Raw genomic sequence first — 72,089 nt, forward strand, 5'->3', positions numbered from 1 at the left:
CTCCAGTAAACTAGCAACAGCACAAGGATCAACATTAGTAAACTATGGAAAAATTCAATTATTCCTTCTCCCCACAAGAACAATAGAGCAAAATAAAATTTTAAATAAACCATTTAAACAAATATTTCATATCACTGATATTAAACACAATATCATTGGAATACCATTTATCTCTAAATATATACCAACAATAAACATTTTGAATAGTAAAATACTAATCAAAGATAAATACACAAAAACAAAAGACACATCCCTAACATTTTTTCAAAGATTAAATAAACAACCACCATTCTTTTCAAAATTTTATCCGATTTATAATCAACAAAGAAAACACCTGAAACCACTATCAGGAAACATATATAATTTTTCAATAAAACAAGTTCACCAATATGATAAAAAACAAAACAAACAACAACTCTATATGTCAGATTTTGAATTCAAACCTATCCATAAGTTTTTCAAAATCACAATCTCATCCATAAAATATTTGAAAAACTCGAATTCAGATATTATTTCTCTTCATGTATACAACAATACACCCTATCAAGTAACATTACCTTTAGGACTTTTAGGCTATTACGAAACCAACGCTACGATATCACCAGTACACGAAAAAGCATACCGCGTAAATAATATACTCCAATTATTAGATATTTGTCAATCCACAAATCTTAATGAAGAATTATCCATAAATAATATAATAAGTAATTAAAAAAGAAATACAGATTATTTCACAAAAACTCCATATTTCAAACCTGCATTCAACATAAGTAACTACACAGAGACTCAACAGAAGTTTTTAACAATGTTTAACTTTCAACATTCACAAATAACACAAGATGAATTTGATAAATTAGCCAAACAGCTAATAAAATATTCATCAGTCTATGCAACATCTAAATTTGATGTTGGCAAAATCAGTTCATCACTACATCTCCCATTAAAACCTGACGCAGTTTTCAAAAAACAAAGAGCAAGTAAAGTACCAATTCATTTACACGATAAAGTGAACAGATTACTCGATATTTTAGAACAATACAATATAATCTCACCGGTAAACAAAGAAGAACAACCAAAAGGTAACACATTTATCAACCCTGTTATCATTCTAGCAAAAGGTGAATCATTGAAAATAGTTCTAGACGCTAGATATCTTAATTCACTAATAGACGAATCAAAATGCAATTGGCCTATTGAACCAATACAAGTTATTTTAACAAAAATAAACGGAAAATACTTTACAACTTCAGATATGAATAGTGCATATAATCAAATGCCACTAGATGAACAATCGTGACGCTTAACACAATTTGTTATTGGAAATCAGCAATATGAATTCAACCGCCTATTCTATGGAATATCCATAGGACCAGCAGCATTTTCAGCTTTTATGAGCAAAATTTTTCGACCACTAATACTTAAGAAAAACGCAATCACCTACTTAGACGATGTTTTTATGCAATCACAGACAAAAGAAGAAATGTTTAATGTTTTAGAACACTATCACAAAATACTTCAGAACGAAAATCTGAACGCCGCTCCCGACAAGTCACACTTCTTTTTAACACGAGTTAAATTCTTAGGACATGATATAGAAAGAAAAACAATCACTCCATTAAAATCACGCATTGATGCTATTCAAAAGCTTCAACTACCAACAAACAAAAAGAAAATCCAAGAATTCCTTGGAATGTTAAATTTTTTAAGCAAATATGTCTATAAAATGCAATTATACCTAAGACCTTTCTATAATATACTTAGACAACAAAATAATTTTGAATGGAACACAGAACATCAAGCACGATTTGATGAAATTAAAAAACTCTTAACCGAACAAATTTCGAATACTATTCCAGATCCAAATCAACCATTCTATGCAATGTGCGATGCTTCGAATTTTGGCATCGGCGCAGCATTATTACAATCACACAATGGTACAAACAAAATGAACCTTATATCAGCAAATTCTCGATTATTCACTCAAGCAGAGCTACGACTCTCAACTCTAATGAGAGAATGTACAGCCATAATATATACACTAACGGAATATGAATTTCTAATACTTGGATCAAAACATCCAACAGTTTTATTCACAGATCACAAACCAATCATTTTTCTCTTTACACAAAAATCTAATCCAAATCACCGAGTTTATAGATTTCAATTAATTCTAATGAAATTCCCAAACTTACATATAGTTTGGACAGCAGGAAAGAATCTTGCATTACCAGACACTTTAAGTCGAAATACACCACCTGAATTACTTACACGTAAAACTACAGTTGAAATACCCAAAAATATAAAATTTTACCTTGCAGAAAACGAAACATCACCCCGACTAGAATGCAAATATGCAGTAAAAACTGACGTTGAACAATCACAGATAAACAACCTACAACACTTCCCACTTTATTTAGATTGCCAAAATACCACTAGGAAGTTGATCTACTTGGAACATCAACTTTTAAACCAATTCCATACTCACAATGGATAAAAAATAACACCCAACAAAAAAAAGTAAAACAACACTCGCATAAAAAAGACCTTTTTCCATTGATTGAAAAAGAAAATCTAACTGATAAAATAAATTTATCAGGACCACAAACAAACGATTCAAAATACACAATAAACCAAGTTTTTGACCTCCATGACCCACTTGATACAATTCCTTTATCTAAATTAGAAATTGAAAACATTTTTCTCCCTCCAACAGAAAAAATTACAATTACAACCTTGAAACAATATCAAAATCTTGACCCAGTAATTAGACAACTAAAATCATGGCCCAAGTATAAAACTAAACCCGTAAAAGCAGATACCACGATTTTAGGAAATAAAACACTTCTCTGATATTTTCGAAAATTCAACAATACAACAATTAATGAAAACACAGACCTTCTAGAATACCAATTAAATGAATCAACAGTTCCCTGTCTCCCTTTAAGTATGATTCTCATAGCTTTTAACATCTCGCATACACAAAAAATTAAAGGACACTCTGGATCAGAGAAAACATATTCAAATTTCATACAGAATTTTTATTTCCCAAATGCACCAATTTGGATAAAAGTACTATGCAATGATTGTATAGTATGTCAGCTAAATAAACCTTATCCAAATCAAAAACAAATAGCACAAAAACAAGATTTTAAAGGACAAAGTTTGTACTTTAACCACCGTATTTCATTTGATACAAAAGGACCAATTTCACCCTCATCCGAAGGAAACTCCTACATTATGGTAATTGTTGACGCATTTACACATTATGTAGCACTTAACCCAGTACCACATTGTAACGCTTATTACGAGAACACAACACTCTATGAACACTGGATAGCTAAATTCGGACTACCAGAAATTTTAGTTACAGACAACGGTACAGAATTCATAAATAACGAAATCATCACATTATGTCATTTATATAACATCAAACACAAACCACGTACATCTCATCCACCTTGGACAAACGGCTTAGTCGAAGGTATGAACCGTTCACTACAAGAATATCTTAGGTGTATCATCAATGGAAATGACACAAAATACACTGAATGGTCAGCAGATGTAAAACTATTTCCCTTAGCATACAATTCACAAATCACGACAACTCTAGGAATGTCACCATATGAAATGGTTTTTAATCAAAAGCCACGCAAACCAATTATGTTTACAGCAAACTCTCATAAAAATGCACAAAGTTATTGTCCCTCGAATAAAGAATCAATTTGTAACAACTTACCTTTACATACACACGATGAAGATCATTTTCATCACCCACAAATTCTTAAATTAGCCTCCGCTACACACACCGAATGGATTTTAAACAGAGATAAAAAACACAATGAAATTTACCAAAAAGTAACAAAAAAGTTGTTACAAAGACAAAATATTAATGAACAAATAAATTCACGCTTTACACCAGCCTCCGATTTAAAAATTGGAACATTTGTTTTAATACCCAATTTTAACACTGAAAAAGGAATCTCTGAAAAATTACAACCACTTCGAAAAGGACCATACCAAATAATTGCCAAACCCACTGATGTCACATATAAAATTACCGACTCAAACAAAAAAGAAATTGTTCAACACCGAAACAACCTATTACCTTATTACCCAAAAGAATACGCACTACGCGAACTAACTCAATTATATTGTTTCACAGGTTTAAAAGTTATTCAAAATAACCCACATACGGAGAATGAAACAAAGGAACAACATGACATTCATCTCGAGAACCAAAATAAAAAATCAACCACAACAAAAAACAATACAAAAAAGCTAGATCAAAATATACCTCAAAAAGAAAGAAAAAATAGAAAATTGACAGAAAAAATAATACCTCAAGAACAAATCGACAAATCAGAACATAGAGAGTCATCACGACTTAGAAATCAACCACGTAAAAACTATAAAATATTCATCCCACAATCTAAAATATTAAAGAAAGTCGAATTTCAAAAACAGCTTTAATTTTATATTTCATAATCTTTGCACCTCTGAAATATTTCGAACTTTCATTTTTCAGAATAACATGCTGACAAACACTCAACGATTCTAGTTCATAATTAGCCAATAGGATTCATCCAATCCGTCACTATCTCTAACTCTAACACAGATCAACTAGACGAACGATATTAAACTCCAGGCATATCTATAACTATAACTTTGCGACCTCCAGGTCAAAAATAAGCAAACCACTCCAACTTGACAACTAAAATAAATACCACCATAATATCATAACCCTCCCTTATCTAATAACCCAAAGATCAACAATATTTCCCAACTCCGATCTCAAATACCCCCCAAAAAAATATGTTAAATTAGCCTAAAGTAAAAGAACGACCAATTTAATTAGCCTAAAGTATAAAAATCTCAAAAATACCCCAGATCACTTGACAAATAAAAATAAAGACAAAGATGACCTCCCGATCACCATAAAATTCGCCCCCAACAATTTTTCACAAAACTCAACCCACTTGTCAAAAAACCAATAAATAATCCGACCACACTTGAAAATTGCCTCAAACAACAAAAAATATTCGATCGAGAAGCCATTTCTTAAATGCTCTTCTCTCGACCAGTCAACTTAATACTCAACACTTTCATAAACTTTTTAACGATATTTAAACTTTTAATCATATTTCTTTTTGATACCTTTGAATCTTTTGTAATAATCTTAATCATTTTTTGCAATATTTTTTTAATTTTCTATTCCATATTTGAACTATACCTCCAGCTTTCAAAAGCTATTGACTATATCCACAGGTACGATTCACAAAACTTATCTAAATGATACGAACCATTTTTAGTAGAACAGATATTTTTTTACTATTTGTAATTTTTATAACATTTCTATCATCCCTCATCTTGACAATATGCAAATGTATAAAAAAAGCAATCATCACATTCGCCCTAGCAACAATCCTCCTAATTCTTTTTCTAGAAGAATACTATAATAAACATAAATTTTTCCACTAAAAGAATAAATAAAAAGCCATCAAAAATTGCTAACCAACAATCACTCAGTCAGTCTTCACAGACATCATCCCAAGATAACCCAACACCATCTTCAAATACCCAAAACCCCCAAACATCCACACGAATTTCTTTTCAAGATAACCCATATACCTTTGAAGAACGACATGCTCGCTTATCTGAACCGCTAGAACCAGTTCAACGACAAGCACCTTTAAGCGAACCAACATATAACTTATACCCAACACTACCACAAGAATTAAGTAGAATACGAAATCCTAGTCAAAACCAAAATACAGTCGAAATAAATAGACAAATTATACATCCTCGACGAAACAGAAATATTCAAACTCCCCGAGCTCATTTTGATATACCTCAATCCCCATCACAAAGTACTCCAGAAAACCCCATCGGTATATTACCAGAAACCCCTACGCTTCTTTCACAACGTAGCACCTCAAGCCTACCCTCAGATTACTTAGGTTCAACACCAACATCTGAACAAATACGTGAAAATCCCTTTAACCCTACAAACCAAACATCACGACTACCATATTGGACAACACATTCATTCACACAAGGTGAACCAAATTTAATCAATGATCCAATAGATATTTCTACGGATACGACAACATCCTCATCACTACCAGAAACATTATCACTACCATCAACACCATCAATCAGTCAGTTTTCACCACCGCCTTTTAACTTAAATTTCCCAAATAACCTCGACGCTAGATATCGAGAACAATCATCAACAAATATTCCTTTAAGACTAGACTGGAATACATTCACAGCACCTCCACCATTATTTGAACAACACCCTGAAAGTAACCGACTCCACAACTGGGCACTAAATAGACTACAATATAGACAAGACATTCACGAAGACATTCTTGACCATAACATCCAAATACTCCAACAAAATAGTCTACAATTAAAATTCGAAATCACGGTTAAATTAAACAACATTACTCAACATCCCTATCCATTAAACCCACCAAATATAACAGCTCAATCCCTACCACCACCATTTATAACAACTGAAGTAATAAACAAATACGACAGATATACCAAAAAGACAATTGGTTACATCACATTTTATAACCCATACTCCGGATTGTCATACACATGTATATTCTGAAAATTTTAATTTTTCTCCAACTCCTTTTTCTAATAACCTCCAATGAAAACATAAACCCTTCCCCCCGCACAGGACCCCAAGATTTATTAGTAACACATTACGATTGTGAAGAAAACGAACAAAAAACACTACACAAATATGCAATAAATCAAGTATCACAATGCGAAACAGAACCACAAGCCATAGAAACAACAAATATAATAGCGACACTTTATTCAAAAGCCCGAGCAACAACAGTTATAGGATATAAATTCACAGCAACATTTTCTGAAAAGAAAGTACATTGTTCACAAGTCTCAAATGGAAATAAAAACCGACTTGACCACGAATCATTCTACCAGAGTAATATCGAACGACTTTTACATCTCAATCCCGAAGATTGTAAAAACGAGTTAGTAAGACTCAATATCACAAGAAATAAAAACACAGATAGAAAATTAGTATATTTCCAAGTTTTTTCAGATTCTGTACATCAAGCAGAACTTGAAAGATATCAAGGACATATAAAATTAGATGAAAAATACCCATAGAACGGCGCACACGGAAGATTAACTTATGATATACACGATAAACACTGGATACCACACATTGGTATAAATGACCCATCAAACTGCAAAGCAGACACAAAAAAAAGGATATCAAGAAATCATGTTTTTCGATTGGAAAATACAACTCGAAAAAATACAACTCACACGCGATTTATCTGACAACACCATGATCTATCAAGGAATTAGATTACCTTGTAAAAACGATCAAGGCTATTGTGACCCTACAACACGAACACAAGCAACAATTGTTTGGTTCCCCGAAGACACATGTACAACATTTCAAGTAGCAAAAATACATGCTCGTATGATAAAATTTCACGAAAAATATTTTATACAATCAATTCCATATGAACAAGTCCATCCATCACGAAGACAAAGTTCAAATTTTAGAAACATACACAATATAGAAAATAAATTGACACGTTTTCAAATATATCAAGAAACAGAACTTGCATGTAAATACAGAAATCCACTCCACAAAACACAATACTCCGAGATATTAGTCGAATACGAAAAAGGATTCGACATGACCACTGGAAAAGTAAAAATCGACCCATACGCCACAAGTCATCCCATAAACGAAGGAACATCATATATACCAGCTGACTTTCAAAAAAGTATTAGTCAACCTGGTGGACATCTAAAGCCCCATAACACTAGAAGAACACGTTTACAAGAACTATCACTAATGAATAGTACATATTTCGGTATCATCCACTATGATATTCACCTAGATATGAAATTAGACTACACAATTAGCCGAATTTTTCAAGAAATGTCACTCTCTGAATTAGAAACACTTCACCAGCTATGCGAATTACAAAGAACACAAATCCTACAATCACTTGCACTAGCAGTATTAAAAATACCCTACGCAGGATATTTACTATCAGGAAATAGATCAAATTTTTTAGACTATGAAGGAAACATTTTATGGTTTTATACCTGTACCAAAAAAGTATCACCACTATATGTTTTTGAAGATAAACGATGCTATAAAAGAATCCCTATCTTTTATAAGAATAAAGTACATTTCGTTGACACGCTTTCAAGACGAACCTATTTTTGGGATACCGCAGTCCCATGTGGATCAGAAAATAGCCACAATGTAGTTCAACTGAACCCTGATGAAGATTAATATTACCTTCTTACCCCATATCCCACATTAATGCAATCACTCAAAAAATTTTCACCTGAAAGCATCAGAGCTATTGCTCGAAACCCAAATATTGACCTACAATCAATTGGAATATATTCAAAATCCGATATCCAACATCACATTAGAACACAACAATTCCAAGAATTACTAACACAAATGGACACTATACAAAGACAGTCAATTGACCAAAACTTACGCAAACTTGCCGAAACCGCAGGCTTTGCAGATATTTATACACAAGACTATAGCGGATATTTTAAAGACATTAAAGACTATATATATCTAAACGGTAAAAAATATAGACCACAAGATATTTCACCTATAAATATTTTTAGCTTTGTTACACTAAAAAATGAAATTCTCGATTTTCTAGGATGGCCCTACTACATCTTAGAAAAATTAACTATTTTATACGCAATGTTTAATTTTATAGGATTTGTTTTTTCGCTTTTAAAAGGAATCTATAATACATGCGCTATACACACACAAGTAAATAGACAAGCAAGTGTAGCACGCATACTATTTGCAGGATTTTTTGGAATTTTTTCATCATCAATAAACAAAATTCTTTTAGACGCACAAATAAAAGAATACAACACAAAAATAGCAACAAGACAGAACACTTGCGACGAAGAACATAACAATGTAGACATAACGCCTACAGCACCACAGTTACCACCCTTACCACATAACCATCCACTATCACTGGTCCCACGAAATTTTCGAAATTTAGCAATAACACATAATCCAAATTTTAGACCAACCATATCACAAAGTCCCATTCAACATATAATGACACACCATCCACTAGATGAAAATACATATGAACAAATTATAGAACAACCCCATACCACCGCTTTTCAGTCTCAAAATAGAAATTTTTTTAGCCCACGATGAGCCGACAACTTGGATCCCTACACCGCTCAAATTCCCACCCGACCAACCTCAACACTCCAATTACAATAATTCCACTTTTTGCTTTCCCACCACCCGATTTCCCAACCAATAATGTAACATCAGGCATGAATTCAGACACTAATTCACATATCTCAGTTTTATACTCCATCTCACAACTCAATAACCCAGATATTGAAACCCCTGACGAATTTGCAGACTCTGAACCATCTCCATCCAATAATTTTCAAACCAACTCCTCAGTTTTTTCAAAACCCCCTTTTCAACCAATCCCGCCAAATAACCCACTCCCATCGATTTCTACACCCTCTTATGCTTCACAAGTCACCCCAACCTACTCTTCATTTCATTCAGACCGATCATCCAATTCTCCAGATACTCCCCAAATCTCCCAGGAACTAGATAATTTTATCACCCTACAACAACAACCCTTCCACCTTGAACATTCCACTATGAATCAGATTTCATCCACAATAGAATCATCAAATCCACCTACCCCTACACCCTCTTCAGCTTATACCGCATCATTAGCACCATCCTCCACATCCACCGAGTCATCAAATAGCACTAATAGAGCTTATCGCACTTTTAAAAGAAAATTCCCGAACCATCCATTTCCAACAAAACCAGGAACAGCCCGTGAATATATTAATCATCCAAATCACACTAACACGAAAGATTTTTTAGCCATCACCCTACCTTCATTTCCACAGTATACTTTAAACACCCCTAACGACACTAACAACACACGCAGTTTTGTAGATGAACACGTTTTAATGCCTACACTTCAATGGACATCATATTATCATTTTACTAACCCCCTTTGCCTACCTTTATCTAATACTCACATCGATATAGAAAGAAATAAAGATATGCTATATCGACTCACCACACCATTATCACATAGAAAATTTACTTATATAGGATATAAAAAGTCACTAAAAACATACACTGCACCCCGAGCTAACGAATACACGCTAGAATATTACGATCACAACATCATCCGAACTAACCAAGACCAATTTTTAGATGATGACCGTTTCGCTAACCCACAAATCACAGAAAAATTTTTCATCAAAACACCATATGTATTTACACTCAATATATTTGATCGCAAATTCGACCACATCATTTCTGAAGCACTAACCGACACACAAGCTTACGAAAGTTTTAAAGAAAAATTTCAATTATTTTCACTAACCTTTCATTTCCTTGCACCACATGAAAGAGATTTGCACTGCTCACAAGACATTATGTTACGCACTAAACAAACCCACACATATACATATTATCGCTTGATACAAAATCACTTTGATCTACACACTCCATCAAGACAACCACACCACCGATTTCAATTTATTAACTCTAAGTACACTTCACCATTTTTCTTAACTTCACATATTGCATCAAAGATACTAACCTTCACGGTTTTCTTCGCAATTATGATCCCATAACCCAAATGTATATTTTTTGCCCCATCACAAAGACCTTCAACGCAGAAGAATCCAGACCCTTCCTTATCCCACATGAATTTGTTCAACCTATAGAAATCCCCATATTAGAATTCATCCACAACACTAAATATAACCACAAATTATATAATCTCATCCAAAACACACCTTATGATTTTGCAGTTGGCACTGAAGAACTAAAAACCATTAAAGCACTTCAATTGCTTTGGCCACTGCTTCAAACTAAAAACATCATTCGCATACTAGCAAAGTTACTAACAAATTCCGACATAATCCACGAAGTCTTCCCCCACGGTTTTTTCCCCGATGACTAACAGGTAAGTATAAATTTTCATATTCTTAACTAATAAATTTAAAATAAAACACTAACCATTCTTTATCCATGTTTTATTTAGATTTTTAGTCTTCATCTCACGATCATCTGCAAAATACACAAAAGAAAAATAAAAAATAGAAAACTTCTTCAAATTATTCAAAACTCTAATAATCTTTTGCACCAACTAAATTAAATAAAGTTCATACCAATGTAGTAATTTAATTTATAAATTATTTCCCTAAAAGCAGTAATTCTAATAATAATGAAAATTTGTAACTTATTTTTTCCCCAAAACTAGCAGTAAAATTGAAATTCTATGTAGTAAATTGATAAGACAAAAATGCAGTACTAACCTTTTGATATTTCCATTCACTCGCACAAAAATTCTATCCAAACTCGCACAGCTCGCCCACGAAGAATTGTTTAAATAATGAATTTCAGTTTCAAGCTTTCACACTCAACAACTCTAACACACGATAACAAGTTTCAAACTTTCCTTTAACCCGGTTGGAAAGGAATTATATACTAAACAAAACTAACCAACGCAGCTTACTAAACACCACAACACATAGAATAACAGCATGACTAAGAAAAGGAAACCAACGGTACCCAAACCGGATTAACCCAGTTTAAAACTGGATAATTTATTCTTTTGAAGACTATTATAAAGTCTAAGAAAGAAATAATAAAACACAAAAAAGTCGAAAGACAAACCCATACCAAAAACAATTTGATTTTTGAAAAAAGGACACAACCAACGAAACATAAGAAAAACCACTATAAACCCAACATAAAAAGTTATCACATAACAGGACCTCTCACAGAAACCGCACGAAATCATACTCTTACTCCTGGCCTAACCCACCAGAGAGGACGTCCTGAGCATGCTCTATAGCCGGCCTAACCCACCGCGCTACATCCACGCTTTGTGACCACACTTCTATTTTTAATAAGAGGTACTCAAGGGTGAGTAACTCTTCAAAATAACCGAACCAAAACAAAAAGCTTTTGTGAAAACAACTAACCAAAATCATAATTAAAACACCAAACTAATAAAAATTTTATAAAATGTAAATTATACCTTGCAGTATATAGATCAGCATACAACACCAAAGACGAACATCCAAAGACAAAATGACCCCACTACACTCGAAAAAGAATGGCCAACCACAATCAATATGCCGCCCACAATCACAACTCAAAGGATTTAGAGTACGACTTGACTTCGCAGAAAAGGACTTCATTGAACTAGACCAATGACCACCTCCATGTTCAAGTATACGTACAGATCCGAGTAACCAGGCATCCCCTCCACGCACAATCTCCACGCCATTCCCAGACAAGGTCAACCCAAAAGAAGTTCTCTACATGGAACAGAAAAACCTGACATAGCCAACCATTCTGAAATCAGATTTGAGTTTGTTGCGAAAACCCAGTCGTTGTCATGAGAAGACACAGCGATTGAACCTGGAACTTCTCTGACAAGAGAACCCAGAAGAATTATGATGTTCGCCAAAAATCAACGTCCATCATCCATCCTTTGAATTGCAGAAAGACTATTCTAAAAAACTCTGTAAAACCCGGATGGGTGGAACCTGATCTAAACTACATTTTATGATTGGATAAATTAGATATTTTACCACTGTAAAGTATTTAATATTAACCAATCATGATCCATCTAACTAACAACCCACTTATTTGTAAGTGCTGAAATTACTTGTAATTTCAGCACCAGAGAGATTTGAATTTAACTTAGAAATTAGTTGACTCTCCAAGCGAACTTCAGCAGCCGCAATAAACCAGTATACCCTAGAGCCTAGCAGAGACTAGTTAAACAACCTGAGACTAGATAGTATAAGAGTAAGATTAGGATCGGTATTAGACTAAGAAGTTGCACGAATCTATCCGGCCGAAAATAAGATAGCGTGACGAGCAGACGGTGTACCCTATCCGAAATTACTCTATGATTTAACCACCTCGGTAATAACTCATTAACGAAAAACAGGATTAATTAAAAATGCTTGTCATACAATTTCATGAAGTTCCATTAACAAAAAAACATGAAAGAAAGGTTCTTTTCCTCCCCTTTCCCCCGCACTACAAACGAGCTTCAATTTTTTAGTGTAACGAGTGATTTTACGAGATTGATTATTGACCAAATATGTTTCTCGTGGCCTTATTAGTCTGTATGTCAGTTTTTGTACAATCGAACAATGTGAACGAAATGGGCTCTTTTCCAGTTTCCCCCCCTTCAAATTCATTTTTGAAAACCTTATTTAACGTTGTCATAATGCAATGAAAATTGGCATGGTGAACAAATTGACAATTATGAACAGATTTGTTCTTCTTACTTTATACTTTACAGCGTAACATCACGCATTTAGCCGTAAAAACACGTAAAACAAACAGAAAAATCGATATTTTAAAAGGTGGGGGGAAAGTGGAAAAGAGCCACGAAATGTTAACTATAAAGTTTTGCAGGTGGGGGAAATTAAAAAGAGCCAAAAAGTTTTGTATGAAAATCTTGTGACAAGCTTTTTTCCTTGTACCTTTTTTTTGTTTCGCTCTATATATATGTGCTTCGCCCTGAACACAAATACCCGAATTTTTCTACCAACAGGTTAATTGGCATTGAATTGCTGATATAACTACGTATTGCTAGATACCAAGTCAGATAAAAATTGATTGTAACTCAAAGTTATATCTAAAAAAAATATAACTTTTTGGATATAGCTACGAGGCCTCTGTTTCAAAAAACTCAGACGTTGAAAACTGTGGCCGGTTTTTTTGGTTAGATTCAGCCTCAGTTAGAACCTTCAAAATGACCCGTTGATTCTTTTGCTTAAACACGTGCGTGGAGTACGTTATAAGCAAAAACAAATCGTAAACTTGGTTTAGCGACTAAAATAAGCAACAAAAAAAACTTCCTCCTATTTAAAATTTTTGTATGGAGTATAGAGAAAACGTTTATTTTATAATTTTCAATGATAAACGTAAGATCAGCATTTTTCTATAAAACCCATGCATGGAATAAAATGATAAGCATTTTTTAATGGAAATACATGATAAGCAAATTTCTCTATGAAGGTTATTCCGGGCAGACACAAAAAATTTTGAGTTCAAACTCGGATAGAAAAATTTAGTTGAGCATGTTTTGAAAAAGTTCAAAAACATGCTCAATTTCCAACTTTTGTAATTAAAGGATTTCAGGTTGTAGTTTAATTTTATACAATTCGAATTAAGATTTTTGAAGAATATTTTTAAATTTTATTGGAATAATTCGTCTAATTTTGCAAATGTAATGATTAAAGCTTAGTTTTTCAGTGTTATTGTCAAAATTTTGTCAATAGAGTCAATTAGCTTGAGATGTTTTCCATGTGATGTTCACATAAAACGAAAAACAATTATGTACATCTGAAATTTTTTTTAGTTCATGTTTTTCAGTGCTAACCTTTGTTACTGGCATTGCTTCCCTCCTACCGAAACCCTATGGGCTGTCGTTGCGTGAATTTTTTATTTCTACAGATATTTTTAAAAGGCGTTTCTGCTAGCAATTTTTATACGTCAAAATAATTGAATTGACAAACTCAAGAGTAACAGCGAGCATACGAAGGAAGGCAACTTCACTCACAGTTTCATCATGAAATTTATTTTGTTTTTTGTATGATATTTGTCTGTGAAAAACATAACCACAGTTCTACCAGCAATAAATTGGTAAACTTTTTATCACACTTTTCACAAACCGGAGAAAAAGGAAAATGATCAACAAAACAGGAAACTCAAATCAAAGGGCAGATAGTAACTTTGGTTTGAAGTTTTTTTAGAGATAAAAATCAGTAGTGTGAAAGTGTAAGTGATTTGTTTTTTTTTAATTTTCATATAAATTACTCTTTGCAAGCAAAAGAGAAATTTAGTTTGAAAAAAATGTTGTCAAAGAGCTTTCTCAATTGATTGAATTGGCGTCATCCTATTATTCGTTTGGGAAATATTGTAGAAAATTTACTTCATCTCGACTGCTGTTGAAAATTGAAGATCATGAAAACGACAAAAAACCGTTTGCTCCATCTCAGGCAACAAATGCTGAGTTACTTTTCATGGGAAAGCAAGCATCAACACTTTACGTACGTTTCGACAGAAAAAAACGCCAAAAAACTTTTCAGGATTTGAGCCGTACAAAAAAAAACGGACAAGTTGTAGATTACTGAGCTTATTAACCGATGCCAGCATTTGAAGCATTGTTTCCGCGACTTTTTTCGCCAGGCCAGCATTTAGAACAATAAGGAAACGTGACACTAATTTTATGATCGTGAACGTATCGAATACAGACCAGCCAAGAATTACTTGGCTAATATTCGCCTTCTGACCTGTACCCATATGCTAGAAACACTGAACGAACGAAAAAGAATCCCCGGTTTTTGTTAAAACTTGGTACAGAAGCAGAACAAAAAGTTACTCAGAAGCTAAGCAGAGCAGCATTAAGCGCTGGAATTTAAGAAGTACTTACGAAAACCAGTCATTTTTCTGAAAAAAGATTATATATAAGTTTATTGTGTTTCAAAATTTTATCGTAAAAATTACAAGCGTTCTCTGAGCAACGCCACTTCTCTATTTTTTAGCAGGGCACATAATGGCGCATTTTTGGCCGTTTTTCTCTTGAAGTGAAAACACCACAAAAGGACAGCAGGTTGGCCATTTGGCTCAAACCCTCTGCCCTGTACCCATAAGGCAGAATCACTGACATTTACTTAGTAAAACTTCTAATATCTAAAAATAATCATTCTGAAGGGAGAAAAATATTGCTCAGAAGCTGAAGGGAGCAAGGTTAAGCACTGAAATATGAGAAAGTGTACTAAAAACTTTTCGGTGTACATTACAGAAAAACATTTATATATTTTTTTCAGTGTTTCCAAAAGTAACAATTCATTGGCGAAGACTTAGCACTGTATTTATCTGAATCACAATGAGCTTCTGCATCTTGTGAAAAAGTAAAAGCAAAGGTATGAGCCTGAAACTCTGGCTTAGTTTTTTAACCCGTACCCATATTCCAGAGAAATTGACACAGGTATGAAACAAAAACTCTCACTCGACTATAATGAGTTATGTACGGTTGACTGTACTCATAGAGTAATTTCAGAAAAGGTACACCGTTTGCTCGTCACGCTATCTTATCTTCGTCCAGATAGAATCGTGCAACTTCTTAGTCTAATACCGATCTTAATCTTACTCTTTTATCTCCTAGTCTCAATAGATCTAGTGTATACTGGTTTATGCGAATTAGTTTCCAGAAGAACAACTGTATTCTAAGTTTTATTCAAAATGCTCTGGTGCTGAAACTAAAAGTAGTTTCAGCACTTAAAAATAAGAGTAAATGTTAGTTATGGAAAATGATTGGTTAGTTAAGAATAATTTATAGAATTAGAGAATTTTATTTACAACCAAATATAAATTCTAGTTTAGAACTGGTTCCAATACGAAGATAAATACAGAAGCAGACCAAAAAAACTCAGAAGCTTAACAGAGCAAAACTTAGCACCGCAGAACATGAGATTTCACACCAAACAACCATTCAGTTTTCTTTATACAAAATATCTATGAACCTATTTTTTAAATTTCCAGAAATTACGCACATGTTCAGTGACACACTCATGGTTTTTTTCGAAATTACGCAGACGTTAGGCACTTTTTAAATTTGGAAAAATACACTAATCAACCGAACGCTGCATCATCGGCAATGAAAACAACACAGGAGTGATATTTTATTCTGAGCTTTAGAACAAAATAACATACATTTTATTTTATTTGGCGATAGAAAAAAAAAACATTTTCATCCTAATGGCACTGATGTTAGAGTTGGGCACTGCGGTGATGCCAGAAAAAAACCAACGAATTTTTTAACTGAACTGAAACCGTTTTTTCTTCTTAGGCTCATCCCTAAAGATCACTCCCCAAATTTTATTATACCTAGCTGGTGAAACATAATCATAAGACCTTGGTTCGAGTAATTTTTTGCGGGTGTTTCAACATATATATTTGATCCGATTTACTACTGAAATTATCGCTCAAAACCTTTTTATTAACTCCTTATTAATCAACCGGTGCTTTAACTTGAATAGGTTTTGAATGCATATTTTAAACGCGGGTGAGTAATCAGGAGTTCAAATGATTAAACTAAGATTGCTGTAGAGTTGTGACTGCAAAAAAAAACTAAGTTGAGATAGAAAACTGATCAGATAGAGATCTGTGAAAACGTTAAAGCAGGGCAACACAACTTGTAGAGATAGACTAGACAACTCTGACTGTAAAAGCTATGCAACACAGACAGCGAAAACAGGGCTTTGAGCGGAATTAAAAACCAAAACGACTGTGAGTCAAAAACCACTAAAAGGCACTGACTGAGCAGAGAGCTGGAAAAAGAACAATGCAGAGATTGATTATGATTGAAAAACTGAAGCAAAATAATAAATTAATGCAATGTTATAAAAATTGCTAATTTTTTTATTGCTTTGCGGAGGAAATTACTTGTTTCTAATCGTTTGCTCTATTATAATACACAATAAATTGAAACAAAGCATTGCCTCATAAAAAAAATTGCTACCCCTAAAATACGAACTTCTATTTTATTAATATGTCATACTGAGCATAAAACCCGAGGGGATACCTTAGCTTTATTGATTCGGCTACGCAGACTGTTAGTTTCGGAAATAATTTTAGGTGATCAAACAGATAAATACTTAAATATGCGGGTGATATTATTGATTATTACATATGATTTTAATGTGTGAGAAAACGGGGAGGTGGATTTTTATCTAGCGTTTTACTTAGCTGGTTGAGTTGTGATAGGAGTTAGATATTAAGAAAAAAACGTTAAGAGTAAAGTACGTCGATCGGAAAAAATGTAAAAAAAACTGATAGGATAATATTTTCGTGAAAACATGGTGATGTTTCCTAATTTGAAGAGCAGTTAGAGGCGCGATTTTTTCACCTGAGAAAAAAACGATCTTAGGTAAAACGGTAGATCGTAAAAATCGTAGGCCAAATTTAAAACCGAGTTTAAGTAGCAAAGAAAAAATTAAGCTGCAATTTTTAAAAGAAAAAAGATTTGAGGAAAAACAGTTGTTTATCTGGTACAAACTCGTGCAGGTTTTAGATTAAAAAGTGATTAAGATCTTATAAGGACGTGTGAGCAAACCTAGGGGTGTTTTACGGAACAGGTTGAAGAAGCCTGAAAGATCCAGACTGCAAAGTCTTGTATACGAACGTAAAACTTCGAGAAAGAATAGCAATGAATCAGTGACAAGGTACTTGACTCGATAAGAGATTCAGTACAACAGAGACCAAGTGAAAGGAAGGGCGTGTGAAAAATTGTTTTTTTTTAGTTGCTGCGAAAAATTTCGAACAATAATTTGAATTTTTTCTATCATAGCAAAATTGAGAAAAAGTGAGAAAACTGAAGTCGAGTTGATAGGAAACTTAGTGAATATTGATAGAGAGAAACAAATAAAGGAAAACAAATCTGCTTTGACAGCGAAAACAGAGGTTGTTTAAAGTGCTATACAAAAGGACGTCTGTTAAACCGTGCAGAGAGAACTTCATCAGCAAACGAGATGGTGAGGACAACGTTAGAAAAATTCAGTGCTATGAGATGTTTGGACAGATTGACAAGTTTTGCAAAAAAAAAATTTTTACGACAAAAGAAGATTCTAGCAGCTGAAACAGAGGCTCCTTTTGTTTTGAGGAGTGTATCCAGCTGAGTACCCGATCGTAGAAGCTGGAGTCACAAGTAATATGGTAGAGGGTCGAGGTTTAATTTTAGGTTAGATGAATAAACTTCCCAGGATCGTTTAGAAAAACAAGTTTTTCTGAATCAGAGGTAGTAGGGAGCGCTGAGCTTAGGTTCAGAGAAGAAAAAAAGATGCCAGATTTAAACTCATCTAGCTGGAGAATACTTTTTATATGTTCTTAAAAACTCGAGAAATTAAATAAAGTTATCAAAAAAGCAAGCAGGAAACGAAATTGTTATCGAATCGAGCTCGGGGGAATGGTTAATTTATCCATTGAGAGAGGTAAAAAAAAAGAAGACGGTCTCTTCTTGTGGAACTCAATTTTAACAAAAAACGAGTGTTATGTAGTTAGCACATTGACACAGTGGCATTGTACGATGGGTCACAACAACATTAATGACAGAAACATTTGACTGAGTCATTATTTAGAATAATTTGGAGATATGAAGAAAAGTATTTCCAAACCGGAGAAATTGTGCAACTTGTGAGGTTAGCAAAGCAAAGGAAAAAAAGCCACTACTAAAATATTTTGCATGAAGGCAAGAGATGGGGCATTAGAAAATTTGAGAAAAAATAATAGCAAGTATAGAAGTTTCTCAGACTTTAGTCTTAGATGTAGCTGGAGAGTACAATGATCAGAACTTTAGGCGAGTTTTCAAAACACAGAAGATTTGAAACTTTGGCTCCACATACCCAGCAAAACATTGCAAAAGTGAAAATGGTGTTGGGAACGACTACTCCAATGGCTCGCTTTTTATTTTTGGATGCAAATTTACAAAAAAGTTTTGAAGCTATGCCCTTCATATGGCTACCAACCTAACAATATGTGCCAATATTTGCTTGCAATCTGCTTTAGGTAGAACACGCTACGAGTCTATGTATGGAAAGTACTTCAACCTAATTTTGTTAAACTTTTTGAATGCTTACAGTTTAGTAGGAAAACAGTTTCGTTAAAAACTAGACAAAATTTCCTAAAAGGTTTTTTAAGGACATCGGATAATAGTTAGACTTATATCATAGGAAAACTCAAAGTTTGAAGAAAACTTAATGTGAAAAAGTCTATAAATTTTTTGACAAGTCTATTTTCTTTTTTGAGAAAAGTATACAAAACAACGAAGAAGAATCGGTAGATGATGAAGTGTTTTTGAAGATGAACATAGCCAAAAAAGGCATAGGAAGCTTCAGCAGAACCTGAGTGGTGAGAAGCGATGAAAAATTAATTCGGTTCACCAGAGAAAAGCGAATGTGAGAACTGGTTGGGAACAGAGGACAGAAATCTGTAGGCAGCAGATGGCCTTTTGCTTTGAAGTAGAGAGCTGTTGTTGATGTTTTTGAGTTCATGGTTAGTTTTGTTGCAAAAAATAGGCTAAGTTGAGCAATGGGATTTTTTTGAAAAGTAATCACCTAGTAGTAAGATAGCGACTATAAGTATAGTTCTAATCTTAGCAGTTCAGTTTATGTATAAATTCAGGCAATTAGATAGAAAATTACATACTTGAAAACCATACCAGATAAAAACATCTTCAATAAGCAACTTGAAGGATTCGAGCATTTTGGTGAAAAAGAAAAATTTAGTTGGTCGTCCTCAGAAAAATTTTTAAGGGCTAAAACATTCTGATAAAACTGGCAAAGAACAGGCTAGCTTGAAGAAATAGGCTTCGAATTTTCAGTCTTTGATGAATGCTTGTTTGTTAAGAGTGATAAGAAATAGAGAATCTCACTTAATCTTGAGCAGGTAAAATAGTGGCTTGTGGAGCGGACAAAATGCTTGTGGACCGGTTTGAGAAAATAAGTATAAAAATTTTGAGAAAAGCGGGATAAAACGTCCTAAAAGCTTTCTAGGAAACAAAAGATAATTCAGAAAAGGCAATTAAAAAAGTTAGTCACAAAAAATACATCAAAAATTGCTATCATGGCTTAAGATGACTGAAGCAAAATAGATAACAGCATCTCTATTTGCAAAAAAAACTGACAACCAAGGTTGTTTTGCAGAAGGTTGCATAGAACCAGAAAAATGAAAAAAAGTTAGTATCAAGGTTTTGCTGAATGTGTAAATTATGAAGATTTAACAAGTGGGCCCAAAACTTGCTAAGCAGCAAACCTTTTTAACTTTGTTTTGGAAAACCCAGTTGAAAAACATCGGTAACCTGGAAAAAACTGTCTACGATATCTGATAGGAACAAAAGGTTTGTTTCCAGTCTACAGGAGGGATGATGCCTTAAATCTCTTGTATTATTCGGATGCGGACTGAGCTGGAAAAATCAGCATCAGAAGAATTACCTAGGATGTTGTTTCAAGTCTAGGCCCAAGACGTTAGTTCAGCATCTCCAGTGCTGTGTATCAATTTCAACGGCCGAAGCAGAAGACATTGGCTGTGGTCGAAACATTTAAAGAAGGATCTGAAGAAGAAGAAGAAGAAGAAGAAGAAAGAACACCTGAATTACTATACAGTAAAAAGCCGAGGCATCAGTATAGCAAAGTGTGAATAATAAAGTTGGTTAAAATTCATTGGTTACATCAAACAAAAACACAATATCAGAAAACAAGCAATAAACAAAACAAAACAAAACAAAACAAGTTCGGTTACAGTTCAGAAATTGGTTGATTAAAATATATGAAGTTACGGATACTAAAAAAACATCAGTTTTAAGAATTAAGAACGAGCTGGTATTTTTACTTTACAAACAATTTTATAGATAGTCCAAACATACAGCGTATTTACAGAGTATATACAGATTCTCGTTCAAACAATATCTGGAAAATTAAACTAAATTAAAACATATAGAACTAGCAAAAACGGAAATCACGCCACGTATTTGTATTTGTACAAATTGGATTGTTTCTCATTTCACTCACGTAAAATTCTTTTAATTTTTTCTTGAATCCTGTTCTCGATTTTTCTAAATTGCGCAAAATTTCTGGGCAGTGAATTCCATTTTTTAGAAGTCAAATGAAAAAATGATTTTTGTAGAGAAGCGGTTGAACAATGTTTGTCAAAAATAATTTGTTTCGTTCTTTTGTTGAGCCTATAATTGGCAGTCGGTAGTCTCAATGTATTTTGAAAAGCCTTCTTTTTGTTTGTAAGATATTGGTATAAGTATGTTATACACTTTAACTCAATTCTTTTCTCGATTCCAATGAACGATTTGCTAATGCGAAGAAGGGAAGAAGAATTAAATTTCGATCTGAAATATGTTCTTTTTAACGCCCAGTTCAACTGTTTCCCTAGAGATAGCATCAAAGTAGCATTAATTTGTTGTAAAAATATTGCAGAATAATCTAAATGTGATAAAACAAGACAATGAAGCAAGGAAATTAATGATAATGTCGGCAGTTGTTGTCCAATTGTATCTATAGTTTTAATTCCTTGTGCCATTTTTTGGAGAATTGTTTTGATTTGAGCATGAAAAGATAAACTGGAATCAAGAATAAGGCCTAAATACTTGCATTCTGATTTTTTGGCTACATAATGCCCATTAATTATTATTGTATCAGTATCTACATTTTTGCTATCATTTTTTGGACAAAATGTTATAAATTCCGATTTAGATGCATTCAGATTCAATTGGTTATCTGCAAAAAATTCCGTTAGATTTTTGAGTGATTTTTGCAATCGATTCAAAGCATCCTCAGAAGATATAGAAGAGGAAAAAACCATACAGTCGTCAGCATAATGAACTAAAGTACAACCTTCATATAATCGCTCTTGTATGTCATTAACATATAAATTGAACAACAACGGACCAAGTACCGTTCCTTGTGGGACACCTCGTTTGATTTCAATCCAGTCTGAAAAGATTCCCTTGACGTTTACTCTTTGAATACGTTTGTTTAGGAAGCTAGCAATTAAAGCATTTGCTCCATTTGAAAAACCAAGAGAAAGCATTTTTTCAATTAAAACTTCATGCGAAATAGAATCAAAAGCCTTGGACAGATCTAATAAAGCTGCATGTACAATTTTCTTTGAATCTATTTGATTTCGAATACTTTCTGTCACATAAACAAGAGCATCTTGTGTTGAAATGTTTTTGCGAAATCCGAATTGAAATGGTGTCATTATTTGAAATTTGTCAAGATGTTCTGTTATTTGGGCATGCAAAATTTTTTCAAAAGTTTTAGAAAAAGCACAAGTTATTGATATTGGCCGATAATTTTTTGCATCCATTGGGTTATCGTTTTTAAACAAAGGGGTTACGTGTGCTTTTTTCAGTTCGATCGGGAAAATGTTCTCATCTAAGCAAGTATTTATGACAAAAGTTAAATGTGGAACTATAACTGATTGACCGTCAATGATTGCCCAAGCAGGTACGGTACAAGGTCCGAGTGGTTTTCTGACATTGATTTTTCGAAGTATATCAAAGCATTGCTTCACTGTAATGTGTTGAAAATGGAAAGGCGCAAATTCAGAGGCAGATTTGTTGTAATTCGGAGGCTTTTTAGCGCCGAAAAATTCGCCTATGTTTGAAAAAATATGATTTAAATGATTGGCAATTTTTTTGTCTTGGGTTATCATTTCACTGAAGGAGTTTCGTAGAACTGTAATTCGATTGTTGCCAGAACATGTACCTCTAACTTGGTTAATATATTTCCATTTTTGTTGGATAGTGCTGAGAAGTGAAAAACAATTTTTTGAATGATCGAGTTGTTTACTTCTAATCAATTGGCTCATTTGATTACGTAAAAACTGGTACTTTGACCAATTATTGCTTGTGCTTTGACTGCGATATGATCTGAGTGAACTCTGTTTCTTAATCAACAATTGCTGACATTCTGAATCGAACCATTCCGTTTTCAACACATTTTTTGATTTAAAATTACAAACAATTTTTTTTTCGATAGGAGCATGTTGCTGAAGAGCACTAGAAATTAAATAAATCATCGTCGAGAACATGTTTTGTGCGTCTGTACATTGATATAAGAGATTCCAAGGAAGAGCGGAGAGTGTATTGCAAAAATCATTTTTCTGATAATTTTTCTTATTGAAAGTCGAAATTATCCTCGGTAAACTTTTGCCGCATTTTATATCCGTCAATATAAATGAAGCAAAATGTTCGGTTTTATAAGGTGTATCAAAACAAATCTCAATGCCGTTTGTTTCATAGTCACTGATAATGTTGTCGATATGAGTTTTAATTGAGGAACTAATTCTGGTCTCATCGTTTGGACAAAAAACCTTCAATCCATATGGAATAATTATAGAATCTAAATTTTCTTTTTCTTTGCTATCCAGATAATTTATGTTATAATCACCCAGAATTAGAAACTGAAAATGCATTATCTGTGTTAAGCGTTAATTGTTCCAAAAAATCAATAAAGTTTGATCTGCTTGGATTATAACACAAATTAACTAACATTTTTTCTTTATTGGAAATGTTAAATGTAGATTTGCACTCAACCCACACTGACTCATATTTTTCTTTATCAAATAAATTTAAATCAGGCCTCAATTTCGGAGCCAATTTGACTGGTATATATAACAAAACGCCACCGCCTTTCTTTTTTACCGCTGATTGCCTATCATATCTGAACATCGCATGCGTTCTAGGGTGGAGATTCCATAAATTGTCACTCTACTTTTTTAAGCCACGTTTCGGAAATTCCTATAATTGTGTTTTCGCCGATATCATCAAGAAATTTTTTCAATTGCATCCGTTTTCTAATAATACTTTGAAAATTCAAATGAACAAATTTAAGATTTGCACAATTTTTTGAGCAGATGCCGTAGACTGTTTCAATGGTTTCAATAGGACCAGGGTTTTTTTCAACATCCCCACTTTGGGTCGGTTACTATGATACTTTTGACCTTCTGATTATGATTTTTCAGTCCCGTTTTAAGACCGGTATGTGATAAAGTCGGCTCTTTACGATACCTTTTATTGATCTTATTTTAAGCCTAATCAAAACTCACTTTTTTGTGAATTCATTTTTAGATCTTTTAAAGCGATACCCAGAAAGCAAAAATGAAAGTCAGTCTGGATATATCTCGAGTACCAGAACGGCAAGATACAACTTCACAAAAGACACAGTTCTATACGACAGCTTACCTCAGAAACATCCATACACGCCACCGTTTTCGCCTAAACAGCGTCCTTTACACTCACTCTTTCCTGATATACTCTCTAAAAAATCTCTTATTACTGAATGTATCGAACAAAACAAAGCTGTCGCTTTTATTGGCAAAAATCTACAAGAGAAGTCACTTGCGGTGCCCGAATTTATTCTGGAGCATGCAGCCTACCATAACCAAAACTGTCTAATCTTAGTTTGTAAATACGATGACATGTTGGCAGTTGAGGCGGCGCATCGTCTGGCGAATGAAAGAGGCGAGAAAGTGGGAGAAACAGTTGGCTACAAAGTGTCAAATGAAACAAATATCAAGCCGAGCACCTGTCTCATATTCTGCACGCCAATGGTTATTTTACACACGCTTGCAAACAGGTGCTCAAATCTCATATCGGGTAAGATTTCACATAAAGCACTTCATCTGTTTTAGATAGAAGACGGTTGATACCGGAGAGGTGAGTTATAATACAGCGTTTTTCGATAGTCTGTAGTAATTTGGGGACCTGCCATTGTTTTATTCTTTACAATGGCAGGTTTGCTGAATGTTTATTCGTCAGTCATGACAACAACGTCAGCAAAACATTATCAAAATATAGGCAAAGGTTCTTGTAACGGTAATATTTTGCTCGATTATAATTTTTTGTTCTACAGACCAGTTTTTAGGAATCTGCTTACGTTTGCGACTACAAGTGTTGCTATGCTAATTGAGCCATTTTTTTAACCACATGAATTTTTGTACTTCAATTGAATTTGGGCTGCAGAAATTAAGTGAATAGATAGAGATGTTGAGATAGAGCCGAAACTTCAATCGTTGCAAGGCGAAAGCTTTCATAACAAAGCAACCACTACTGAAGATGACTCTCGACTTGAACAGCCGTGCCTTTTTCGATGTAAAATTTTGCAACCCCCATGCTAAATCTTGCCCTAAAACTATATCTAACACCTACAAATATCATGAGTGTCAAAACATTAAAATACCAACGAAGAATTCTGGATGTGGAACACAGCAGCTTTGTTCCACTAATTTTTGCGTGTACTGGAGGAGCAGCACCAGGCTCTACAAAAACCGTCCAGAAACTAGCAGAGAAATTAAGCGAAAAACGGAACGAATCATACTCCGACACAATAAACTTTATAAGAACCAAAATAAGTTTTGCACTTCTGAGGAGTGCAATCCTCTGCCTCAGGGGGTGCAAAAAACTTAAAAATACTTACCACATAGACAATGCCATCAGTGCTATAATCGAGGAGGGTAGATTTTATTGACAATTCTCTGGATGCTTTAAAATCGACTTGATTTATTCATAAAATTCTGTCGATGTACTTATATAGCGTTGGTATGCCCCTATGCAACCTCCGCACGGACCGTTGCATGACGGAAGGGCCCATTTTAATTGACCTTTTTTAATGAGTCCAACCCTGTTAAGTGTACAACAAACTGATAAGAATAATGATGCTTGTGTTTTCGTACCTTTTTAATCGTACGATGTTTTAGGGTTGACTCATCTAATGTTAGATGACTTGCATCTGCGAAGCATGTACTTGGAAGTGGCTATGATCGAATTGAGGGAAATAGTGATTCGGTATCAGAATCTGAGGCTAATTTTGAATCTTCACCCGAACAACGCTACCTTCAGCGACTTCTTCGAAAGTAGATCCAGTCAACTGCAGTGTCAGTCTAAGTTCGTGAAGCATCTGTCGCTTGAAAACGAGGTCCAGCCGAGGTCACCCAAAGTAAGATACTTAGATGACATAATTGACATGTCGTTTTTCCACGCAAAGATGCAGCGTGCTCTCCTCACTGATGAAGATAAATTCAGTTTTGGATCTGCAAGGCAAGGTCAAGATGAGAGTAAGAAAAAGATACTGGATGACTTCATGAAGAAAGCGTATGTGGCTAAAACACCAGGTGATTCACATGCTAACAAAAAACGTGTATGTTAATGAGCGAAATGAAGTTCTTATATAGATGGTGTTTTTTTTCAGGGAAAAAGTCTGAAATGAATTCACGCTCACATGTGATTTTTGATTTCTTTTTAAGTTCATTTCATTTGATAAAAGGAAGGCAAATTAAGGTTTCTAATAACAACAGAACGTATGACATGGCGCTTAAAAACGTGAATGGCTTCATTTTTGAAATCTGATTTCAATTTTGAATCTCGCAGTGGAATAAAAAATCAACTCCTAACCCTGTTGTTTCTGTGAGTTAGTTTTCTGAAAAAAAAACTATAAATTACAAAATATTATTGGAATTATTAGTTTCTCTGAATTCATTAACTCTCGCGGCCATTGTGTTATGTTATCAGTACAATTTTTGCAATCCAACTCTTATAAAAAATTGCGCATTTTGCTTGCACTTTTTCCTCATAGTATTGGCAAATTAATAGCATATGCTCTTCTCTAGTTTTATCAGTATCTATCGTTTCGGTTCTTAAACAGTCGGAAGCATAGTTGTGTGGGTCAGACGGCTTGTGTTGTTGTCTAGCGCGGGGTCTGGTTATGCTTGTGTCTCCAGGTCTAGGAACTTCGCGGCATCGCGGGAGGGGTTTTGGGAACAGTTGAAAATGTGGCAAGTGTTTAAGAGCCGTCTATACCCGGAACGGAGTTGGAGAGCTTTCGGTGATTGTTTCTGGAGATGGATTGTTCTCAGGGGTCTATATTGGGTGGAGGGATACACCCAATGTTAGAGGATAGGGCTTCAGCAAGGAACATGGTTCTAGTTTCTTATGGTTGAGTTTTAGAATTGTCAGGGGGTTTTTGTTTAACGAGTAGCTCAGTGATTTCTTGTTTAAAGCAGTTCAGAATTGATGGAATTATTTGGCACGGGGGAAAGAGGTGAATGTGAAAAAAAAGGTGTTTTGATGGGAACGGTAAGAAGAAATAAAAAACTGACAAGTGAAAAGAGTGTGGGCGTTTTGGCTGCAAAGTTTCAGCTTCCTTGTGCAGGTGGGCAGTAGAACTCATGAGGATGGAACCAGTTATAACACGGAGGGCTTGATTTTAGGTAAACTGCAGGTGATGTTTTGAGGTGTTACTGCCAGCGTGTGAACATGCAGGAAAGGCTCAATCTAGTATGGGTCTAATGGGGGCTTTGTAAGGTTAAAGTAAGGGTTCTTTGGTTTGAACCCAGGTTAAACCTGCAAAGGCTTTCATGACTCGTATTCTGCGCCTGACCTTGTCAGCGGACTGTGTGCATTGAGCGGCAAAACTGAAAGTCGGATCGAAAGTAAAGATCAAAATTTTGGATTTTCTGCTCAGCGTGAGAGGCTTATTGTTCAAAAGTTCACTGGGTGCTTTATTGAAGTCTTTGCTGTAAGACGAAAAGAGTTACTGGTCTGAAAAATTAATTTTTGAGGAAAAGTACAGATTTTTAGGCAGCCTTTTAATTAGTTTGCTTTTTTGATATCAGAGTTTTAGGAGGAAGGGTAGAAATAGTCCCTATAAGACGTGAGGTGTACATTCTCTGAGGGGGTAGGGGCCGTCATAAATGAAAAAACTAAAAAAGAGCAGTTGATAGTACCGAACCGTATGGAACTCTGCTGTGAACAATTCTGTGGGGTTGACTGTTTGCGAAAGCAAGTAATGGCTTGACGCCCATTTAAATTGTTTTTGAGCTAGCGTACTAGGCCTCTTGGGAGCGGTTTGCCATGAACCAGTTCAACGAGTTTGCAATGACACACCATATCGAAAGCCTTTGAAAAGTATAGTCTAGCAGGTCTTGTGTGTAAGGGGGTCGATTCTGATTGAAGTCGTCTCTAACGTAAAATTCAAGGGTTTACAATGTAGTGAAAATAAAGTGAAAAGGGGGCAAACCGTGTTGACGCTTGGTGTTTATTAAAAATTGGATGCTTGAGTTTTCCTGGGATTTTAATTGCGGTGCAAAGAAGTGATGTTGGCCTGTGTGACGTTGACTGACACTTTTAAGTCTTTATCTAGTGTGGTCAAGGTTTTTTTCTAGTTTTTCCACATTTGATGGATTATGTTCTCAAACAGCGAGGAATTGTAAAGAAGTGTTAAATAGTGGCAGGCTACAGGATCGAAATCTTTCAAGTGAGTAATGAGTAAACCATCCGGGCCGAGTGCTCGGGAAGGTTTGCTGTCAGCAGTGGCTTGTTAAGTCTGTTGTGAGGTGAAAGTATGGCTATTAAAAAGAGAGAGCTTGGCGAGAGAGTTTATCCTCTCGAGACTCTAAATCCCAAAACACAGTTTATCACCCCACGACTCTCTAAACTCAAGTTAGACTCTAAACTTTGTTTTCCATAATTTAAAAACACTTAATCTACGAAAGAAGGCCTCTCCATCCCTATTCTGCAATTTATCAGTTGTGATCTACAACTGTTGCATTTTTTTTCTAGCTCCAAATTTTTGTTATCAATCTTATTCAGCTGTGAAATAGTGAAAAAATTGAATCCGAGAATCGCAAATTTGGCTCTATGTTAAAGAGATAATGTTTAAATTTTGTTGAGATTCTATCGTAATTAATGCTCATAAAGATTAAAGTGATAATATCTAAATGTTGTCGATATTATATTAATATCAATATGCATCTACTCATACGAGGTTATGCTCCAATCATTCATGACCTTTTCTCACATGAGAGACAATACAAAGTCCATAAAAAACAGTACATCAAGTTAAACCTCAAGTTTGTCAGTATATGTTGTACTCGACAACAGTTGCTTCTTCTCGAAATCTCTTAATCATAGTTCACATTTCGTTTCAGGAATTTTTTTGCAGGTATGAGTTTCGAGAAACAAATTATCTGTGAAGCTTACAGTAAATGATAAATGAGATTGATTTCGAATGACAAAGTTTGCGCTGCACAACAGGTATAAGAAAACCTCGAAGTTAGCAGTCAAATATGGCTTTTGATTGTTAATTATCAGTAGCGTGACCTTTTCTCAAACTGGGCTCAATGCATAGTGCAACATTGGCGTTACATCATCTATAGAATCTAATTTATCAATGCTTGTCGCCTACGAAAATTGTAGTTTTTTTTTCGTGATTTTCAAAGCATGATTCACGTTTTTTTTTGGGGAAACATTTTGTGTTGAATCAAATAATTGTTTCTTTTAGATACATAAATTGATTTTTTTCTCGGACAATTACGTTCTACAGGTTCATTTCATTTTCTCAAATGATGGACAATACTTAACCTAGAAAAGCCGTAAACCACCTGTAACCTCCAGTTCGTCATCAATGTTGTCCGATAGCTGCGCTGAAATAATGAATTAATTCTATTATCAAATTTCGACTTATGTTTGAAGAAATAATAGTTAAATCAGATCACCTGGGAGTCAACGAGCTGGGCGAATTGGCAATTTTTTCAATAACTTTGTTTTCCATAATTTAAAAACACTTATCTACGAAAGAAGGCCTCTCCATCCGTATTCTGCAGTTTATCAATTGTCGTGATCTAGAACTGCTGCAAATTTTTTGAGCTCCAAAATTTTGTTATCAATCTAATTCAGCTGTGAAATAGTGACAAAATTGAGTCCGAGAATCGCAAATTTGGCTCTATGTTAAAGAGATAATGTTTAAATTTTGTTGAGATTCTATCGTAATTAATGCTCAAAACGATTAAAGTGATAATGTCTAAATGTTGTTGATATTATATTAATATCAATCCGCATCTACTCATACGAAGTTATGCTCCAATCATTCATGACCTTTTCTCACATGAGAGACAATGCAAAGTCCATAAAAAACGGTACATCAACCTAAGCCTCAAGTTTTTCAGTGTATATAGTGCTCGACAACAGTTACTTCTCGAAATCTCTCCAAAAGTCAGGTATGAGTTTCGGGGAACAAATTATCTGTGAAGCTTACAGTAAATGATAAAAAGAATAGTTGAGATTGATTTCGAATGACAAGGTTTATGCCGCACAACAGGTATAAGAAAACCACTAATTTAGCAATCAAATACGGCTTTCGATTATTAATTATCAGTAGCGTGACCTTTTCTCAAACTGGAGTCAACATTGGCGTTACATCATCTATAGAATCTAATTTATCAATGCTTGTCGCCTACGAAAATTATAGTTTTTTTTTCGTGATTTTCAAAGCATGATTCACGTTTTTTTTGGGGAAACATTTTGTGTTGAATCAAATAATTGTTTCTTTTAGATACATAAATTGATTTTTTTCTCGGACAATTACGTTCTACAGGTTCATTTCATTTTCTCAAATGATGGACAATACTTAACCTAGAAAAGCCGTAAACCACCTGTAACCTCCAGTTCGTCATCAATGTTGTCCGATAGCTTCGCTGAAATAATGAATTAATTCTATTATCAAATTTCGACTTATGTTTGAAGAAATAATAGTTAAATCAGATCACCTGGGAGTCAACGAGCTGGGCGAATTGGCAATTTTTTCAATAACTTTGTTTTCCATAATTTAAAAACACTTATTTACGAAAGAAGGCCTCTCCATCCGTATTCTGCAGTTTATCAATTGTCGTGATCTAGAACTGCTGCAGGTTTTTTGAGCTCCAAAATTTTGTTATCAATCTAATTCAGCTGTGAAATAGTGACAAAACTGAGTCCGAGAATCGCAAATTTGGCTCTATGTTAAAGAGATAATGTTTAAATTTTGTTGAGATTCTATCGTAATTAATGCTCATAACGATTAAAGTGATAATGTCTAAATGTTGTTGATATTATATTAATATCAATCCGCATCTACTCATACGAAGTTATGCTCCAATCATTCATGACCTTTTCTCACATGAGAGACAATACAAAGTCCATAAAAAACGGTACATCAACCTAAGCCTCAAGTTTGTCAGTGTATATAGTGCTCGACAACAGTTACTTCTCGAAATCTCTCCAAAAGTCAGGTATGAGTTTCGGGGAACAAATTATCTGTGAAGCTTACAGTAAATGATAAAAAGAATAGTTGAGATTGATTTCGAATGACAGTTTGCGCTGCACAACAGGTATAAGAAAACCTCGAAGTTAGCAGTCAAATATGGCTTTTGATTGTTAATTATCAGTAGCGTGACCTTTTCTCAAACTGGGGTCAATGCATAGTGCAACATTGGCGTTACATCATCTATAGAATCTAATTTATCAATGCTTGTCGCCTACGAAAATTATAGTTTTTTTTTCGTGATTTTCAAAGCACGATTCACGTTTTTTTTGGGGAAACATTTTGTGTTGAATCAAATAATTGTTTCTTTTAGATACATAAATTGATTTTTTTCTCGGACAATTACGTTCTACAGGTTCATTTCATTTTCTCAAATGATGGACAATACTTAACCTAGAAAAGCCGTAAACCACCTGTAACCTCCAGTTCGTCATCAATGTTGTCCGATAGCTTCGCTGAAATAATGAATTAATTCTATTATCAAATTTCGACTTATGTTTGAAGAAATAATAGTTAAATCAGATCACCTGGGAGTCAACGAGCTGGGCGAATTGGCAATTTTTTCAATAACTTTGTTTTCCATAATTTAAAAACACTTATCTACGAAAGAAGGCCTCTCCATCCGTATTCTGCAGTTTATCAATTGTCGTGATCTAGAACTGCTGCAGGTTTTTTGAGCTCCAAAATTTTGTTATCAATCTAATTCAGCTGTGAAATAGTGACAAAATTGAGTCCGAGAATCGCAAATTTGGCTCTATGTTAAAGAGATAATGTTTAAATTTTGTTGAGATTCTATCGTAATTAATGCTCATAACGATTAAAGTGCTAATGTCTAAATGTTGTTGATATTATATTGATATCAATCCGCATATACTCATACGAAGTTATGCTCCAATCATTCATGACCTTTTCTCACATGAGAGACAATACAAAGTCCATAAAAAACGGTACATCAACCTAAGCCTCAAGTTTGTCAGTGTATATAGTGCTCGACAACAGTTACTTCTCGAAATCTCTCCAAAAGTCAGGTATGAGTTTCGGGGAACAAATTATCTGTGAAGCTTACAGTAAATGATAAAAAGAATAGTTGAGATTGATTTCGAATGACAAGGTTTATGCCGCACAACAGGTATAAGAAAACCACTAATTTAGCAATCAAATACGGCTTTCGATTATTAATTATCAGTAGCGTGACCTTTTCTCAAACTGGAGTCAACATTGGCGTTACATCATCTATAGAATCTAATTTATCAATGCTTGTCGCCTACGAAAATTATAGTTTTTTTTCGTGATTTTCAAAGCATGATTCACGTTTTTTTTTGGGGAAACATTTTGTGTTGAATCAAATAATTGTTTCTTTTAGATACATAAATTGATTTTTTTCTCGGACAATTACGTTCTACAGGTTCATTTCATTTTCTCAAATGATGGACAATACTTAACCTAGAAAAGCCGTAAACCACCTGTAACCTCCAGTTCGTCATCAATGTTGTCCGATAGCTGCGCTGAAATAATGAATTGATTCGATAATCAAATTTCGACTGATGTTTGAAGAAATAATAGTTAAATCAGATCACCTGGGAGTCAATGAGCTGGGCGAATTGGCAATTTTTTCAATAACTTTGTTTTCCATAATTTAAAAACACTTAATCTACGAAAGAAGGTCTCTCCATCCGTATTCTGCAATTTATCAATTGTCGTGATCGAGAACTGTTGCAGGTTTTTTGAGCTCCAAATTTGTGTTATCAATCTTATTCAGCTGTGAAATAGTGAAAAAATTGAGTCCGAGAATCGCAAGTTTGGCTCTATGTTGAAGAGATAATGTTTAGATTTTGTTGAGATTCCATCGTAATTAATGCTCATAAAGAATAAAGTGATAATATCTAAATGTTGTTGATATTATATTAGTATCAATACGCATCTACTCATACGAAATTATGCTCCAATCATTCATGACCTTTTCTCACATGAGAGACAATACAAAGTCCATAAAAAAACGGGACATCAAGTTAAGCTGTCAGTATACGTAGTACTCGACAACAGTTGCTTCTTCTCGAAATCTCTTAATCATAGTTCACATTTCTTTTCAGGAATTTCTTTTCAGGTATGAGTCCCGAGAAACAAATTATCTGTGAAGCTTACAGTAAATGATAAATAGAATATTTGAGATTGATTTCGAATGACAAAGTTTGCGCTGCACAACAGGTATAAGAAAACCTCGAAGTTAGCAGTCAAATATGGCTTTTGATTGTTAATTATCAGTAGCGTGACCTTTTCTCAAACTGGGGTCAATGCATAGTGCAACATTGGCGCTACATCATCTATAGAATCTAATTTATCAATGCTTGTCGCCTACGAAAATTATAGTTTTTTTTCGTGATTTTCAAAGCATGATTCACGTTTTTTTTGGGGAAACATTTTGTGTTGAATCATATAATTGTTTCTTTTAGATACATAAATTGATTTTTTTCTCGGACAGTTACGTTCTACAGGTTCATTTCATTTTCTCAAATGATGGACAATATTTAACCTAGAAAAGCCGTAAACCACCTGTAACCTCCAGTTCGTCATCAATGTTGTCCGATAGCTGCGCTGAAATAATGAATTGATTCTATTATCAAATTTCGACTGATGTTTGAAGAAATAATAGTTAAATCAGATCATCTGGGAGTCAACGAGCTGGGCGAATTGGCATTTTTTTCAATAACTTTGTTTTCCATAATTTAAAATTACTTAATCTACGAAAGAAGGCCTCTCCATCCGTTTTCTGCAATTTATCAGTTGTGATCTACAACTGTTGCATTTTTTTTCTAGCTCCAATTTTTTGTTATCAATCTTATTCAGCTGTGAAATAGTGAAAAAATTGAATCCGAGAATCGCAAATTTGGCTCTATGTTAAAGAGATAATGTTTAAATTTTGTTGAGATTCTATCGTAATGAATGCTCATAAAGATTAAAGTGATAATATCTAAATGTTGTCGATATTATATTAATATCAATATGCATCTACTCATACGAGGTTATGCTCCAATCATTCATGACCTTTTCTCACATGAGAGACAATACAAAGTCCATAAAAAAACAGTACATCAAGTTAAACCTCAAGTTTGTCAGTATATGTTGTACTCGACAACAGGTGCTTCTTCTCGAAATCTCTTAATCATAGTTCACATTTCGTTTCATGAATTTTTTTGCAGGTATGAGTTTCGAGAAACAAATTATCTGTGAAGCTTACAGTAAATGATAAATGAGATTGATTTCGAATGACAAAGTTTGCGCTGCATATCAGGTAAAAGAAAACCTCGAAGTTAGCTGTCAATTATGGCTTTTGATTGTTAATTATCAGTAGCGTGACCTTTTCTCAAACTGGAGTCAATGCATAGTGCAACATTGGCGTTACATCATCTATAGAATCCATTTTGTCAATGGTTGTCGCCTACGAAAGTTAAAGTTTTTTTTCAGGATTTTCCAAGCATGATTCACGTTTTTTCTGGGGGAAATATTTTCAGTTGAATCAAATAAATATTTCTTTTAGATACATTAATTGATTTTTTTTCCTGACAATACCGTTTGATGGCCAATACTTAACCTAAAAAAGCCGTAAACAATCTGTAACCTCAACTTCGTCATCGTTGTTGTCCGATAGCTGCGCTGAAATAATGAATTAAATATATTATCAAATTTCGAGTGATGTTGGAAGAAATAATAGTTAAATCGGATCATCTGGGAATCGACGAGCGTGGCGAATTTGCAATTTTTTCAGTAACTTTGTTTCCTATAATTTAAAAACACTAAATCTACGGAAAAGGTTTCTCCATCCGTACTCTGCATTTTATCAATTGTCGTGATATAGAACTGTTGCAGGTTTTTTGAGCTTCAAATTTTTGTTATCAATCTTATTCAGCTATGAAATAGTGAAAAAATTGAGTCCGAGAATTGCAAATTTGGCTTCATGTTAAAGAGATAATGTTTAAATTTTGTCGAGAGTCTATCGTAATTAATGCTCACAATGATTTAAGTGATAATATCTAAATGCTGTTGATAATATTTTAATATCAATAGGCATTTATTCATACGAAGTTTTAAGCTTCAGGAGTTGCACTTTTAAGTGAGTTGTGCTCCAATCGTTCATGAACTTTTCTCACATGAGAGACAAAACAAAGTCCACAATTTAAGCCTCAAGTTTGTCAGTATACGTAGTGCTAGACAACAGTTGCTTTTTCTCGAAACCTCTCAATCATAGTTCACATTTCTTTTCAGGAGTAAAGTTTTGAAAAGTCAGGTGTGAAATTTCTAGAAACAAATTATCTGTGAAGCTTACAGTATATGATAGATAAAATATTTGAGATTGAGTTCGATTGACAAAGTTAGCTACGCAGAAAGGATTAAGAAAACCACGAAACTAGCAATCAATTATAGAATTTGATTAATAATCAGCAATAGCGTGACCTTTTTTCCAAACTAGAGTCAATGCGTATTGCAACATTGGCGTTACCTCATCTATAGAATCCAATTTATCAATAATTGTCGCCTACAAAAATTAGAGCGTTTTTGAGGATTTTCAAAGCTTGATTCACGTTTTTTTTTGGGAAGCTTTTTCGTTTAATCAAATAATTATTTCTTTTAGATTCATAACTTGATTTTTATTCCGAGAATAATGTTCTACAGGTTCATCTCGCGCTCAAATAATGGACAATAGATAACCCTAAAAAAGCGTGAGTTCATCTGTAACCTCCAATTCGTCATGAATGTTGTCCAATAGCTGCGCTGCTTTTTAAAAGCTTCAAAGCATAGGTCACTTCCTGAAATAATGAAAAATTTTCATTATCATATTTAGGAATTATGTGGAAAGAATTAGAAGTTGAATCAGATCGTCTGGGAATCAATAAGCATGGCGAGTTTGCGTTTTTTCAATATTTTCGTTTTCTTTATTTTTACCTAAAAACGCATAATCTACAAAAAAGGGCCTCTATCCGTTTTCGCAATTTTTCAATTGTCGTGATCCAGAACTGTAACAGTTTTTAAGCTCCAAATTTTTGTTATCAATCTTATTCAGCTGTGAAATACTGAGAAAATTGAGTCTTACAATTGCAAATCAGTTGTTATGTTAAAAAGATAATGTTAAAGTTTTGTTCATATTCTATCGTAATCAATGCGCATAATGATTAAAGTCGTAACATCTAAATGTTGTTGATATTATATTGTTATCAATATGTATCTACTAATTAACAAGTTTTTTAAGCTTCGTGAGTTGCTTTTTTTAGTGATTTATGCTCCAATCATTCATGACCTTTTCTCACATGAGAGACAATGCATAGTCCACAAAAACGGTACATCAACTTAATCCTCAAGTTTGTCAGTGCATGTAGTGCTCGACAACAGTTGCTTTTCCTCAAAATCTCTAAACCATGATTCACATTCCTTTTCAGTAATGAAAATTTGAAAGTCAGGCGTGAAGTTTCCAGAAACAAATTATCTGTGAAGCTTACAGTGTATGATTGATAGAATAATTATGGTTGAGTTTGAATGAAAAAGTTTGCTCCGCACAACAGGTTCAAGAAAACCTCGAAGCTAGCAATCAAATATGGCATTTGATTTTTAATCATCAGTAGAGACCTTTTTTCAAACTGGAGTCAATGCATATGGCAACATGGGCGTTACTTCATTTAAAGAATTCAATTTATCAATGCTTGTCATCTACGAGAATCGTAGCTTTTTTCGTGATTTTCTAGCATGATGCAAGTGCTTATTCTTTTGGGAAATATTTTGCGTTTTGTTAAATAACTATTTCGTTTAGATTCATAATTCGTTTTTTTTCCTGAGAATACTGTTTCGCATGTTTTTCTCTTTTTGTCAAACGTTGGACAACATATAACCTAAAAAATTCCGTAATTCATCTGTAATCTCCAATTCGTCATCAATGCTGTCCAATACTTGCGCTTGTTTTCGAAAGCTTCAAAGCATAGGTCGTTTTCTGAAATAATGAAATAATTTTATTATCAAGTTCACTATTTATGTATGAAGAAAAAATACTTGAATCAGATCATCTGGGAATCAACAAGCATGACGAGTTTGAATTTTTCAATAACTTTTTTTTCTATATATTTTTTAAAAAGGCTTAAAATAAGAAAAGGGGCCTCTCTATCCGTATTCTGCAATTTTTCAATTGTCGTGATCCAGAACTGTAACAGTTTTTAAGCTCCAAATTATTGTTATCAATCTTATTCAGCTGTGAAATAATGAGAAAATTGAGTCTTAGAATTGCAAATCAGTCATTATGTAAAAACGATAATTTTAAAGTTTTGTTGATATTCTATCGTAATCAATGCGCATAATGATTTAAGTCGTAATATCTAAATGTTGTTGATATTATATTGTTATCAATACGTATCTATTAATCAACAAGCTTTTATAAGCTTCGTGACTTGCTCTTTTTAGTGATTTATGCTCCAATCATTCATGACCGTTTCTCACATGATCTAGAACTATAGCAGTTTTTAAGCTCCAAGTTTTGTTTATGAATCTTATTCAATTGTGAAGTAATGAAAAAATTGAGTCCTAGAATTGCAAATAAGGCGTTTTATTAAGTGATTGTGCTTAATTTTTGTTGATACTCTATCATAATCAATGCGCATTTTGATTAAAAAGATAATATCTAAATGTTGTTTGTACTATATTGTTATCAATACGCATCTATTCAATTCGAAGTCCTGTAAAGCCTCATGAGTTGCGCTTTCAAACGATTTTTGCTCCAATCTTTCATGAACTTTTCTCACATGAGAGACCCTACATAGTCGACAAAAGCGGTACATTAACTTTAGCCTCAATTTTTTCAGTGCATATAGAGCTCTCGACAACCGTTGCTTGTTCTCGAAATGTTCAAATCATGATTCACCTTTCTTTGCGGGAGTGAAATTTTGAAAAATTAGGTATGATTGAAATCAGGTGTTTTCCAGAAACAAATTAGCTGCGAAGTTTTCAGTACATGATACTTATTGAGAAATTTGTCAGTACATGTGGTGCTCGAGAACAGTTATTTTTTCTCAAAGTCTCTAAATCATTATTCACTTTTCTTTTCAGGAGTGAAATTTTGAAAAATCAGGTTAAGTTTCCACTAACAAATTATCTCTGAATTTAACAGTATATGATAGATATAGTTGAGATTGTGTTCGAGTGACAAAGTTTGCTTCGCGCAACAGGTTAAAGAAAATCTCGAAGCTAGCAAATAAATATGGCTTTTGATTATTAATCTTCAGTAGCGTGACTTTATTCAAACTGGAGGCAATGCATAGTCCAGCATTGGCGTTACATCATCTCTAGAATCCAATTTATCAATAGTTTTCGCCTACAAAATTGATAGCGTTTTTCGGGATTTTCAAAGCTTGGTTCACGTTCTTTTTAGGAAATCTTTTGCTTTTTATCAAATAATTTTGTCTTTCTCTCTCTACAGGTTCATCGCCTTGTCTTAATTGTTGGACGATACATAATCTTAAAAAAGCCGGAATTCTTCTGTAAACCCCAATTCGTCATCAATGTTGTCCAATAGTTGCGCTGGTTTTTGAAAGCTTCAACGCATAGGTCTTTTCTGAAATATTGAATCAAATTTACATTCATATTTACGTTTTATGTGTGAAAAATTAATATTGAATCAGATCATCTGGAGTCAACCATCATGGCGAGTTTGCATGTTTCAATATCCTTGTTTCCTATAATTTTTTTTTAAAAAACGCATAATTTACGAAAAGGGAACTCTCCATCCATATTCTGCATTTTATCAAATGTCGTGATCTAGAACTGTAGCAATTTTTAAGCTCCAAGTTATTGTTATCACTCTTAATCAGCTGTGACTTATTTGAAAAATTGCAGTTGTAAAATTTTAAATCAGGCGTTATGTTTAAGAGATAATATTTAAATTGTGTTGGTCTTAATCAATGCGCATATTGATTAAACTAATAATATCTAAATTTTGTTTGATATTATATTGTTATCATTACGCGTCTATTCAATACGAAGTTTTATTAAGCCTCTTGAGTTGCACTTATAAGTGGTTTTCGAATGATTTATCACCTTTTCTCACATGAGAATCAATACAGGTCCTGAAAAAAGTGGTACATCATATTTAGCCTCAAGTTGATTAGCTTTCGTAGTGCTCGACAATCGTCGCTATATCTCGAAAGCTTTGAAGCATGATTAATAATGTTGGTGTTATCAATACGCATCAGTTCAATATGAAAATTTATTCAGCCTCACGAGTTGCTTTTTAAGTGATTTATGCTCCAATGATTCATGACCTTTTCTTACATGAGAGACAATACATAGTACTTAAAAACGGTACACTATCTTTTGCCTCATGTTTATCAGTACTTGAAGTGCTCAATAACCGTTGCTTCTCTCGAAATCCCTTAAGCATGATTCACATTTCTTTTCAGGACTGAAGTTTTGAAAAAGAAAGGTTGTGAAGTTTTTTCCAGAATTAATTCAGCTGTGAGATTATCAGCTGACGATACTTTGTATAGTTGAGGTTGAATGGGAGTATACGCTTAATCAATTAACTTTCGATTGAATACTTAGTTTTTTTGAGCTTCTTAAATAGATTATGAGGATTGTGTTAATGGTTCTTGTTTCTTTTCACACATCAGCGACAATGAAAATGTACCAAAAACGATACTTTATCGGTAACCTTTAATACCTCAGCATATGTCTTGCACGTGAAGTTTGCTAATTTTTGAACGCCGTGAAGCCTCAAAGTATGATTATTTGTCTGATTCATCTGTGAAATAAAGAAATAGATTAAGTCGCAGAGTTGCAAATCTGTAAGAGTGAATAGTTTTGACTATCAGGTTTACAAACTTTGTGGTGTTTACGAAACTTAAGTTCAATCAGATTTCATGGAAATCAACAAGCATGATGAGTTTGCGTTTTTCAAATAAGTTCGTTTTCTTTAGAAATCTCATAATCTACAAAAAAGCGCTTCACCATCCGTATTCTGCAATTTATCAAGTGTCGTGATATCGACTGTAGCTGCTTGTGTTAACCTCCAATAGGTGATTATCAGTTTTATTCAGCTGTGAGATAAAGAATTGAATTGAATACTTAAAAATGTAGGGATTCTGTTATATTTCAAGCTTGTCTATTGATTTAGTTTGTGTTTCAAGAGTCTAAAGGTGTCAACTTTTCGTTATCATGAGTTTTGATTAGGTAACTTCTATAAATCTTGCGTTCTCACAAATTTGGGTCGTTTCTGACTGTTGCATATATATTTGCGGGCAACAGTTATATGCCCTGATGTTGTTGTTGTAGTAGATTGTGCCTCAAACAGTGCACTGTAATCAAATTAAGTCTCAGAGTTGCAAATCAGGGGTGATAGTTTTCAAATAATGTTGGTGTTATCAATACGTATCATTTCAATACGAAATTTTATTCAGCCTCAAAAGTTGTTCTTTGAAGTGATTAATGCTCCAATGATTCATGACCTTTTCTTACATGAGGGACAATACATAGTCTTTAAAAACGGTACAATATCTTTTGCCTCATGTTTTTCAGTCTTTGAAGTGCTCAATAACCGTTGCTTCTCTCGAAATCCCTTATGCATGATTCACATTGTTTTTCAGGACTGAAGTTTTGAAAAAAAGGTTGTGAAGTTTCCAGAAACAATTCGGCTGTGAATTTATCAGCTGACGATACTTTGTATAGTTGAGGTTGAATGGTAGTATACGCTTAATCAATTAACTTTCGATTGAATACTTAGTTTTTTTGACTTCTTAAATAGATTATGAGGATTGTGTTAATGGTTCTTGTTTCTTTTCACACATCAGCGACAATGAAAATATACCAAAAACGATACTTTATCAGTAACCTTTAATACCTCAGCATGTGTCTTGCTCGTGAAGTTTGCTGATTTTTGAACGACGTGAAGCCTCAAAGTATGGTTATTAGTCTGATTCATCTGTGAAATAAAGAAATAGATTAAGTCGCAGAGTTGCAAATCTGGAAGAGTGAATAGTTTTGACTATCAAATTTAAAAACTTAGTGGTGTTTACGAAACTTAAGTTCAATCAGATTTCATGAAAATCAACAAGCATGATGAGTTTGCGTTTTTCAAATAAGTTAGTTTTCTTTAGAAATCTAGAAGTGTCGTAATATAGAACTGTAGCAGCTTGTGTTAACCTCCAATTGGTGATTATCAGTTTTATTCAGCTGTGAAATAAAGAATTGAATTGTATACTCAAAAATGCAGGGATTCTCTTATTTTTCAAGCTTGTCTATTGAATTAGTTTGTGTTTCAAGAGTCTAAAGGTGTCAATTTTTCGTTATCATTAGTTTGATTAGGTAACTTCTATTTTTCAAGCTTCTCTCTTATTTTTATTATTTCAGGATTCTCTTATTTTTCAAGCTTGTCTATTGAATTAGTTTGTGTTTCAAGAGTCTAAAGGTGTCAATTTTTCGTTATCATTAGTTTGATTAGGTAACTTCTATGAATCTTGCATTCTCACAAATTTGGTTCGTTTCTGATTGTTGCCTATATATTCGCGGGCAACATTAATATGCCCTGATGTTGTTGTTGTAGTAGATTGTGCCTCAAACAGTGCACTGTAATCAAATTAAGTCTCAGAGTTGCAAATCAGGGATGATTGTTTTCAAATAATGTTTGTGTTATCAATACGTATCATTTCAATACGAAATTTTATTCAGCCTCACAAGTTGTTCTTTGGAGTGATTAATGCTCCAATGATTCATGACCTTTTCTTACATGAGAGACAATACATAGTCCTTGAAAACGGTACAATATCTTTTGCCTCATGTTTATCAGTACTTGAAGTGCTCAATAAACGTTGCTTCTCTCGAAATGTCTTAAGCATGTTTCACTTTTTTTTTCAAGACTGAAGTTTAAAAAAAAAGTTGTGAAGTTTCCAGAAACACTTCAGCTGTGATTTTTTCAGTTGATGATACTTTGTACAGTTGAGGTTGAATGGGAGTATACGCTTAATTAATTTACTTTCGATTGAATAGTTAGTTTTTTTGAGCTTCATAAATAGATTATGAGGATTGTTTTAATGGTTCTTGTTTCTTTTCACACATAAGCGACAATGAAAATACATCAAAAGCGATACTTTATCTGTAACGTTTAATACCTCAGCATATGTCTTGCACGTGAAGTTCGCTAATTTTTGAGCGCCGTGAAACCTCAAAGTATGGTTATTAGTCTGATTCATCTGTGAAATAAAGAAATAGATAAAGTCGCAGAGTTACAAATCTGGAAGAGTGAATAGTTTTGACTATCAGGTTTACAAACTTTGTGGTGTTTACGAAACTTAAGTTCAATCAGATTTCATGGAAATCAACAAGCATGATGAGTTTGCGTTTTTCAAATAAATTAGTTTTCTTTAGAAAACTCATTATCTACAAAAAAGCACTTCATCATCCGTATTCTGCAATTTATCAAGTGTTGTGATATAGAATTGTGGCAGCTTGTGTTCACCTCCAATTGGTGATTATCAGTTTTATTCAGCTGTGAAATAAAGAATTGAATTGTATACTTAAAAATGTAGGGATTCTGTTATTTTTCAAGCTTGTCTATTGAATTAGTTTGTGTTTCAAGAGTCTAAAGGTGTCAATTTTTCGTTATCATTAGTTTGATTAGGTAACTTCTATGAATCTTGCATTCTCACAAATTTGGTTCGTTTCTGATTGTTGCCTATATATTCGCGGGCAACATTTATATGCCCTGATGTTGTTGTTGTAGTAGATTGTGCCTCAAACAGTGCACTGTAATCAAATTAAGTCTCAGAGTTGCAAATCAGGGGTGATAGTTTTCAAATAATGTTTGTGTTATCAATACGTATCATTTCAATACGAAATTTTATTCAGCCTCACAAGTGGTTCTTTGAAGTGATTAATGCTCCAATGATTCATGACCTTTTCTTACATGAGAGACAATACATAGTCCTTAAAAACGGTACAATATCTTTTGCCTCATGTTTATCAGTACTTGAAGTGCTCAATAAACGTTGCTTCTCTCGAAATGTCTTAAGCTTGATTCACTTTTTTTTTTCAAGACTGAAGTTTAAAAAAAAAAGTTGTGAAGTTTCCAGAAACACTTCAGCTGTGATTTTTTCAGTTGATGATACTTTGTATAGCTGAGGTTGAATGGGAGTATACGCTTAATTAATTTACTTTCGATTGAATAGTTAGTTTTTTTGAGCTTCATAAATAGATTATGAGGATTGTTTTAATGGTTCTTGTTTCTTTTCACACATAAGCGACAATGAAATTACATCAAAAACGATACTTTATCTGCAACCTTTAATACCTCAGCATATGTCTTGCACGTGAATTTTGCTAATTTTTGAACGCCGTGAAGCCTCAAAGTTTGGTTTTTAGTCTGATTCATCTGTGAAATAAAGAAATAGATAAAGTCGCAGAGTTACAAATCTGGAAGAGTGAATAGTTTTGACTATCAGGTTTACAAACTTTGTGGTGTTTACGAAACTTAAGTTCAATCAGATTTCATGGAAATCAACAAGCATGATGAGTTTGCGTTTTTCAAATAAATTAGTTTTCTTTAGAAAACTCATAATCTACAAAAAAGCACTTCATCATCCGTATTCTGCAATTTATCAAGTGTTGTGATATAGAATTGTGGCAGCTTGTGTTAACCTCCAATTGGTGATTATCAGTTTTATTCAGCTGTGAAATAAAGACTTGAATTGTATACTTAAAAATGTAGGGATTCTGTTATTTTTCAAGCTTGTCTATTGAATTAGTTTGTGTTTCAAGAGTCTAAAGGTGTCAATTTTTCGTTATCATTAGTTTGATTAGGTAACTTCTATGAATCTTGCATTCTCACAAATTTGGTTCGTTTCTGATTTTTGCCTATATATTCGCGGGCAACATTTATATGCCCTGATGTTGTTGTTGTAGTAGATTGTGCCTCAAACAGTGCACTGTAATCAAATTAAGTCTCAGAGTTGCAAATCAAGGGTGATAGTTTTCAAATAATGTTGGTGTTATCAATACGTATCATTTCAATACGAAATTTTATTCAGCCTCACAAGTTGTTCTTTTAAGTGATTTATGCTCCAATGATTCATGACCTTTTCTTACATGAGAGACAATACATAGTCCTTAAAAACAGTACACTATCTTTTGCCTCATGTTTATCAGTACTTGAAGTGCTCAATAAACGTTGCTTCTCTCGAAATGTCTTAAGCATGATTCACTTTTTTTTAAGACTGAAGTTTTAAAAAAAAAGTTGTGAAGTTTCCAGAAACACTTCAGCTGTGAATTTTTCAGTTGATGATACTTTGTATAGTTGAGGTTGAATGGGAGTATACGCTTACTTAATTTACTTTCGATTGAATAGTTAGTTTTCTTGAGCTTCATAAATAGATTATGAGGATTGTTTTAATGGTTCTTGTTTCTTTTCACACATAAGCGACAATGAAAATACATCAAAAGCGATACTTTATCTGTAACGTTTAATACCTCAGCATATGTCTTGCACGTGAAGTTCGCTAATTTTTGAGCGCCGTGAAGCCTCAAAGTATGGTTATTAGTCTGATTCATCTGTGAAATAAAGAAAAAGATAAAGTCGCAGAGTTGCAAATCTGGAAGAGTGAATAGTTTTGACTATCAAATATACAAACTTTGTGGTGTTTACGAAACTTAAGTTCAATCAGATTTCATGGAAATCAACAAGCATGATGAGTTTGCGTTTTTCAAATAAGTTAGTTTTCTTTAGAAAACTCATAATCTATAAAAAAGCACTTCATCATCCGTATTATGCAATTTATCAAGTGTTGCGATATACAATTGTGGCAGCTTGTGTTAACCTCCAATTGGTGATTATCAGTTTTATTCAGCTGTGAAATAAAGAATTGAATTGTATACTTAAAAATGTAGGGATTCTGTTATTTTTCAAGCTTGTCTATTGAATTAGTTTTTGTTTCAAGAGTCTAAAGGTGTGGTGTCAATTTTTCGTTATCATTAGTTTGATTAGGTAACTTCTATGAATCTTGCATTCTCACAAATTTGGTTCGTTTCTGATTGTTGCCTATATATTCGCGGGCAACATTTATATGCCCTGATGTTGTTGTTGTAGTAGATTGTGCCTCAAACAGTGCACTGTAATCAAATTAAGTCTCAGAGTTGCAAATCAGGGGTGATAGTTTTCAAATAATGTTGGTGTTATCAATACGTATCGTTTCAATACGAAATTTTATTCAGCCTCACAAGTTGTTCTTTTAAGTGATTTATGCTCCAATGATTCATGACCTTTTCTCAATGAGAGACAATACTTAGTCCTTAAAAACGGTACACTATCTTTTGCCCCAAGTTTTTCAGTACTTGAAGTGCTCAATAAACGTTGCTTCTCTCGAAATCTCTCAAGCATGATTCACTTTTTTTCAAGACTGAAGTTTTGAAAAAAAAGTTGTGAAGTTTCCAGAAACACTTCAGCTGTGAATGTTTCAGTTGATGATACTTTGTATAGTTGAGGTTGAATGGGAGTATACGCTTAATTAATTTACTTTCGATTGAACAGTTAGTTTTTTTGAGCTTCATAAATAGATTATGAGGATTGTTTTAATGGTTCTTGTTTCTTTTAACACATAAGCGACAATGAAAATACATCAAAAACGATCTGTAACCTTCAATACCTCAGCATATGTCTTGCCCGTGAAGTTTGCTAATTTTTGAACGCCGTGAAGCCTCAAAGTATGATTATTTGTCTGATTCATCTGTGAAATAAAGAAATAGATAAAGTCGCAAAGTTGCAAATCTGGAAGAGTGAATAGTTTTAACTATCAAATTTACAAACTTTGTGGTGTTTAAGAAACTTAAGTTCAATCAGATTTCATGGAAATCAACAAGCATTATGAGTTTGAGTTTTTCAAATAAGTTCGTTTTCTTTAGAAATCTCATAATCTACAAGAAAGCACTTCACCATCCGTATTCTGCAATTTATCAAGTGTCGTGATATCGACTGTAGCTGCTTGTGTTAACCTCCAATAGGTGATTATCAGTTTTATTCAGCTGTGAAATAAAGAATTGAATTGTATACTTAAAAATGTAGGGATTCTCTTATTTTTCAAGCTTGTCTATTGAATTAGTTTGTGTTTCAAGAGTCTAAAGGTGTCAATTTTTCTTTATCATTAGTTTGATTAGGTAACTTCTATAAATCTTGCGTTCTCACAAATTTGGGTCGTTTCTGACTGTTGCATATATATTTGCGGGCAACATTTATATGCCCTGATGTTGTTGTTGTAGTAGATAGTGCCTCAAACAGTGCACTGTAATCAAATTAAGTCTCAGAGTTGCTAATCAGGCGTGATAGTTTTCAAATAATGTTGGTGTTATCAATACGTATCAATTCAATACGAAATTTTAATCAGCCTCACAAGTTGCTCTTTTAAGTGATTTATGCTCCAATGATTCATGACCTTTTCTTACATGAGAGACAATACACAGTCCTTAAAAGATGTACTCTATCTTTTGCCTCATGTTTATCAGTACTTGAAGTGCTCAATAACCGTTGCTTCTCTCGAAATCTCCTAAGCATGAGTGATTAAGTTCCGTGATCAAGTCCTTTTTTGCCGTGATTAATTTCGAATAATTCCTTACTTTCTTTGACATGGGAGACAATACTTGATCCACAAAATAGCTGTACTTTGTCTAGAAGCGCCAGTTCTTCAACATGTGTTGTCTGATAGCCGCCGCTGGTGTTGAAAAGCTTTAACGCATCAGTTACATTCTTTTTTCACGTCTAGAATAAAAAAATAGTTTTCTTAAATCAAAATTACGATTTACGAAGTTTTAATGAAATTGTAGTTTAATCCGATTATCTGGAGTCGACAAGCTTGATGAGTTAGCTTTTTTTTTCAATTATTTTAATTTCTTCAGTTTCATTAGAGCTGTTCTTAAGCTACAAAGTATGGTTATTAGTCTGATTCAGCTGTGAAATAATTAAGTAGATTAAGTCCCAGAGTTGCAAATCAGGCGTGATGATAAAGAAAGTATTTAAATATTGTTTTTTTTAATCAATACGCATAATAATTGAAAAGAGAAAATCTAAATATTGTTTTTATGTTTTCGTTATCAATATGCATTTGTTCAATACTTGAGTTGCACTTTTTTCCGAATAAGATCTTTCTCACATGAGAAGCAATACACATTCCATAAAAAGCGGTACATCATCTTTAGCCTCAAATTGATCAGTTTATTTTGTGCTCGACAACCGTCGCGATTTCTCGAAAGCTTCAAAGCATGATTAACATTTTTTTTTGAGTGAGTTTTAGAAAATCAGGTGTGAAGTTTCAGTAACGAATCAGGTGTGAAGGTTCCAGTTCATGATCGTTAGAAAATAGTTGAGCTTGAGTGAGAGTCTATACGCAAAATGATTTTCCCTTACATTTGCTCATTTCTTTTGAGCTTCCTTCATAGGTTTTTTATGCGGAATTTTCAATGGTTCTTGTTTTTTTCCCCAAACGAGAGACAATGATAGTTTACAAAAACGATAATATTATCTGTAACTTTCAATACCTCAGCACATGTCGTACTTAATAAATTTCGCTTTTTCAAAAAAGATGTAAAGCAGTTCAAGTTATAAATTAATTTTAGACATTAAAGTGTTTCAATTCTGCCTTGAATTTTTTTACGAAATGATATTTAAATGCAGCTGAGATTACGTGGGAATCAATAAGCAAATTAAATTCCCCTTCGAATACAAAATTTCATTACGCTTCATAGGTTGCGGTTTTGGGCGTGATTATGTTCAAATTATTCATGACCTTTTTTCAATAGGAGACAATACATGATCGACAAAAAAGCGGTGCATCACGGTAGCCCCCAGTTTATCAGTAACTTCGTTTACGACAACCTTCGCTTTTTCGAATGGATGAAATTCATGATTCACGAGCTCGTTCGGTAAATTTTTCTGCAGATTCATTATCCGATTCTGAATTTAGTTCTGGTTGATTCACCCTATTATATTGATTGAATTGAAGTATAATTCAAATTATTAGCTAGTTAGTGTCTTTAGCTGACTGGTTTTTGTTTTAGAGGAAATCAACAAACTTTGGGCTTACATGCAACCCTTTTTGACCAAAGAAAACGTCAACCAAGCGTCTACTGAATCATCCTGTATGACATACCTGATGATGGCGGCTGCCTATGACAATGGAGAACTGGTGAAGCTACTTCTGGAAAACGGAGCAGATATCAGAGTCTCTACTAACTACGGCTGGACTGCTCTAGACTGGGCTTGTAAAAATGGAGCATTGAATGCTCTAGCACATCTAGAGAATAAACTACCTTGTGAGCCGCGAGCATCTACAACTGATATCGAACTAGTTGAAAAGAAATCGGATATGGAACCCGAACAAAAACGAAAGCTTTGCTCATATCTCTGTGCCCAAAATGAGACCTCAATTGATCATAAAGGTATCGCTTTAATAATCAATAACGAGATTATAACTCGGTATGTTGAGAAGATCTTGGTGTTCATACCGGGAATCGATGATGTGTTCAACATCCTTGATCTACTAGAGACAAGTGATGCGAGAGATGAAATTCAAAACACATTTACAATCATTATGCTCCACGATAACTACGATCAATCTCAGTTTATGGACTACTTTAACGCGGCCATTAACAAAAAGGGAAAGAAACTGTTCTTCAGTATTGGGACTTATGAATTTAACATAATGATGACGGCTATTGATGTTGTAATAGATAGCGGTAAAGATCGAAGTGTGGTTTTTGATCATTTGAATAACAGAAGTCAAGTGGAAGATTGTTGGATTTCGAAAAATAGCGCGGAACAACGAAGCTCATTGTCAACTTCTGCAGGAGCGAAGGCGTATCGAATGTACACGAAAACACGCCACGATAGTTTCCGACCAGATCGGGTGTCTGAAATAGTCCGGAGGCCCCTAGACAATCTATGTCTCTGGATCCGAATGCTGGCTCCTGAAGGCCATGAAATTGACGAATACTTTAGCCATGCATATGAACAGCCGAGACCTTTTTCAGTTAAAGTAGCTGTGACCATTCTACAGTGCTTAGAGGCTCTGAATAATGAAAAGGAAATTACAGAACTGGGCTTTATGATGCTGAACATTCCAATTAACCCAAAGCTAGCAAAGTTAGTCCTGTATGGTCTAGCATATCGTTGCTTAGATCCCGTATTGACTATAGCGTCAGCTTTGCTAGTTGAGAATATGATTATAAAGTCAAATCATAAGCCAAGAAGAAACAAAATTTTGAGCAAGAAAAATCAGTTGTCACATCAGTCGTATAGTGACCACGGGTCTTACTTGAAAGCTTTTTTGTCCTGGTTGAAAAATAAGGAAAAGGAGAACGGAGGGAATGTTGATTTGTCCGTTTTGAATTACGGTCAATGTGAAATGGCTTATTTGATGAAGGAAAAAATCACTAGCTATTTAAAAAGATTCGAACACTTCAAGTCGATGTACTTCAACCATGAATGGAACAAGGAATTCAACACTTTTTCAGACAACTTCTCCATGATTCGTGCCGTTCTTTGTGCCACCTTCTTTCCAAATGTTCTCCAATGCGACTGGAACAATCAATGTATTGTTTCACTGAATGAGTCGCATATATCTATTGACAAGCACAGTATATTACACGATCTCATCAGTAAGAAAATGCATGTGAAGCAAGATACGAACACGGCTTTCCCTTCGAATTGGATAATTTATTCGGATTCTAAGAAGATATCGAAAACGGCAAATGAAGTCAGTGATTTGTCAATTGTTTCAACACTTGCTGTAGTGTTGTTTAGTGATTCCTTGTTAGCTAACTGTAAGATATTGGAGGCGCCTAGCTCTGAGAAACAAAGAGGCTCAGTCTGGGATAACGCTTGTGTGCTTGCGGTGTCGGAACACATTAAGTTCATTCAGTTCAAAACGAACAGACGAGACGCCGAGTTGATCCTGACGCTGCGACGTCGGCTGCATTCGCTAGTCAGTCGCCAGTTCAAGATCAATGCCGAAATTCTGAATGGAGATTTGGAGGCGTTGCAATGTGTGGCTAATGTCATGAAAGAGTAGGATAAAACGCTTGGCTTGAAGTTGATTTCGGGCTGTTCTCAGAGATCTAGAAGTGGGAATATTCCTCCTGTTGTCGGCTATAGGGCTTTCATTCCATCGATGAGAGCTAAGTTGCGCTGTGATTTTTGCGATCATCAGGATATGAATGGAGCGGCAGGCGTTGACTTTTCGCTCTCAAAAGGACAGTCGAGTAGTTGTCTTCGGCAGAAATGTCTGCAGAAAGAGAAAGAATGTCGGCGAAAAGAAGAACTGAGAGACTTGGAGTTGAAGAGTAAAAGCAATATGCATCCGAATCGCATGACCTCTTCTAGAAATGAGAACCAGGGAGGAGGTTTGCTCGGCCGCATTCCCAACGTAAATATTGGAGGAGAAGGACTTTTTGACGACCAACACTCGAGAAATCTGGTCGCTGGTCGGCTTGGAAAGTATCCATTTCCTACGCATGCCATACATATCCAGCAATACAATAGTCTATTGTTGCAAGGTGCGGCTGGAATAAGTAACAATGTCTACAAAAATCCCTACTCCAAAAAGAAAAACGATAACTTTGAGTGTCTGATTCAAACAGCGGGAACCTCGAAGAGTCCTGCAACATGCTCTGCTGCTGTGTCTAGTGTTGCAAACAACCCTTTCTCTTCAAATGATGTTTCAGTGACTAGTGCTTGCAAGGCTATCATGTCGCATGCTGCAGATAATAACGTTATAATTAGTTCGGAAGCAAATTTTAATGCGAGTAAGTTTTCGCTTGCTAATGGGGGTTCGCCATTGATGCAACCGTTGCAGCAAACAAGTGCATGTTCAAATAAGTCTAGATCTAATTCAACGGAACAGGTTTCGAGTAAAAATAAGGCGCCCAAAAAGATGTCAGACGAGTACACTTTTCCTCCAGGCACCGGACGTCCCTGGAGGGATCTGAGAAGCATCGAGGAGATGCCTTGGAACCAAGTGGAGGAAAGTTGGCTCTGGTTTGGAAAAACTTGGAAGCGATTCTCTAGTGAGAGGAGGGCTTGGCCACAGCAGAGCGACTGTCTCTGGATTGATGGAAGTACCAATGATTTATACAACGAGAACTTGATTTCATACCGTTGATTTCAACGAGAACTCAGAGGATTTGGCGATGTTTGGGTCTGACAAAAGTGGTCCGAATCTGCACGTGTACTAATGAAATTCGACGATGAGCTTGAAATAAAATGAAAAAGATAAATGAACTGACACATTTGATGTTAATTACTGCAAATTATTTGTGATTCTACTTCCTGATAACCAATTTTTGTTAACTAAAGTGGCATTTGAATGGTGATGTTGGTGTTTACTTGACATTGCGTCACTCAAAGGGGTCTAGAACCCATTTCTGCACCCAGTGACCAGGTGTTATTTGATGTCCTCTTAACGTTGATTTCTCTATTCTTCTCATTTTGTGCTGCAAAAGCACGTCCATGTGTTTACCTGCGTGTAGACTTTTTAAGTTCGGTTGATGGACTTAGTTTAGTTCAGTTCGAACAGGCAAAATACAATCGGAATGGAAGTTTCGTTGTTGAGCCGAAATAACTGAAAAGCACTTTTGGTCTTCTCTCACTTAGGTGTTGATTTGCTATGAGTGCTGAAGTATCTCTGTCGTTATCTCCTCAAAGTGTTCTGTTGAGTTGTTGAGCAGTTTATAAATGCGAACAGGTTTCGTCCATTTTTCTGCACTGTATTGTTGACCTCTTTTTAGCTCTCAATCTAAGGCTGTAACTTAACTAAACTCAGTTTGTTATGTTCATGTATGTTTATCTCGTCAATTGCTTTTCGCAATAGTTGCTACTCTTTGGTGCTATGCTCAATCCGAAATATCCTAAAATGTCACTTCATCCACTCGTAATAAACTAGTCTGTGTTTCGCTTTGATGTCTAGTTCTATAATTGTAAATCTTGTACATACCTAAACGCATTTGGGTTTCGACTTGATTCAAGTCGGTCTCCTGCTTTCCTGTTTTATTTGCAGTTGCTCTCATTGTTGTAGCCACCGATTCGGCTCGACTGACTGATTGACTGATGTTTACTTAGGAAAAGTCTTCTTGTCGCTCGGTCTTATTTTATTGCAGATTTGTCCCTGATAATAACCAATCATTTAATGGGCTTCTGATTTTAGCAAGCTCTGCTAATTCTTCACTCAACTTTGTTGCTGTGTGTATCTGTGCTGTACCACAAGCATTAAAAATTTAAATGATGAAAAGTCTTTTTTCTTGAGTGTAATAAAAAATGGGTAGTGTCTGTTACACGGTTAAAAATTAGAAACAAATTACTCGCAACGGTTTCGGAATGAACTTAGCCAGTCATATTCAAGCCCTATGGTTCAGTTTTTGAAATTTAACAAACAAGAAAATTGCGCCATATAGAAAAACCCTAGAAACTGCCGGTTTTTGGTTCCAGATGATATCACGAGCTAGATATTGGCTGTTTACGTCACCAACTGAACGCAGCCTAAAACAGGCAGATCGTTTTTAAGTGTCAAGGAACGTACTGAAGACTTTAATATATATTATATATTATATTCTATATGTACTCTATCTTTTGCCTCATGTTTATCAGTACTTGAAGTGCTCAATAACCGTTGCTTCTCTCGAAATCTCCTAAGCATGAGTGATTAAGTTCCGTGATCAAGTCCTTTTTTGCCGTGATTAATTTCGAATAATTCCTTACTTTCTTTGACATGGGAGACAATACTTGATCCACAAAATAGCTGTACTTTGTCTAGAAGCGCCAGTTCTTCAACATGTGTTGTCTGATAGCCGCCGCTGGTGTTGAAAAGCTTTAACGCATCAGTTACATTCTTTTTTCACGTCTAGAATAAGAAAATAGTTTTCTTAAATCAAAATTACGATTTACGAAGTTTTAATGAATTTGTAGTTTAATCCGATTATCTGGAGTCGACAAGCTTGATGAGTTTGCTTTTTTTTTCAATTATTTTATTTTCTTCAGTTTCATTAGAGCTGTTCTTAAGCTACAAAGTATGGTTATTAGTCTGATTCAGCTGTGAAATAATTAAGTAGATTAAGTCCCAGAGTTGCAAATCAGGCGTGATGATAAAGAAAGTATTTAAATATTGTTTTTTTAATCAATACGCATAATAATTGAAAAGAGAAAATCTAAATATTGTTTTTATGTTTTCGTTATCAATATGCTTTTGTTCAATACTTGAGTTGCACTTTTTTCCGAATAAGATCTTTCTCACATGAGAAGCAATACACATTCCATAAAAAGCGGTACATCATCTTTAGCCTCAAATTGATCAGTTTATTTTGTGCTCGACAACCGTCGCGATTTCTCGAAAGCTTCAAAGCATGATTAACATTTTTTATTGAGTGAGTTTTAGAAAATCAGGTGTGAAGTTTCAGTAACGAATCAGGTGTGAAGGTTCCAGTTCATGATCGTTAGAAAATAGTTGAGCTTGAGTGAGAGTCTATACGCAAAATGATTTTCCCTTACATTTGCTCATTTCTTTTGAGCTTCCTTCATAGGTTTTTTATGCGGAATTTTCAATGGTTCTTGTTTTTTTCCCCAAACGAGAGACAATGATAGTTTACAAAAACGATAATATTATCTGTAACTTTCAATACCTCAGCACATGTCGTACTTAATAAATTTCGCTTTTTCAAAAAAGATGTAAAGCAGTTCAAGTTATAAATTAATTTTAGACATTAAAGTGTTTCAATTCTGCCTTGAATTTTTCTACGAAATGATATTTAAATGCAGCTGAGATTACGTGGGAATCAATAAGCAAATTAAATTCCCCTTCGAATACAAAATTTCATTACGCTTCATAGGTTGCGGTTTTGGGCGTGATTATGTTCAAATTATTCATGACCTTTTTTCAATAGGAGACAATACATGATCGACAAAAAAGCGGTGCATCACGGTAGCCCCCAGTTTATCAGTAACTTCGTTTACGACAACCTTCGCTTTTTCGAATGGATGAAATTCATGATTCACGAGCTCGTTCGGTAAATTTTTCTGCAGATTCATTATCCGATTCTGAATTTAGTTCTGGTTGATTCACCCTATTATATTGATTGAATTGAAGTATAATTCAAATTATTAGCTAGTTAGTGTCTTTAGCTGACTGGTTTTTGTTTTAGAGGAAATCAACAAACTTTGGGCTTACATGCAACCCTTTTTGACCAAAGAAAACGTCAACCAAGCGTCTACTGAATCATCCTGTATGACATACCTGATGATGGCGGCTGCCTATGACAATGGAGAACTGGTGAAGCTACTTCTGGAAAACGGAGCAGATATCAGAGTCTCTACTAACTACGGCTGGACTGCTCTAGACTGGGCTTGTAAAAATGGAGCATTGAATGCTCTAGCACATCTAGAGAATAAATTACCTTGTGAGCCGCGAGCATCTACAACTGATATCGAGCTAGTTGAAAAGAAATCGGATATGGAACCCGAACAAAAACGAAAGCTTTGCTCATATCTCTGTGCCCAAAATGAGACCTCAATTGATCATAAAGGTATCGCTTTAATAATCAATAACGAGATTATAACTCGGTATGTTGAGAAGATCTTGGTGTTCATACCGGGAATCGATGATGTGTTCAACATCCTTGATCTACTAGAGACAAGTGATGCGAGAGATGAAATTCAAAACACATTTACAATCATTATGCTCCACGATAACTACGATCAATCTCAGTTTATGGACTACTTTAACGCGGCCATTAACAAAAAGGGAAAGAAACTGTTCTTCAGTATTGGGACTTATGAATTTAACATAATGATGACGGCTATTGATGTTGTAATAGATAGCGGTAAAGATCGAAGTGTGGTTTTTGATCATTTGAATAACAGAAGTCAAGTGGAAGATTGTTGGATTTCGAAAAATAGCGCGGAACAACGAAGCTCATTGGCAACTTCTGCAGGAGCGAAGGCGTATCGAATGTACACGAAAACACGCCACGATAGTTTCCGACCAGATCGGGTGTCTGAAATAGTCCGGAGGCCCCTAGACAATCTATGTCTCTGGATCCGAATGCTGGCTCCTGAAGGCCATGAAATTGACGAATACTTTAGCCATGCATATGAACAGCCGAGACCTTTTTCAGTTAAAGTAGCTGTGACCATTCTACAGTGCTTAGAGGCTCTGAATAATGAAAAGGAAATTACAGAACTGGGCTTTATGATGCTGAACATTCCAATTAACCCAAAGCTAGCAAAGTTAGTCCTGTATGGTCTAGCATATCGTTGCTTAGATCCCGTATTGACTATAGCGTCAGCTTTGCTAGTTGAGAATATGATTATAAAGTCAAATCATAAGCCAAGAAGAAACAAAATTTTGAGCAAGAAAAATCAGTTCTCACATCAGTCGTATAGTGACCACGGGTCTTACTTGAAAGCTTTTTTGTCCTGGTTGAAAAATAAGGAAAAGGAGAACGGAGGGAATGTTGATTTGTCCGTTTTGAATTACGGTCAATGTGAAATGGCTTATTTGATGAAGGAAAAAATCACTAGCTATTTAAAAAGATTCGAACACTTCAAGTCGATGTACTTCAACCATGAATGGAACAAGGAATTCAACACTTTTTCAGACAACTTCTCCATGATTCGTGCCGTTCTTTGTGCCACCTTCTTTCCAAATGTTCTCCAATGCGACTGGAACAATCAATGTATTGTTTCACTGAATGAGTCGCATATATCTATTGACAAGCACAGTATATTACACGATCTCATCAGTAAGAAAATGCATGTGAAGCAAGATACGAACACGGCTTTCCCTTCGAATTGGATAATTTATTCGGATTCTAAGAAGATATCGAAAACGGCAAATGAAGTCAGTGATTTGTCAATTGTTTCAACACTTGCTGTAGTGTTGTTTAGTGATTCCTTGTTAGCTAACTGTAAGATATTGGAGGCGCCTAGCTCTGAGAAACAAAGAGGCTCAGTCTGGGATAACGCTTGTGTGCTTGCGGTGTCGGAACACATTAAGTTCATTCAGTTCAAAACGAACAGACGAGACGCCGAGTTGATCCTGACGCTGCGACGTCGGCTGCATTCGCTAGTCAGTCGCCAGTTCAAGATCAATGCCGAAATTCTGAATGGAGATTTGGAGGCGTTGCAATGTGTGGCTAATGTCATGAAAGAGGAGGATAAAACGCTTGGCTTGAAGTTGATTTCGGGCTGTTCTCAGAGATCTAGAAGTGGGAATATTCCTCCTGTTGTCGGCTATAGGGCTTTCATTCCATCGATGAGAGCTAAGTTGCGCTGTGATTTTTGCGATCATCAGGATATGAATGGAGCGGCAGGCGTTGACTTTTCGCTCTCAAAAGGACAGTCGAGTAGTTGTCTTCGGCAGAAATGTCTGCAGAAAGAGAAAGAATGTCGGCGAAAAGAAGAACTGAGAGACTTGGAGTTGAAGAGTAAAAGCAATATGCATCCGAATCGCATGACCTCTTCTAGAAATGAGAACCAGGGAGGAGGTTTGCTCGGCCGCATTCCCAACGTAAATATTGGAGGAGAAGGACTTTTTGACGACCAACACTCGAGAAATCTGGTCGCTGGTCGGCTTGGAAAGTATCCATTTCCTACGCATGCCATACATATCCAGCAATACAATAGTCTATTGTTGCAAGGTGCGGCTGGAATAAGTAACAATGTCTACAAAAATCCCTACTCCAAAAAGAAAAACGATAACTTTGAGTGTCTGATTCAAACAGCGGGAACCTCGAAGAGTCCTGCAACATGCTCTGCTGCTGTGTCTAGTGTTGCAAACAACCCTTTCTCTACAAATGATGTTTCAGTGACTAGTGCTTGCAAGGCTATCATGTCGCATGCTGCAGATAATAATGTTATAATTAGTTCCGAAGCAAATTTTAATGCGAGTAAGTTTTCGCTTGCTAATGGGGGTTCGCCATTGATGCAACCGTTGCAGCAAACAAGTGCATGTTCTAATAAGTCTAGATCTAATTCAACGGAACAGGTTTCGAGTAAAAATAAGGCGCCCAAAAAGATGTCAGACGAGTACACTATTCCTCCAGGCACCGGACGTCCCTGGAGGGATCTGAGAAGCATCGAGGAGATGCCTTGGAACCAAGTGGAGGAAAGTTGGCTCTGGTTTGGAAAAACTTGGAAGCGATTCTCGAGTGAGAGGAGGGCTTGGCCACAGCAGAGCGACTGTCTTTGGATTGATGGAAGTACCAATGATTTATACAACGAGAACTTGATTTCATACCCTGTTGATTTCAACGAGAACTCAGAGGATTTGGCGATGTTTCGGTCGGACAAAAGTGGTCCGAATCTGCACGTGTACTAATGAAACTCGACGATGAACTTGAAATAAAATGAAAAAGATAAATGAACTGACACATTTGATGTTAATTACTGCAAATTAATTGTGATTATACTTCCTGATAACCAATTTTGTTAACTAAAGTGGCATTTAAATGGTGATGTTGGTGTTTACTTGACATTGCGTCGCTCAAAGGGGTCTAGAACCCATTTCTGCACCCACTGACCAGGTGTTATTTGATGTCCTCTTAACGTTGATTTCTCTATTCTTCTCATTTTGTGCTGCAAAAGCACGTCCATGTGTTTACCTGCGTGTAGACTTTTTAAGTTCGGTTGATGGACTTAGTTTAGTTCAGTTCGAACAGGCAAAATACAATCGGAATGGAAGTTTCGTTGTTGAGCCGAAATAACTGAAAAGTACTTTTGGTCTTCTCTCACTTAGGTGTTGATTTGCTATGAGTGCTGAAGTATCTCTGTCGTTATCTCCTCAAGTGTTCTGTTGAGTTGTTGAGCAGTTTATAAATGCGAACAGGTTTCGTCCATTTTTCTGCACTGTATTGTTGACCTCTTTTTAGCTCTCAATCTAAGGCTGTAACTTAACTAAACTCAGTTTGTTATGTTCATGTATGTTTATCTCATCCATTGCTTTTCGCAATAGTTGCTACTCTTTGGTGCTATGCTCAATCCGAAATATCCTAAAATGTCACTTCATCCACTCGTAATAAACTAGTCTTGTGTTTCGCTTTGATGTCTAGTTCTATAATTGTAAATCTTGTACATACCTAAACGCATTTGGGTTTCGACTTGATTCAAGTCGGTCTCCTGCTTTCCTGTTTTATTTGCAGTTGCTCTCATTGTTGTAGCCACCGATTCGGCTCGACTGACTGATTGACTGATGTTTACTTAGGAAAAGTCTTCTTGTCGCTCGGTCTTATTTTATTGCAGATTTGTCCCTGATAATAACCAATAATTTAATGGGCTTCTGCTTTTAGCAAGCTCTGCTAATTCTTCACTCAACATTGTTGCTGTGTGTATCTGTGCTGTACCACAAGCATTAAAAATTTAAATGATGAAAAGTCTTTTTTCTTGAGTGTAATAAAAAATGGGTAGTGTCTGTAACACGGTTAAAAATTAGAAACAAATTACTCGCAACGGTTTCGGAATGAACTTAGCTAGTCAGATTCAAGCCCTATGATTCAGTTTTTGAAATTTAACAAACAAGAAAATTGCGCCATATAGAAAAACCCTAGAATCTGCCGGTTTTTGGTTCCAGATGATATCACGAGCTAGATATTGGCTGTTTACGTCACCAACTGAACGCAGCCTAAAATAGGCAGATCGTTTTTAAGTGTCAAGGAACGTACTGAAGACACTTATAATTTTTTAAAATAGATATATGTTTGTTCACATCAAATTTGATCTTTTGCGGCTTGACTTTTGATTTGTTCAACTCAAATTCACTCGCCTAACGGAGGGGAAATTGCCTTCTCCAATTAAGAAAGCAAAAATAGCTCGAAAACATTTGATTGACTTCTTGTTTCGAAAGTGGATTTTTGTATCAGACTCCCAACGGAATCACCAATTTAGCTTCTGATCCAGTTCTCTCCAATTTTTTTTTGAATAGAAAAAGTGTCAACCATAAATAACAAAGGAGAATTATGATCTTGTAATCCGGAACAAGACTTTTTTCCCGTAAACAAATCAAATTACATTCTTCTTTTCTCTTAACATCTTAGCTGTTTTTCTCTTCTCTTACCATTTGTTTCCTTCCCACTTGGCCTAAAGGTGACGCCGTAGCTTTTGCACTCTTAGGTCTGTGGTTCGAGTCTCTTTTGTAACTTGTTTTTCAGTATCTATGCAATTGTCGGATTTATGTTTATCTGCTCAAATTTTGTCGTCTTAGTTGCCAAGTTAAGGATTTTCTTTGCCTTGAGCAATTTTATTTGGCGTTGCAAGTGCAAATGCTGTTCATTCTTTTTTAAGTCTGAAATTGAAAGATCGCTTTTTTTTCATCACATCGTTTTTGTTTTCGATTTAAATGGTGTCTACTCGAAGATTTTCAGCTTTGTTGTCACATCACTAGTTTTTCTTGTACTGTAAGCAACTTTTATTGTAGCTGTAGGTGAGTGAAAGTGTTGTTCATTGTAGTTTCAAGTAGGAAATGTTTTTTTTTTGAAATGTAAGAAATTGAAATGTTTTTTTTTTGTAAAACTTTATTTCGGATAAACTTCAAGATTGTCGGCTTTAATTCCTCTTTGTCGGCTTTAAGTTTTTTCCGTTGCTAATTTTTATATTTAAATGTATACTCAAATTTATATTTTTATATTTAAAAAAAGTCTTAATTTTTTTTCATAGTTTTGTATGTGTGTTTTGAATATTCTCGAAAACTACCCTGCCATATCTGAGATTTGGGTTCAATTCAAAGTATGGGTTGTGAGAAGCTAATTTGTTATGCAACTTTGCAAATTTTTTAATGACACTAAAAGTTATGGCCCTCGGAAAAGTCAAAATTTTGATTTTTTGGGCCTTTGTTTTTGAAAGTTTTTCACTTTTCCGTTGAACTACCCTAACAAATCTGAGATTTTAGGCTTACTCATAATATCAGATTGCGCGAATTCCTTCTGCATAAACAGCTACGCCCTATTGTTTCGCGCAAAAAGCAATTCTGGGACTGAACGTCAAATGTTTGATTTGTTGCTCGTTTTTCAAACTTTTCTCGCTAACTATCCTGCCAAATCTGATATCATAAATTAAATCGAAACAAAAGATTGTTGAAAGCCTACCTTTGCAACTGGCTATGCCCAGTTTTTTTACCTCCAAAGGTTATGGCCTCCAAAAAAGTCGAAGTTTTGAAACTCTGACAGTCTAGTGCAAATTTTTGACACAGAAAAAACCGTACCAATTCTCAGGTTGTATTCAGTCGAGAAATCCGGTTTTGGGACCTTCTCTGCTCAAGTGGCCACAACTCGCTCTTTTCATGAAAAAGTCATAGAGTTTGGAATTCCTTTCGATCAATTTTCAGTCCTTTAGAACGTTTTTTTTTTAGAAATTTTTCTTTAAGTTTACTCAATCATATCTGAGATGAAAATTTCAACTGAAAGAACTGGTTGCAAAAATGCTTCCCGCAGAAGCGGCGCTCCTTAGTTTTATTTAAGAGAACGCTCTTTTTAGGAAAACTGATATATCTCAAAGTTTTTTTTACTCTTCTCACTTTAATGTTTTTGTTGTATCGCATATGTTGCGAAGCTCCGCTTCGCCTCTGTGTAAAACTTTTTGATTTCTTAACGCATACCACAAGCACGCGTTATCAAACCGGAATATAGACTTTTTTCTCGTTAACACCTAGTTTATCAAAATCACTTGAATCATTTTACTTTTGGTTCATGAAATCAAAAGTCAAAAATTACTTTGCACATGTAGCGAAGAGGTAACGCACCTGCCTATAATCACAAAGGTTAGCGGCTCGAATCCATCCAGGACCTGTTTTTTTGTGAGCCGAAAAATTTTTGCGCGTTAAAAATCTTCGTTCGTTGGACTTCTGTTTGTCTAATTTTTTGTCGGCTTAGTTTTTTTTCAGAGTAAAAATCATCTCAGTGTATTTCGGTTTTAGGCAAATGAGTTTCAAGATGTTTTGCTTATTTTTTGCTAATTTAAAAATTTTCTTTTTCACATTGTTTGTTGAAAATTTTTTGAAGTTGTTTTCTTCTTTATAAAATCAATTATTGTTCTGTGCATTTGTTGCTGTAGTAACTCTCATGCTTGACGACAAATCTCAAGTCGATCCTGTTTTTTTTTAAGAATTTGAAAATATTTGCCAATTTTAGACTTTCGTGTCAGCTAATTTTTGTCGGCTTTGGTTCAGGTCCCGCGTAAAAGTTCGGTTTCTTTTTGGCATTTTGAAAAATTTGTTAAGTTTTTTTATATTGCATGTGATTTTTGTTACCGAAAGTTGCCGTTCTTTTATAACTGTTCTTGACAAAAAAATGTTTCTTGAAGGCTTTTTTCATTCCTTGATTTATTATTTAATTTGCTGGGTATAGTCATTCAATTATCGCAAGTGCGCAAATGATTCGATGCAACGCTTCGACTCGGTTTTTCTGTTTGTGTTGTATCGAAAGTGTGTTAATTTATTTCAAGTGTTTATTGAAGCATCATTATAGTAAATGTTTTTTACTCAAGCAAGTGTGAATTCTCTTTTTTCCAATGTAAGTCGCAAATATTAATGTTCATTTTGAAAGTGTTCATTTTCATTTTGATCAATAGCCAGCAATAAAGTGCAACCAATGCTTAGAATATTAACACAGAATATTATATTACAAATCGACCTTTAGCGTATAGGTAGTGAAGGATGCCCGCAACAAAATAAGAGGGTTGGATGTTTTTAATGAAATTTTTCGTTTACCAGTTAAAATGCGTCCGCTCTATAAATTGAGGCATGTTAGTTAGTAAAATTTCTTTTTTTAAAAAATTTTATGGTACTGCTAATGCGTCGTAATTGGCTTGCGTTACTTAGCTACCATGTAGACTCATAATTGGCGTGCGTCACTTGAGAAATTTTGAACAGTCAAAATTTTACTTATTCAGTTTTTCCCATTAGCGTTATCAGTCATATTTTTGCTTGTGTATGCGAAGTGCTACTTCGCCTTTGGGTAGATTGTTGAACATCCAGTTATGAGTGACAAGCCTAGAAGCAAATTTTTTGCTTCGAAACTTTCAAATTGGCTGCTTTCGGGTTTTAGAGCTTAGTTCCTGCCTTTAAATGGTCTAAATTAAATTCATTTTGTGTTTTGCAAAAACTTTGAAAACAACCACGTGTGTCATTTGGTTCTGTAATAATGGTAAATCTTAAGTTTTTTTTGCAGAATCAGGTATAGATTCTTGCATTTGGGTGTCGAAACTATTCGGATCAATTTTCACATATGAGAAGAAGTGTACTAGTAATCGGGTTTTAGCTTTTTCCCGTAAAAAACTTTCCTTTAAAATCTTTTAAGCTCTACAGGGATTGGTTTTTCAAATTCCTGACTAGTTGAAATTTTTTTTTCGCGGATATCGTCGGACAATGGTATGTCTATTTTTTCCTTATAATTTTCTTTTCGCTTGTGTAATTGAGGTTTTGTTTCGAAAATTTTAATATATTTTTTAAAAATTTCATTTTTTTGTCCTCAAGCCTGCAATATTATGTTTATGTGGTGTCGCAAGTGGTTTGAAGCTCCGTTTCGCCTTTGTGTAGTCTGTCTGTCCACACGAATTGTGAGACATAGTACAATCTCAAAAAATAATAACTTTGAAGATAACAACCAAGTTTTCTTAAAAATATTCTCTAATTGAGTTCACAAATCTGATACACAAATTGTAACACAATACTCGACACCAGGTGATAATGAGATTTCATTTAAGAAATCAAAAACACTTTTCCGTGGAAATTAATCAAATTTTTGTCTTTATGAACGAGTTTTTTTCTATGAACTATCTTGTCTTTGTCTTTGTGAACAATTATGTCTCAATGGACTATTTTGTCACCATGAACAATTTTGTTCAATTTTTCATGTTACGATGGTAGCACCCTAAGAAATGAATATCACAAAATCTCTTGGTCAACCCCTATTCTGGCCCGTTCCCACCCTCTTATGCCACCTACAGCTATGCCTTAAATTCTTATTTTTATATGCTTTTGAAACGTTGAACCACCCAAGCTGAAAAAAGTTCAAGCGAAACATTCGATGTATTCGAACCACATTCGATTGATGCATTTAACTGTTATTTTATACCCACGTCAAAATCTTGTGTTCTTTCGGGATTAAACAGTTGCAATCTTTAAAGTTTCGAGGCCCACATGAGAGAGCTTCAATCTAGCTAATCATTTTAAGCTGACCAGTCAATCAGTTCGTAAGTTAGAGTCTGAACAAACACGCCTTCCTGATGTGAAGGTCTTAATCAGTAGAAAGGTGTGCACATATTAGGATCTTCTCTGTCGATTACAATGACAAATATGGTTCTTCCGAATTAGCACTACATGTAGGTTTGAGAAGAAAATTATCAATTTGGTCGAAAAGCAGAAGAAAGGTTATGTTATGATATGTAAGGTAAAAGCGGTCCTTGATCAAATTTGAATCGAACAAAATCAACTTTTTTTGAATAATAGGATCCAAAAATTTTTTTTTGCCACTCAGGGCTCACTGAAATGTTCACTTATATCCAGGGGCGGATTTAGGGAGGGGGTAGGGCGGACGTTCTCCCTCCCCCCTCCCTCTCAGGGAGTTGACCCCTGCCGGCCCAAAGGGCACCCCCTTTGTACTATTTTAAGATTATCCATATTTGGTGACGGACCCTAAAAATTTTCTAAAGGCGCCTTTGGCACCAATTTATACTAACTTTGAGGGGTAAACGCGCGCCAAAAAACGCGATTTTTTGGTCCAAGTTTTCCAAAAAATGCCTAAAAACGCTTTTTTTGGCCTGTTTTTTAAACTTTTGCCTGCGGCGCCAAAAATTTGAGCAAAACAAGGTCTTTTTAGTGCTTTGGGAGAGCTCGGAAATTCACTTTGGTTGACCTAAAAAAAAAGGTCACAAAATTTTCGAAAACTTTTTTAAAAGTCCCCCCCCCCCCCCCACCCCCTTGAGAAAATCCTAGATCGGCCCCTGCTTTTATCAATTGTAAAATAAAACTTATAAGTATTTTCGGATAGTCGGACTAAACTGATTATAACTTGTTTGCCTAACTTAAATTGCGTGAGAAGCTGAGTAAAGTAAGCAAGTGGCTAAGCCTAACAGAATAACAACGATATCTCTTTAAATATATCCCACCTTTTGCAAAAGGGGGGAGATTCGCTACTAGATATAAAATTCTGATATGCTTAACCGTTGATTTTTTTCTTTTGCTTTTGGAGAGGTGGTATTTGTTACTAGGTACTCGGGGGTGGATACAATTATTCAAACGCTATCAAAAAAAACTAATTCAATGGCAAGAATTTCAAAAAGTAATAAGTTGAAACGACAGTATTCTGAAGTACAACTGAGTTAGCTGCAAATATTTTTTCCTCTAGTTGGTCCGTATACCGAGTTACCTGCTTCTCAAGTTTCAAGCTCCAAGCGTACTCTTATTGCACTTCTCAAGTTTGTTTTCTTCTCTAAGCTAGATTGGATTTGAGTGTTGAACTACAGTGCTGATTTAAATTAAACGGACAAAACGCGTTAAACTTGAAATTTAAAACGCATTTTTCTCAAATTGGGTTGAGTTTGCGTGAAAACTTATGAAGACAAAACTTGCTTAGAATTTTAGCAGAATTAATATGGTGTAATTTGTTTTGCGAAATTCGGGTCCGAAATTTTACCCCAAAAATGGGTCATTTTGGCTTTTCCTAGTTAATCAATAATTACGCCAAAAATACCCAGTCGATCGCAGACATAATTATATCAAAGTGAGCCCCTTACGTAGCCTAACAAACTTTAAGCAGGGTATAATCTCCAAAATGTTGTATAAGTTAATTTGTTTTTGTTTGATAGACAAAAAAGGTCATTTTTACTATATAAAATACCAACTTTTTATTTAAAAACAATTTTTAAACAATATGCAATTTTTTTTGGAGAAAACACCCTTCTTAAAGTTTGTTGCGCTACGTAAGGGGCTCACTTTGATATAATAATGTCTGCGATCGACTGGGTATTTTTGGCGTAATTTTTGATTAACTAGGAAAAGCCAAAATGACCCATTTTTGGGGTAAAATTTCGGACCCGAATTTCGCAAAACAAATAACACCATATTAATTCTGATAAAATTCTAAGCAAGTTTTGTCTTCATAAGTTTTCACGTAAACTTAACCCAATTTGAGAAAAAAACGTTTTAAATTTCAAGTTTAACGCGTTTTGTCCGGTTAATTTAAATCAGCACTGTAGCTTGATGATCAACATATTTTAAATAATGAGAAATTTTTCATGACCGATGTCCAGCGTACTGAGTCAAATTTGAAAGCATTTTCAGTTGTTTTTTTTAAACAAGCAACGCTACTTGGTCACCTTTTAATCGTATGTCTAAACTTTGTTTTCCTGGAATTTTTGGCTTTTACAATTTAATTGTACGACACTGAAGCCAAAATGTGATTCCCGAAAATGGCAAAAAAACAATGAGTATTTTGATAAAATTTCCACATCTAAATCTTTATTTTTTATATCATTTTGAATAGGGAAACTTTGTCTGCAGATGTGTTTGTTTTTTTTTTGCTCCGACCACTGAGTCTTAGTTTAACATTTTCCACGTAAAATCAGATACAACCAATAACCATCAGATTGGGTCAAAGGATATACATCAAATTTAAGATTTGATTTAAACTAATTTTAGCAGTTCTGAAAAAATTTTGTTATTTAATTAGTCTGCTCTTGTTTTTTGTATTGGAGAAACCTCGTAATTGTTTCGCTCATTTTTCTTGTTTTGAGTTGTATTCTTATTCCTTTTTTTCTAAGTAAAACATAAATTGCATCGAAAACGTCTTAAAAATTGATTTTTGTTTTTGCTTATAAAATTTTCTTTGCCTTTTTCCTGTCAACTATAGAAACTTTCTGCGCCTGTTGTGACTCAAAAAACTATAGCATTAGCAAAACCTATGAATTATTGAAAAATTTTGATGTTTTAACATGAGTTTTCTCTTTTCTGATTTAATCAAATTTAGTGATTCGTTATTGGCGCTTGAAACAAAACATAACCTGGAGTGTTGAGCGGCTGAAGTGGTTTATTTCTGGGGTGTCGACAAATTGCCAATTTGGTTTTAAAATTGCCATATGCCAAATTATACAGCTTTGGTCTCTTAATTCGAAATTTAATTTCTTATGTTAACGAGTTGCGACTCAGAAATTAACCCAATGTTAGTTTATGCAAGTTATTTGGTCTTTTTAGTATGTTTTTGGGTACTAAATGAGTTTCGCTCTACTTTACAAAGCGTATTTGGAACAGAAGAGGATCTAAAAAATAGGAAAAAATTATTTCTTCATAATACAATTTTTAAAAATATTAGTTGTTAAAATGAAAAAAGAAATGTTTTTTTTTCTAGACAATGACGGGCAGTCGGAAAATTAGGGGTTTTCAATTGATACGAGCAGTTTTGTTTAATTAAGAATTCTGTGCATCAATTGAGATTCAAACCACTAAATTCACTCCTATTAGCCTTACTGTTAGTCCGAACAGCAGAAAATGAAACCCATTGTGTCAACACTGAGAATAATTTTCGAAAACCCAGTGAAAGATTTAGTATACGATATAGCGCTTTATCATCTCTTATTTATTTCAGGTGTGGCTCAAATAATGTGCGAAAAAATGCAACCTAGGCCATAATGCTCTTAAAGTGCAGTCGAATGAAAAACCATTTAAACAAAAAAAGTTTCGAAATTTTTTAAATTAGTATCAAATGTGTAAGTGTAGTATTGCAAATGCTACAAAACAAACGACTATTGTTTTAACTGCTTACATAAGATTAGAGTGGACTCTTTCCCACTTTTACTTTGTCAAGTTTTTTAATTACTAGTCCAAAATTTTCAAGGTTGAATTCCTTTTAAAATATTCAATAATTTTTCTCAGACTATTTTATCGGATATCAAATAAATACATGCTGACCGGTTGAAATGTTCTGTTTTGAAAAGCAGAGATTTAAGCGAAAAACACCCGGTCCTTCCGGAGCCTAACGAAGACACAAAAAAGTAGAACACCTGCAAATCAAAGACTGAAAGAATAAACTTCTTTAATTAAAAAAAATTTCAAAGGAAAGGCTACTGAAAACTTTTCAAAGACCAAAAGATGAAACAAAATATCCGATGAAACGAAGACTACAATTGAACAAAAGTATTTTGAAGCATTCTTGTCTTAAAATTGGACTTGTCTAAATTGTTCTTTTTTTTATTCCTTTTTCATTTCCACTCGCTCAGTCGAGTTAACATTTTCCGGAAATTTTTATTTTATTCTTTTGTTTCTTTTTATTTTTTGCATTTATTAAGATACGATTTGAGAATTTTTATAAGTTCCCGAAAAATAAAAACAGCAACACGGATCTAAACGATAACCCAAAAATCTGAGAAGCATTAGGTGGACAAATGAATCAGCAATCTAGAAGCGGACTACAGGCACATGAAGTGTTAGTTTAAATGTAAAAACAGTTGTTCTTTATTTATTCGAATTATTTATATTTAACTATCCATTTTATAAATTTATGATCTTTTCTAATTAAATTTTTAAATTCTAACTATTGTCAAGAAATTCGACGATCTGAGGTGAGACTTATAACTTAAACTAAATTACTAAGCAATTAACCAGCAATGAACGCTAAGTAAATAAGCAATGAAAGAGAAAAGTTATGCAATTTTCAGCAAAGTTCGATGAACAATAACTTCACAAATTGAAATTGTTAAGTTGTGTTTTTTGATACATTAAATGATGAGCCATTGCGCCATACATATGAGCCATTGCCATAAAGAAGAGGTTAATCAACTTTTTTAAGTTTAAAGCGGACCAACTAAGTTAATTTTCTGATTTTGGTTCGCTCTAAAGTAAAAAGAGTTGATTAACCTCTTCTTGTGGTTCGGGTGGGGATTTAATATGTCAAAAACACAATTTAAAGCTTTTAGTTTGTGAAAATTAATTTCTTATTATTGCTCACTCAAATAATTACAACCATCTCAAAAAAGCAACATTTTTTGTTATTTTAAACCGACTCAAGAACCACCACGTTAGAATTCTCAAAATTTTTTACTATGTGCTCAATGTTACCTGTGCTGAAACAGTTTGACACAAACTTTCGAAATATTTTCGGCTCTTTAAAAAATGTTCACCTTTTTTTTAAAAAATAGAGTAACTTCAGGCACCTTAAAGTGTAATGGGGACATTCAGAGCTTCTCTATGGTGCGAGCAGTTTAGTTTACTATATGGCAAGTTGCAAAAGTTTGGAAAATGCAGAATTATTTAAAACGAGTAATCTGCCAATTTTGAGAAAGTTTGAATTTCTAGGTGACCTTGAGACTTACTTTTTCTCTAAAAAGGTAGCGTTTGCATTTAAAATCTAACTGAAATAGAATTATTCTACTTAATTTTGTCTCTTCAACTTTTTGCAACTTACTACATCTACGTATCGTTTTCAGAATCACAGCAGAAAAACACAGTTTTGAGTTTTTCGTAAATTGAAAGTAAAAAATAATTGCAGCGTATTTCTGACTGGCAATTTTTTCACTTAAACTTTAAAGTGTTACTAACTGTAACCACTGTGCCATAAGATTGAGGGAGACGGTCCATATAAATAACAATCAATTTGAACTATAATGAATGATCTGAACTTTGAAGGTAGGCCTTTGAAAGGAGCACAGAAACTCTGAACGAATGCTCGAAAGACAGTTCCAAAAAATTTCACAAAAATCATTCAGAGCAAACTGCTTTTAGTAATACTTAACAAATTAGCAAAATATGGAAAATATGTTCAATTTTTTAAAGCAGCTGAAAAGTTGTCGATACCATGATAATTAAGCTCAATAATTTAAGTTTAGCAGTTAACATTAAAAGTCTGTTTTGCTGTTAAAACTTCAGTTAATAATACTTTGTTGTTATTGTTTCTGTCTCCTTCTTCGTCTTGCGTTTCATTTGTTCTGTTCGACTTCTTGGGAAAAACAACATGACTGTACATGGACATAACTTGGGTGCTCACACCCAATGTTATTCCTACTACGCCCAGCATTGAGAACAAGCTCAATGATTCATGCAAAAATAACACTTGCAAAATATAACTAAAAACTATATTGAACAGTCGAAGCACTGCGAATATTGATGGCAAAGACATTTGAGATGCAAGGATGCCATTCAAGGGTGCCAGAGGCCATACAAGACATGCAGAAGCGGCCATACTTCGCATAGAAACGTCACATACACTCGATACGGGGCTGTATACAATGAATCTAACCACTGGTGGAACGAAACTTCCGAGCGCACATGCAAAGTAATGCAAACTAACCGGAACATGCTTCATAAACTGAATATTTAGGTAAAATATAGACATTGAAACTCCTGATAGAAACGCATAGAACACGCCCAGAAAAGTTTTCAATCCTTTTTCCGAGTAATTCTGGGAAAAGTTTGGTTGCGAGAATGAAAACATAACCAAACCCATGAAACTGAAGATAGCAGCGAGCCATTTTAGCTTAGACGGCGACACCTTCAGCTGAATAGTTTCAATTATAACACTAGTTAAGAACAAGGATGTGATTTGGACTGATACTATATCTCCGTAAGTTAAAGTTTCGAAGGCTGCGAAAAATAGCGATAGGCTAGATCCAATAAAAAGAGACCCATTTAAGACGGCTATTAGTGAAGATTTGATCTGGACTTTAATAGTGACTGTTTTTTGATCCGCCAAAAGCAAAATGGTCGCCAAGAATAACATGCTAGCACCGTAAGATATGTTGATTTCTTTTGTTCCCAGTTTGGTAAATTTGGAAATGGCTCCGCTAGTTGAACTTATAAGAGCACTTAGTAAACTGGCTATTATTACAGGCATGGCTTTTTTTCGCCCATCTGAAGCTGACCGTTGGGTTAGAAAAGAATCAAAAACAGACATCTCGGACCTCAAGATCGAAAGTTCAATTGCGGTTCAATGTTGAAAATTCAGTGTTTTGACAGTTTTGAGATCACTTCTGGTAAGATGGTACAATCAGAAGCTTAGTTGACTTAGTTACTGACAGCGATGAAGATGGCTTTGCTTTTGAGTTTTGAACTACGTAGAGATTGATGAATATATGCATAATTAATTTGTCATGCGAAATAATCGTTTTAGAACAAAAAACACAAGCAGTCAAAAAACTACATCGAGTTCATTCAGTTTTGTTGTGAACAAACTTCAAGTCAAAGAAGTTAATAGTTAATAGCACATGTACGCTAAGTAATTAGAAATTCACCTGAGAATGCTTAAAAATTAACAAGAATCAATCTATACCGCGCTGATAGATCAAGAATTGAATATGAATGAAAATTATAGTAAATGTTATTCAAGCTGTCACTTTTACTGATGATTCGCACCGTCGTCTTAACGAAAACTAAGAATCACTTGTTGACCATTTGATGAATTAAAGCAACCAATTTGACAAATTTCAGTTAAAATCAAATCATTTATCCACGGGGGAAAAGCGGCTATCCTTTTAATATTTTGTAATCAGTATTCTGTTAACTACGAAGACCAAGTCGTGAGTAGTAGTAAAATCAAGAAGCCGATTGTTTGAAATTCATGTCATATATATTTGTAACGTAGCCCAGAAAATAAAATCAAAAAGAGCATGTTAACGTTAAATTAGGCGTTAAATACTCCTTTGGATGGTTTTTCTGGGTTGGGTCAAGGCACCTCACATTCAAGTTAAAAGCACAAATGACATAAGATTTCAAACCACTGTCTTCTTGATTGCAAGGCGTAGCACTTTACCGCTATTCACCACTTGGTTTTCATAAAAACACTCATTGCTGAAAACAAGCAAGGATAGCCGGGCAGCGCTCGGCAAAAAGTCAAACTATTGGTCGAAATCCACAAAAAAGGCCTCAACGCCAATTTTGATCTGTTTGTTTTTAAAAACTTCAATTTCTACGCAGAAAAGTTGATCAAAATGTTCTTTTTTGACAGCTTTTGTTTTGGGATAGCGTCGTGGGAGTAGTGTTTTGGGAGAGCTCGGAAAATCAATTTCGTTGATCTGAAGAGAAGTAAAAATTGTTTGCAACAATTCTACCCTCCAGAAAAATCTAGATCTGTCATTTTAAACAAACGAGGCGGCGATTTGACGTAGAAGAAAAAAATAAAGAAAAAATAAATCATTCAAGCATCCACAAATCTAAAACAAATTATTATCAGCTGAAATATAAATATTTTGTAACTTCAGAAACATATTGCGTATTAGATATATATTTTCAAAATTGTTTTGGCTGCTTTTACTGCGAAAAAAAACAAAGGTAACATGTTTTGTTTGCACAGGTGGATGGCACACAACTTTGGGTTATCGGCTCTCT

At 34.5% G+C, this 72,089-nt stretch overlaps 2 protein-coding genes across 2 annotated transcripts; both read left to right on the plus strand.

Moving 5' to 3' along the window:
• Positions 1–24,743: 24,743 nt before the first annotated feature.
• LOC134851388 (uncharacterized) lies at positions 24,744–50,825 on the plus strand. Its single transcript, XM_063867448.1, has 3 exons — positions 24,744–25,268; positions 26,369–26,782; positions 48,805–50,825. The coding sequence occupies exons 1-3, from the start codon at positions 25,091–25,093 to the stop codon at positions 50,814–50,816; spliced, it is 2,604 nt and encodes an 867-aa protein (XP_063723518.1). The 5' UTR covers positions 24,744–25,090; the 3' UTR covers positions 50,817–50,825.
• A 4,096-nt stretch (positions 50,826–54,921) lies between these two features.
• LOC134851533 (3'-5' RNA helicase YTHDC2-like) lies at positions 54,922–59,118 on the plus strand. The gene has a single exon (XM_063867663.1). It carries the CDS (start codon positions 54,960–54,962, stop codon positions 58,107–58,109), a length of 3,150 nt encoding a protein of 1,049 aa, XP_063723733.1. The 5' UTR covers positions 54,922–54,959; the 3' UTR covers positions 58,110–59,118.
• Positions 59,119–72,089: the final 12,971 nt, after the last annotated feature.

This window comes from Symsagittifera roscoffensis, chromosome 7 (genome assembly GCF_963678635.1).
Source record: "Symsagittifera roscoffensis chromosome 7, txSymRosc1.1, whole genome shotgun sequence".
Lineage (NCBI taxonomy): Eukaryota > Metazoa > Xenacoelomorpha > Acoela > Convolutidae > Symsagittifera > Symsagittifera roscoffensis.

Excerpts from the sequence above, each read along its gene's own strand:
- LOC134851388 (XM_063867448.1), top strand. The coding sequence starts at position 25,091 with ATGTTGGCAGTTGAGGCGGCGCATCGTCTGGCGAATGAAAGAGGCGAG. Across the intron at positions 25,269-26,368 it reads GTGCTCAAATCTCATATCGG|GGTTGACTCATCTAATGTTA; the intron begins GTAAGATTTCAC and ends ACGATGTTTTAG. Across the intron at positions 26,783-48,804 it reads GTATGTGGCTAAAACACCAG|AGGAAATCAACAAACTTTGG; the intron begins GTGATTCACATG and ends TTTTTGTTTTAG.
- LOC134851533 (XM_063867663.1), top strand. The coding sequence starts at position 54,960 with ATGCAACCCTTTTTGACCAAAGAAAACGTCAACCAAGCGTCTACTGAA.